Genomic DNA, 72,089 nt, shown 5'->3' with positions numbered 1-72,089 from the left:
AATCACAAAAATACACCATGACGTGGCATTGTTACCATTTAACTCTATTTATAAATGGTAGTTTAGGGCACACAAGAGTATAAGCGGAATTGCAATTTTTAGAGAGTTTACTGCCATCCTCCACAATCCAAACAGAAGAAATGGCACTCCCTACTTCCTTAGCCTGTTGAGATCAGAAAATAATTGCTGTTATGACTATGAATCACAACCAAGTTACTGTCAGAGAAATGTAGTTTATTTAAGATCCTTTTTAATATCCTTTCTCCCAGCTGCATGGATATATTAGTAACCACTTACATCATGGATACTGAAAATTACTCTTTTCCTGTTATGATTTAGATCACAATCTACAGTTTGCTAATTTTGATTTTTTTTATTTTTTTTTTTTTTTTTATTCTTGAAAAATGACTTAAAATTTTAAGTCTTGAAAATTGTGGTTCAAATCTTTTATTTAAAGGACCACTGATTAAAACATTTTAACTCTTCATAAGATACAAAATAAAATTATGACAACAATATTTATGATAAAATTAATGATTAATTTCCTGTAGAGCTCTTACAGAAATGCACCTACAAATATACACGTTGGTGCATGCATACAAGTGTTATTTATTTACAGTATAAAGCATATACTCTCTCTCTCTCTCTCTCTCTCTCTCTCTCCTTTTCTTTATTTTAGCACTATAATTTGAAAAGCCATTCTGAACTCCATAGATAGTTCCTAGATTCTGACATTCTTTTTAATTTTCTTGAATAGATCTCCTTAACGCATTTTCGCTAAAAACACAAACCCATCTATTTTAGTTTAAATAAAGGTTTGAGTATTATATTTTTAATGGTGAGGTTGCAACAGAAGTTTACTGGAGATAGTGAAAGATAACTAGTGTTTGGGATAAGTTACTTGTCACTGCATGTGATATCCGGGAGACATAACCTGGCTGTAGATGCAGCAATCAGTACAGAACATACCTGGAGCAGTGGAAAGCTTTAAAAACAACCCTGCCTCCAAAATACTGACTAAATAAAGAGATATGTACATCAGAAATATATATTATATATATATAAGAAGTTACTTAAGTAATATAAGCATGCATTTAATTAATCACTTAATTTCTTGAATGTTATTTTGTACTTTTGATGGAAAAAGGTAAAAGAATCTGATGACTCTGAAGCATCTTCTTAACTCTTTTTACCTTTGATCCTGCACTGTTGACTGACAGATTAATAACTTTTAAATAGATTGAATAATTTTTCTCAACATTTTATGAACCAACTAAAAAGCTTTCTGATATTTTTAGCTATACATACTCTGTTAAATGTTAAGGGGGTTTGGGTTTAGATTTAAATATACTAACCTGAAATGTTAAATTTTTTTGTTTCCTACATAAAACAGCTGATCTGAATTTCTCAAGCATTATTATAATAAGGTATTTTCTTAGTGTCCTAAGAAACATATAGATATCTCAACTAAAGCATTATCTAAAAATAATGCTGACACCTTATAAATGCCTCTCTCACAGAATTGGTTTGTTTAGAGATTTTTATGCTCTTAGAAACCTTATCAGGTATGAACAGCTAGCCTTTTAGATGATGCAACTCCTGTTACCAAGGATTTAGCAAGACTGTGGGATACAAATTCTATTTTGTAATGAAAACCCTTAGCTAATCTGCTTTAACCACTGAGCACTCCATCACCAAAAAAAACACCAAAAAAACAGAAAACCCAAACCAAAAAAAACAACCAAAGAAAAACCCTGCTATTTTAATGGTAGACTTCAGATGCATGTTAAGGTTAAATAGTGATAGAAGGGTGCGAAATAAAGTCTTATCAGGTTACCATGCATCACAACTGTGATAAAGCTTCCTCAGGATAGTATCAAATGGAACAAGGGCCTATTCAGAAATGTTTGACAGGAGACACACCGTTACAGTGGGACCTGTCTAATTGACAGCACGGCTTAAGTGTGGAATTTCTGATACATAGAACCTGGTGACTGCCTCGACTCCAGCAGTCTGTGCTGTGTTCAGGCAATTTCAGAGTCAGTTTTGTAAGTTAACCAAAACCAGAGATCTGTATAAGCAGGCAGGAAATTTTGCAACAACAAGGTTATCTTATCCTTTTTTTATTTTTTTCCTATTTGTCTCCATCAGAAACATATGTAAGGTTCATAAATGATGAAGTTTAATGCATCTCTGAACCCCAGTTGGTTTTTTTGTTTGTTTGTTTGTTGGTGTTTGTTTTTTTTTTAAATTTTTTTTATTTTTATTTTATTTATGCTGAACTGACTTATCATCACTTTCCCTAATTTTTAGGCAGGGCCTCAGCTCTCTCACAAGTTCTCAGCATGACCTCATCTTCAAAGTGATTAATGGGAGGAGAAAACACAGACAACTGGACATATCTATTTAAATTTAAATAGAGTTTAAATTATTTAAATCTATTTTAATAGATTTAAACTGGAGCCATCTATTTAAATGAGTTTTAATTTTGGTGCTTCCTGTTTGGATATCCCACTTCTGTATCTACATGCCCTTACAAAGCTCTGTTGCTATTGAACAGAATTTTAATTTATCAGAAGTTGACAGTGAGAAAACTAAAGAAAAATTTAAAAGAATTTTTTGCTCTTGATGCCATTCCATGGACAAGGGAACAATTTAATTTACAGAGAGGACACACTCCCACACATAACTCCACCACAATCTTTGTGTAAGAAAAGGCTTATTTGAGAATTTCAGAATGTAGGAATAATGGCTGAAAAGAAATTGTAGGACCCAAAAAATAAGGTTTTGAGGTGTTTACATAGACAGATGTACCACTGGTTATCACCTTCTGACCTTCCTTGAAAGATCAATATCAGATGTTTTAGGCATCTAAACATACAAAGGGTTAAAATAGAAGAAAAGCAGAATATTGAGAATATTGCTGTTTTTCCTTCTAGGCATGTGTTTATTGTTTGCAGTAAAAAAATTCTATAAAGAGTGATCAGTAGAGCCTATAACCTGCTAGTGGCTCTCTTGAAAACATTTATGAATAGCAGAATGTGTTGTATTTAATCGGGTAGTTAACATTAAATCAAGGCATTATTTGTCTCAGAGAGTGTAAATTTGCTGTTGAGGCAGATTAAGGGAAAGAAAGCACAAGTCACAAAAAAACAGAGAGGAATATCAGGGGCTCTGGCAAAAAAAATCCGCATAAACAATGCTGCTTGCTCAAAAGGAAAGCAAGATTTTAAAAAAAGATTTTTTTTTTTTTTTTAATATCTAAGTAGTGTTTCGTAAAAGACTAAGTGAACAGAGTAGTTTAAAGGGTACAAATAACAAGAAGAGGTCATTTTGCAGTGTGTTGGGTTCTGGAATGGTCTTTCTGCTCACATCCAGTCACCCAGTAAACTACAAATTGCTCAAAAGCTGAAAGAAGGAAACTGAACTGAGGATTTCTGGACTGAGATAGAAAGCCTCTCAAAAAATTCTCATTTTGAAAAATGAGAATTACGCATGTTCTATTGCACAAGTATGGCTGTATAAATAATTGGCCTAGTATTTGTGCTTAGAATCTTCGCTCCATTGCAACATTTGAGATATGATGAAAACCAGATACAGCTAAGAAACTAATCTGGTTAGGAATGTTTTTACCACAAAAGGGAAAAAAGGTTTTGACACCAACGGTTTTTTTGAATGCTTTTTGTGTTGTAAATTTTGTAAAGTCATATCAGCTTTTACAGCCTACTACTTCTTGCTTTACAAATACTCTCCTATGCAATATAAGACTTCAATAGATGGACCTCAACTAAGAATACCAGAGATCATCTCTGGTCTGTGTTACACTTTCTATATAGGTTGAAACAGTCTTCAATACTGTTAGTAGTACTTTAATTGCAGAAAGAAGTATACAGTTCAATAGCTACTATGTTCAATACCTTTTTTTACCTAGTTTGATAAAATAGGAAATACTAAAATGGGAGAGTGCTTTATTTTCCTTTGAAAAAGTTTTTCTGACATGACAAGTGGAATAAGTTGTTTGCATCAATTCTTAGGTGATAGGAATTGTTTGGCTCCGCTCAAAATTCTGAGTGAGTTTATTTGAGTTTTTAACTAGATTTGAGTTTCATTTTTTTGTCTTTGACTGCCTGTAGAGGTAAGAGAGTTTTGAATGTGGTCTGGAGCAAAACATGAACATAAATTCTGGGCTTTTGTTTAAGTTGCTACTGTTTTATAGCATGCACATATTTATTTTCTTATGGTCAAAGTGTAAAGTGGAAAGGTAAAGTTCTAAATTTTGGCACAAATTTTTATGTACTATAATGTACAAATGTTTCTTTAGTTTATTTGATGTTTAGTTTCTTCTTGAAATTGTAAAGTAGCTAATGTTTTCTGCTGCTAGAACAGGAAGAAATTAGAGCATAAATCTGGGGGAAGAAGAAAAAAGTTTGTATGAAGTAGCAAGATTAGAAGAAATTTTATTTTAATGTTGTTTACAGACATATTTCTAGGTTTTTTTCATTATTTATTTGAAGACTAAAGTATTTTTAAAAGCATGCATATTTTATTTACCATCGTCTTAAGTGAGCTCAACTGATACCAATATGTGTATGTACAAAGAAAGACTGATAGAAAGAAAATTTAGATTATCTTGTCAAATTTTCACTCTGGATTTGAGCACTGAGGAAATTTTCTCAAACACATACAGCTATGTATATTAATTATTTACAATACCCACTTATTTTACAAAAAAACCAAAAAATTAATTCTGTGGTATATTAGACATCAGCACCCTAGTGACAAAAAATGAAGATAAATTAAAATTGACCCTAGTCTCTAGAGTAAATTTGGTTAATATTGTATATTAAAAAAAAAAAAAAAAAAGTTTTGATGAAAACATAATTGCAGGACTCTAGCAGTCGTGTGATAAACTTCCCTTATGTTTTAAACCTCATACATTAGGATAACACTGTTGTTAATAACAGTAATTCTTTGCCATCCCTTTTCTAATGACATACTGGCCAAGAAGTCTGTGCTACTTCAAGATAGTTCAACAAAATTACTTGACTCATTCTGCCTTTAGAGGATTATCTGTTCCTCACTGACGTCAACATTTGACATGTGTGTGTTCTATATATACAATTTGGTACATATTTAATATATCAACAGCAATGGGAGTCATGGGTATCTGGGGATCATTTCATTGACAGCCAAAGTGCACCCATCTCTTGGGGAAAATTTATTCCAATATAAACAGTTTTGATATTGTCAACTTGCACAATATTTGATAATTTCTCTGTGACCCAGCTGTTCTCTAGTCTTCACATATGCAGATATAGCTTTTATTTGGAGAAGAAAAAGGTTTTTATTGCTTGGTGAAGGAGTTTGGGGCCGACTATAAAATGGAGCTTGGAGCATTAAAGGCTTTTAGCCACAAAATCCCCACAGCTACTTAATATACAGTGATCATTCTTTATTTTTATATTATCAGGCATGATCTGGAGGGTAGGAAAAATTGGTGCAGGGAACTTGGGAGAGCCTTACTCTGTCTTTTAAGTCCTTAATATTGTGAATGCTATTCTTTAGGAAGAATAAGCAAACATGGCACATATTCAAACTCTAGAGAAGTCAGTGCAATTTTAGTTGCATGAAGACATTCAGGTTTATTTTCCTACTGACTTCTGGAGAGCAAGGCCACCTTTTTTTTTCATAAGTAGGAACTTCCATTCCACAGTAAAAATTGCATGTTGAATATTTACTATATTTTAGTTAACTTTAATTAATTAGAATAAAAAATAGGAATCCTGAAAGTGTTGTTCATGCTGGAACACTTAACAGGTAAGACATCAGTCTGAGACTAGCATTATAAAGTTTACATTAATTGTGTTACTTTTTTGTCTTATAAGGTGATACATTAAATATAAAAAGTTACTTTAAAAAAATCAACATATTTTCTTAATATACTCAAAGGTGGAATCTTCAGAGTTAAATTTCCCTGCTAATAAATTGGGACAGCATGTGTTCAAAATGAGTTATCACAATATAAATGGTTTAATGAAAGTTTCCAATGGTCGCTTCTGAATTGAGCTTGGATTTAGCTGAGAAGGTTTTCTCACAACTCTGTATGCTTCCAAGGAGAGAGGTTAATCCTTAGGAATGCTAGAGAATCACTGAGTAAACTGATAATAGTACATTTTTATGATTCTGTCAAGTATAGCCACAATTAAAAAGTCCCTTTGTGGACTGAATACAAAGGCTTTGCAAGCCGCAAGTGGCCTGTGGGCTGTGATACAGAGAATCTTAAGCTGGTGGATATTGACGTAGCCCTATTAAAGTCAATGGCATTAACACCTCTTTTATACTAGCTAACAATCTGGCCTGTGATCTGCCCCCTACCCTCTCCATTATACACTGTGTTAACAGATTGTCAGACATCCCTCGAGAGAAAATGTATATCCTGCTAGACAAACTAATTTTACATCTACACATGATTTTCAAACCAAAAGTTTGATTGGAAGCCCAGTAAAATAAAACAAACTCCTGGACAAAGTGCTTACTTTCTAACATTTTCCCTTTTCGTTCTCCTTTTTTAAAGTTATAATCTAGGAACAGTACAACAAGTCAAAGACAGCCTCAATAGAGCTATTATTTCCCCTCCTGCACAGGTGGTAGGCTCAGTTTTTCCCCTCCCAGTGTTACAGCCTGTGCAGCTGTATCAGAGCATGTATAATTAATTAATTATACATGCCTTAGTATATAATTAAATATAGGGGTGGTGTAGGGGGATACATCAATGATTTTATAGGAGAAGAGAAATAAGAGGCATATTGTAACTCTGATTCACAGTTTGTAGGTTTCTCCACCCCCCAGGGCAATGCAACTGCCCTCTGTAATTGAACCCTCAGCTTGTACTTTTTTTTTTTTTTTTTTTTTTAACAGCAGAACAACAATGTCAATGAATAAAAAGACTGTACTCCAGAGTTCAACTTCAGCCAAGATGCAAGGACAAGAGACTAAGAGACTACCTCTGAGAGATAGCAAAACTGAAGGCAGTGACTACTGAGTAAGTGTGGAGTGCAAAGCAAGACAATGCCAGTGCAGCAGTGAAGCTCAGCACTAGAAGATCTAGCTGCAACACCGGATCATATGTACTTGCTAGGGTTTTTTCCATGGGGTTGAACTTAATCTTACTAGAATTTTAAAGCCTGTAAAAAAAAGAATAACCACTCTGGAAGAGAAACTCCAGGGTGTGTGGTTATGTTGAAGTCTCGGATGATTGCAAATATCTATTTAGATAATAAACTATAAATCACATTATTTAATTTTTATAGGGTGTATTTAAGCACACAGACTAAGTCTCTACCTTCTCTACCATATGTGCATTTTGAGCATCTCCTTGCTGTCATTATTCTGTGAGAGAAACAGAAAATGGGGTAATTTTTCTTCTGTCTGCTTTTGGAAGGCTAATGAATGTCTTTAACTTTTTGTATGTTTATTTCTATTATGCTGGGAAAAAATATGTTAGTAAAAGTTCAGGAAAAGATTTCCTTTACCATGACAAAGAAGAAATATAAAATTCATGGGAACTCAATGTTCTTAGAAAAACATGAATAATCAGAAATAAGCTAAGAGCTGAAGCTGAATGACTCTGTCAGTTTTGTGGGACAGCAGTGGGCTTGATTTTAATACCAGCTGTCAGACATCCAGTTTAATATTTATCTATGCCTTTCCATCATTGAAAGTGTAAAAACACCTCTTGGTTATTGCTCAGATGTGAAAATATATGTGTAACGTTTGTTGTAATTCATATGTGGCAGTCTTCTGTGTATCAGCAAGACTGTGCAGAAAAACCTTGTAGACTATAGCTTTTGCAATAAATTACTTAGCTACAAAGGGATTTTCTTAAGACCTCAGAGGGAGGTGGGGTGTCTAGGGGCTGTTTGTTTTGTAGTGGAAATGGTGTGAATGTGGATGAGCCCATCCTCTCAAGGATCTGTCTCAACAAGGTTATTTATGGCTTATGCGATTTCCTAAGTGAGTGTATTTCAGAAAGACATGGAATACCAGCATCCCAAATGCTACTTCCTATACTGGTTCAGTAGTGGTGTGATTTAAAGCTACCCCCCCAGACACAAACACACACACTGCTTTACCTCCAAATTCTTTAAATTATAGTATGATTTCTGATATTTTTCTGATTACAGGAAAAACACACTGCTATGCAGGGTCAAATGACTAGTTTCCATCCCAAAGCTGTTACAAAGTAAATTGCCAATAACTATATGTTGTGTTTGGTTTGGTTTCCCTAATTAAACCACATATCTAATGGAAGTTACTTGTATTTTTCTAGATTGTTTTCTCTCCTCCAGGTTATATTTTAATAGCAGTAGGAAGAGCTATCAGTTTAAGCTACCTTAACATGAAGGTAAAGCATTAGTGGCTCTATAGAGCCTGTTTTCTTTCTGTGTTAACTGCATAGATGCCTCTTCCACTCCTGCTGTTTGAACAGCAGCTGAGCTGTGTAGGAAAAGCACTGCTGCCCAGAAGCTCCAGGCAGAGTTTATAGCAACATAGTTCTTGAACATCCAATGACATTAACCTTGACGTTGCTCAAATGATAATGAAACCAGTCTCTGGCGCATCTTTACACACTCTGTGTTATTATCCCACAGTAAATAATGTGAGCCCAGTATGACAATGTAATGTTGAGGTGTTTTTCAATACTGGTAGTTTGATGGCTTATGGTTTTGCTCATTCTGCCTCAGGAGCCCAGGAGAACTGCTCCTAAACTGTACAGCTGTCATGGCTTAAACCCAGTTGGCAGCTCAGCACCGCTCAGCAATCCACTCATTCTCCCCTCCCACATGGGATGGGGAGGAGAATTAAAAAAAGGCAAAACCCGTGGGTTGAGATAGGAACAATTTTATAATTAAAACAAGGTAAAATATAATAATCATAAATTGTAATGAAAAAGAGAGAAGAGAAACACCCAAGAAAAGGTGATGGAGGATACAATTGCTCAATACCTGCTGGCCTGTGCCCAGGCCACTCCTGAGCAGGGATTGGCAGATCCAAGCCATGTCCCCTCAGTTTATATACAGCGCATGACATTCTATCGTATGGAATATCTTGGCCAGTTTGGGTCAGCTATTCTGGCCATGCTCCCTCCTGGCTTCTTGTGCACCTGCTTGCTGCCAAAGCATAGGAGTCTGAAAAGTCCTGATTTAGAGCAAGCACTAATGAGCAAAACCCATAATATCATTATGTTATCAACATTATTCTCACACTAAATCAAAAATACAGCTCTGTACCAGCTACATGGAAGAAAATTAACTCTATTCCATGCAAAAATAGGAAAACAGATGACCTAAAATTGCAGAACATTATCAGCTATTGTCAATTTTAAAATATTTTTCTATCAAAATTTGTAAGTTTTTTACAAAAACAAATATCAGTTGGACGCAGTTTTATCACTTTGCTTTCAGTGTGGAAGTGGCTAGACACATACTTTTTTTTATCTCCATCAACACCTGCTACGTGGATTTTTTCACAGTGAAGGCACTACTATTCACATCAGTAATTAGTTTTCTTGAGAACCTGTGAATCCACCTTTGAACAGACAGAGCATTTATCATAAAAAGATAATGATTACAAAAAGTGGATACTTTTTTAAGATAGTCTGTGTTTCTGTAGCTTCTGTGGTGTTTCATGCTTCAGAACCAAACTCATAATCCAACACCTGTGACTCAAAGCATTATGGATTTTGAAATACTCCTCTCAGCTTCAATTTACCTTTCTGTGCCTGTTAGTCTACAAATGATTTTGTGCAATGCTGGACCCTCCTTTGTTTTGTTCTTGTACAATCCAGCATTTATGCATCCAGTTAGTTCAGCAGCCTTGGAAAATATTATCATTATAGCAGTGACTTTTAGGAACTTCTGAAGAGAGCCAATTAATTTGAATTGCTGCAATTCTGGTAAACTACTCGGGGTTATGACTATTCATATCAGCAAATTATTGTGTATTTCCATTGTGCCTAAGGAATGAATACGTATTTGATAGCATTCCCCTACAATCTTGTGTTCAGCTTTATTGCATTTGCCTGGAAGCAATGTCAATTTCTTTTTTTTACCTGTACAACTAATAACAGCAGTAGTCCAACTCTTCTGTGTTTTCTGCTTGTTCAGCAGCTTTTTTGTTTCATAGTTTGATCTCAGCATCTGATGTTACCCGTCCATTAATTAATTCATTAAAAACCTCAGAATATAGTAATGAGTATTAATAAAAATACTTGTTCTCTCTACCATCCATCTTGATGTTAGTTTTCTGGAAGGCATTCCAAGCTTACAGAAGCAGCTAGAAATATCTACAAAGGCAGATATACTAGGAGTTATGGAATAGAAGTGGATTTTTTTCTGTGCTTGTGCAAAAAGTTAAAAAAAAAAAAAAAAAAAAAAAAAAAAGAGAGAATTTGAAAGCTACACCTAAGGAAAAAAAATATTAAGGACTGAGACTATAATTATGAAACACAAACTTCATGTCACCTTTTCTTAAATTTTAACTTCTGCAGGCATGATCTCACAGACAGGACAAACAATTCCTCTTTTCTAAACTGCATATGCATTCCAGATTTGTTCTAACAATTTACGCATTTCTTTTTTTTCTTATATGTAATATATTTTGTAAGACCAAGTCACAGACAACGAAAAAGATGAAAAAGAGTAAAAGCTTTTTTTTTTTTTTCTTTTCTGAAATCTGATTTACTTACATAGAATTTGTGCTCTTTAGCCAGACAGAAAGACTGGACAAGAGCAAAAAGATTGTGTGAGAATATGAGAATATGACAGTAGTTTGAGAAAGATCATATCTCACATAGAAAGGTAGATAATCAAGCAGAAAATGCAATTTAAGAAATGCAGATTGCTGTCTTACCTGTTCCCTTAAAAATCTGTCATCTTTAAAAATTCATCTTCCATTACTATCAATTCAAGAATTCTCTAACTATACATGATGAAGGGAGCTGTAAACAAGGTAAAAGGCTGCATGATTCCTAAAATTTAAAGGTCCTTACATGTTCAGTGGCAACAAGCCACTGAACCAAATATATTTTTTCCATTTAGATTTCCTTCTTATTGCTTGGTTCCCTCCATTCCTATGGCACTCCAAGTGTCCACATTGGCTTGCTTTGTTTTAAAAGGTTTGCTCTAGAATCTCAAGCAAATTGGCTTGTAGAGAAAATGTACTACACTATTCCCTCAAAATTCTGAAAAAGAAAATGCTGATACTGTACATCTTTAGGGTTCCTTCTTTTTTTTTTAATTAGAATAAAGATTGAAAAGTATATCATATGCATGATAAGACAGAGCTCATTCATACACATCAAACTACAACATCTCTGACTATTCAAAGCTCAAATCTTTTTTCTAATGCCCATGCAAATCATTAATTCCACTGAGGTTACAGTGACATAAGTGAGACCACAATTTGACCTGCTGTGGAAAGAGGTTACAACAGAAGGCAATTAACAACAATCTACATTGGTACATATTGTCCCACAATGTGTTTCTCATTGGCATTTTAATCAACAGGAGTTTATGACAGATTTCTGTATGGTATTTTTCAACAATCTAAGGAATAAACTATTGGTAATTGCTGTTGATTTATTCTTATTTACAGAAGCTGTGCTTAGAGATTCAAGGGAAGAGGACCTTTGCTTTTTAAAGACTTGTAGCTATTGACTGTGTTGATTAACTCCATGCTTGCTATTTTTTTTCCAAAAAACAGAGAAAACATCTAAACAGAACAATGATGAAAATAATATCTCCATTCTTTTGCTGCTAATGATGTCCTGATAAACTTTCAGGTTATGGCTAAAAAAATAAGTGGCATACTTCAGAGTTGTTTTTCTACACCTGTATGTGGATCTTATGGTTGTCTGTTGTTTTGTAAAGATCTAATTTAATTGTAATGAGTTACGGCTTGATATTATAAAATATTCTGGTTTAATTCTTGTTGGATATACCAGAAGCAGCACTACTAGAACAATGTAAGAATCACTAGATTCAAAAGATATTTTAACAAGGGAATACATGTAATTGGTATTTTCTCTCAGTTTCGGACATACCTAATTCATTATTTAATCACCATATGCTTAATGGATTTTGAGTTTTGTGCATTTCTTCCTGCATATGGAATTCAGATTTTCTGAGAATATGATTTATGCAAGTGCAACTAGGACAACTGTTGAATTAAAAAAAAATTTCATTGCTCTTCCTCTCTTTATTAGAAAAAAAACCTCAGCTTCTGTTTCTCTACATTTTAAAATAACATCCCAGCAAATCCAACTTAATATTTAAGCTAGAACTAAAATAGTGATGATAGTTTTATTGCATTTGTAGAATTTTGGTTATTTTATAGGCTTCTTCTCAAGGATTGAAATACACATATAATACTGAAATAATGACAAATTAATACTGTATCTTGAAAGATTTATATCAGAAATTATCTATCAGTTTCAGATCTAGTTGAGCATATGAAATCATATTTGTTATTTTAACATAATATTTCAACTGAAATTGACTATCATTTCAAAATCTGAATCAAAACATCAAGGAGTCTGGACAAACTTGTTTAGTTTTGGTGGAGTTTTTGGGAAGGGAGCATGTGCTTGGGTTTTTTTGTTGTTTTTTTTTTTTCTCCTAGATTACATCACTATGATCAAGTAAGCCTCTGCCAGTTTTATTTTAATTGCTTATTTGGAATGTGTGCTTGGGGCAGAGCCTATGTCTCCTTGGATGCCAGACATTCACTGATTTGAGGGCTGTTGCAATTTAAACATGAAAATGATTTAAATTTAAAAGTTTCTTATACCCTTCTTAGTAAAGAGCAGTTAATTGTGGAAAGATCGCCTCTGTTTTTTGAGTTGTGCTTGTGTCAGATGAGATATCCTAAAATGTGATAAAGCTGAGATCTTCAGGTTTAAGAATGTGATTTCTTCTTCAAACTGTGTAAGGAAATTCTCAAAAACAAACAAAAAGTTAACCCTAAGCACTTGTAAACTCTGTTTTGTAGAGAGTGTATTCATTTGTGTAGATTTGTGGTAACTTCGTATTTCAATTATGTATCTGTCCCTCTGTGTATAAATTCTGTTCTTTTGAAAATTCTGTCTTTGACACTTAGGCCTTACTTTGATTCTCTATTGGTGATGCTTAATGAACCACAGTGGGCCAAAAAATAAATAAACAAAATTTTAGTATATCTATTTGTCCTCATTGCAGTATATAGTAAGTTTGACTAATTAAATTTAAAGTACTGAGTATAAGTTCTCTCCATATACAACCTTAAAACCCTTATGACATCCACATTCTAGCTAGATGTAGCTTGAAATGTCATTGTTTCCTGCAATACTTCCTGTGGCATAGGTCAGCTATTTAGTCCAAACTACCAAAGGAAAGTGAGCTGAGAAAAGAGTGTGTGAAAAGCTCTAGTGTTTTTGTATATTAACATACAAATTGAACAACACCTCAAGTGAGCAGACACTCCTTTGGGCAAAGATGTTCTGACCTTTCTTTACAGAACACTTGAATTTTGCGACATATTGAAAACTACTGATTACTTTCACAGTTTTCTTCACAGAACAAAATAGTGAAATTAAGCATAATTACAGCTAAAAAGATTATAGGATGGGACATCCAGTGTTTTTACTGCTCAGTGACTGTTTTTATAACACTTGACCTGAGAAAACCTTGTAAACCTGTTTTACTTAAGAAGTTCACATTGTCCCTGATGCAGCAGACAAATGAATCCTTTATATCTCACAGGAAAGGAAGTTACCCATTTCACAGCATTTATAACTTCAATATCTTTTCCTGAGGAGAATGAAAATAAAGTACTGAACACTTTTCATTTTCAAATGAAAACGTGTCATGAATGGGTTTTACTATCTGTGTATTGGTAACTACAAATAGAAATATCAAAGAATCTGGAAGATAGTCACACAACATATAGTTATGCATGTGGAACATACAAATGTCATTTTGTTAGACACATTTTTTTTCTATTTAGGATGCAGTTTTTATACTAGTTGTCTATGCCTTTATGCTAACAAATTTTCAACTCATTTTATTTCCAGAACAGGGAGAGCAAAATCTCAGCACATCTGCAGATGATGACACATTCTGTGTATTATATCTAAAGACAAAAATTTGAGTATCTCCAAAGGGAATGTCCCCCAAAAGCTCAGAAACATCTCTGCAATAAATACTGACAACTTCAGATCATCATCCCAGCCTTCTGAATCAAACAAGGGACTTGATCTTAACAAACATGTTAGAGTTTAATATATTAAGAACAAACTAAAATATGAGTTTGCAGACAGTTTGTATCATTTGTATGCAATTTACTGCTACACGATGTTCAGACTTTAGACCAGACTTTAGTCTACTGCAAGTAATGGAAATATTTCCTTCAGAGCATTTAGCATAGTAGGGCCACTTGGAAATATTCAAACTAGTAAATTCTGAGCAAGCAGACTCAAATACTGGAGCCAATTTAAAAGTCTCTTAACATACCCTGGGAGGAGAACTGCAGCTGCACTTCTTGCACAAGATGTTGCCAAGAGAGTTGGTTTGGATATGATTATAAAATGAGGGCTGTGGAGATACAATTTTAAGCTCTGTGTAAGAATACTGTGTCAATACTAATTATTTAGACTAGTGGAAATCTGGTAAGTTCCAGAAAATATGTGAATGTAGTGCTAAGGCAGGAAACTGCTTCTCCCACACAGCACAATCAGAGCATATTTATTTTGTTAATGTTATGTTACCATAAAATAATAAAGGAAATTAAATCAGAATTTAATTGTTCATCATATTGCAGAACACATTGTATCTCAAGCTGTCATGGAAACTAGTTATCATTTCTTTGAGCTTTAAATCATACACACAAGAATAGTTGAGGAAAGATAGAGGGATCACAATATTTGTATGAGAAAGATTAATGAGCTGTCTAAGCTGATTGCTTTTGCAGTAACACATATTTCATTATATTGTATGATGCATAAAATAATATTTTTTTAAAGTTTACATGAAAAAAACCTTTTCTGTGTATCGATACAGATTTAATGTTATGCATACCAAATCATGAATTTTACTTTCTAATTATAGCAATTTTGTTAGTGGTAAAATATGCTATGTATTCTACCTATTTCAAAAGTCTATCTGTTGATGATTTTCTTCCAAGCACTTTTTCCTAGACACTTGTCATATGATTGCATTTTACAGTATAATATGAATGTATTCATGGAGAATTCATTTGGTTCTATTCATACTACACCCTAAAAAACATAAAGGATTGCACTCTCTTTCTCTCTCCCCCCAGCTACTGAAGAAAATATTTGTCATGTATACAATATTTCAATATCTCTATTCAGCATTCAAGTCAATTATTGGAGATCTGTCAAAGTTCATGTAATAATGTCAATGTATTTTTTTAGCCACACAATATAATCCCAGATATATATATTTCCAGCTGAAATGTAAATAAAACGTTTACGTGTTCACCATTCAGTAGTGAAGAAGAAAGAAAAATTATAATTTAAAAGCATGTATGGTTTTTTATTTTTTTTCTACTACAACGTAAACTAACAAAACCAATAATATGTTCTATGTTATAATTTTTAAAATTATAATTAAAAAGGAGTTTTTTTCTAATCCTTATCCATATATGGAAAATAAAAACATAATTGTAAAAGATCACTTCAAATTTGAATGTGAAACCCCAGTTTTCATAGGATCATAGAATGATTTGTTTTGAGGTAACTTGAAGATGATCTTGTTCCAATCCCCCTGCCATCAGCAGAGACCCCCTCTACTAGATGAGGTTGCTCAAAGACCCATCTAGCCTAGTGCTGAATAATTTTGTGGGTGAGGCAACCACAGCTTCTCTGGGCAATCTGTTCTAGTACCTCATCACTTTCATACTAAGAAATTCTTCCTAATATTTATTCCAAAATCACTCTCTTTCAATATGAAGCCATTATCTCTTGTCCTATCTCTTCATATCCTTATGAAAAGTCACTCTCCAACCATGTTGTGGGCCCCATTTAAATATGGGAAGGCTTCCTTAAGGTCTCCTTGGTGCCTTCTCCATGCTCAGGAAGCCCAGCTCAGCCTGTCCCCATAGGACAGGTGCTCTAGTTTTGTGATCAATTTAGTGGCTTTACTCTGGACTTGTTCCAATAGGTCCAAGTTTTTCTTCTGTTAAGAGCTCCAGAACTGGATGGACCACTCCAAGTGTGGTCTCACGAGAACAGAGTGGAGGGGAGAGAATCATCTCCCTTGCCCTGCGGGTCACACCTCCTTTGATGCAGTCCAGGGCTTTCTGGGCTTCAAGTGCTCATTGCTGAGTCATATTGAGCTTTTCATCTACAGACTTAGACAAGTCTTTTTCTGTAGGGCTCATCTCAATCCATTCTTCTCACAGCGTGTGTTGGTGTTGAGATTGTCCTGAACCAGGTTCAGGATCTCACACTTGGCCTTGTTGAACGTCACGCGTTTCTCACAGGCCCACTTCCCAAACCTGTCAAGGTCCCTCTGGATGACATCCCTTCCTTTCATAGTGTCAACTGCACCACACAACTGGATGCTGTCGGCAAACTTGCTAAAGGTGCACTCGATATCTTCATGTCATAAACAAAGATGTTAAAAAAAGCTGGTACCAAGACCAACCCCTGAGGGAGGCCACTTATCTGTTTTCCACTTGGAAATGAAGCCATTGACCTCAGCTCTTCACGTGTAACCATTTAGCCAATTCCTTATCCACTCATTGGCCTTTGCATCGGATTCATGTGATGGCTACTGGCTTAGCCACTCCTTTTGTTAGATCTCTCAGGACACATGGATGCATTTCATTAGGTGCCATGGACTTTTGCATCTTCAGGTTCCTTAGATATTTTCAAATTTGGTCTTCACCTATAGCTGGCAGTTCATTTTCCCATTATCTGCCTTTGCCATCTACAATGCAGGTGGTGTGGTAGAGCATTTTCCACTGAAGACTGAGACAAAAACATCATTGAATACCTCAGACTTCTCATTGTCCTGAGTAACCAACTATCGTCTTTCTTTTCAGGGAGGGCCCACGTTTTCTGTACTCTTCTATTTATGACCCGTGTGTGTTTTTCTTGTTGCCCTTGAGGTCTTTGGCAAGACTTAATTCTCTCTGGGCTTTAGGCTTCCTAGCTTGATCACTGGCTGCTCAAACAATCTCTCAGTTTTCCTCCCAGGCCACCAGTCGTTGCTTCCTTTCTCTCAAGCCTCCTTTTATGTTTTTTGTTTTGAGTTTGTCCAGGAGCTGCTTGTTCACACAAGAACAAGGCTTCCTGGTGTTTTTGCCTAAATCTTGGGGGTGTGTAGCCTTCTGGTCCTGGAGGAGGTGATCCCTGAATCCCAGATTTCAGGAAGCAGGTCTCTGAAGAGGTCAAGGTTCGCTTTCCTGAAGTCCAGAGTAGTGAGCTTTCTGTGCACCCTCCTTGCTGCCCTAAGGAGCTCCTCACTTTCCTTCATGCAAACAGTTAAATGGAATGCTTAAACTATCTCTTTATTAGATTCATAATTAATAAGTAAAAATTACAACTCATATTGTTAGTTATGAATCGGTCTATGACTTAATCAGAAAGGCAAAGTAAAGCATATTTTGAAATACGTAAGTATGATGATATAGACATTATATTCTTTTTTTAGTATCATTTTTTATTTTTTCCTCTGAGATGGCTTAAAGGAAATAATTACACTTTGTGGCCATTTAGGCTTTTAACACCTACATTTGAAAGATATTGGCTAGTAAGTGTTAAGTCTAACACAAATATGGTATTGATTGTGATGTTACACTTGTTGATTAAACTAAGCACTTCACCAAGGCCTAGTAAACTTTTGTTTCATCAGACATAGCAAAACATACACTGAAGATTTGAGAGCATAATAATGACAATATATTTTATTTTTTTCTACAACTTACATTAAAGTTTATTCTCCTTTTTCTAGGCTAGTAAGATAGCAGGGAAAACACAGGCGCTTGCACAGACACAGTACACTTACCTATTTTACTACTTTTCTTGTACTATCCCCTATTCCCAGCATAGTGCCCAGTGTATTTAATCTCTACATATTCTCTTTCACAGCAAGTATAGACATAGAGGTAGTTATTCATGACAGCTAATTTTTTATAGTTTTCGGCTTTTAAATACTTTCTCTTTGTATGTGAATTTCAGCTCTTTAGTGATACACCATCATAAGAACTTTAATATTTTTCCCCCAGAAAACTTTTACTTTCTCTTTTTTGGGGAGTTAAAAGTCTGTGTTGGCAGGAAACTGTTTGCTGAAACTTTAATATGAAATTTAAGTTAACGAATCATAAAATGGTTTGGATCAGAGGGGACCTTTAATTTCTATCTACTCCAACCCCATAGCAAAGAGTAGGGGCATCTCTAACTCAATCAGGTTGCTCAGAGCCACATTCAACCTAATGTTTCCAGGGATGGGGCATCTATCAGCTCTCAAAAAATTGCTATTCATACTGAGGTTGTGTACTGTTTTAGCTTAGCCTATATCCTGTCCATTATGCTCATATCTAGATTAAGGTTAAGAAAACCAAAATGCTGTGAATGTAATCTCTGCTGCTTCTGTAGTTCGGTTGGAGAAGAAAAGTCTTCAGAAGCCAGAAGTGATATTTCCGGTATCAGAAGTGTTTCTCCTGTCCCATCCCTATTTTCTAAGGAAACTTTGTCAACAGTTTTTGCATTAAAATGTGAAGAAAATTAAAGGAATTTTTGCCTATTTCTTCACTTCTTCAGCTGGATAATGTTATCTGCTCTTTAGAAGGAAGGTAAGCATTCAAAAGTGAAAGTAATAAAGGAGCAATTAAAGTTTCTTATGCAATGATTGCAGAAAATCATAAGTGTTGAAAAGATCCCATGTATTCCTAACACATACTGGTAATAACTTTGCTGTGTAAATAAATGAAATTGAATTGCTGGCTTGTCTATAAATTAAGAAAGTAAGTGTGTTGATATTTAAATAATAGCACTTTGATGCCTGGTAATATAATTTGCTATTTTGAATTAATAGTATGAAACAATGAAAAAATAACTTTTCACACAGAAATCTGTAATGGCACACACTTTGCTTGAGACATAACCAACCATATTTTTGCTACTCTTTCCAAAGCCACGTCTGCAGTTTCTCTGTTTTACCTTCATACATTATAATAGTTGCTGCAATATTATTGAGATTTTTGAGAAAAGTCAATTTAACTCAACTTTTAACTGTCTTCTAGCCATTCTCTTCCTTCTCACCAACTACTTCTGTCACTTCCAGAAATCAGAAGAGGGACAGTGACTCCGGGTTTCTGTTGGCTCATTTTACATGTTGGTCACTTGCATTAAATGAATTTATTGGCATTTTCTTCCCCCACTGTAATCAACTGGGATTTGCCCAATGTCTCATTCTACACTGATTGGCTACTCTACACTGTATACTCTACAACAGTAATATCTGAAAACAGATCAAGATATACATCTGTGTGTGTATGATTTTTTTTGTTTTGTTGGTTGCTTTTGTTGTCGTTGTTTGTTTTTTGTTGTTTTTTGTTTGTTTGTTTGTTTATTTCCTGCAGATTTCTTATTCAATTTCATTTGTTTTTTGTAGTGTTAATTGGGGTTTTTGTGTTTTTGGTTTTTTTAATTATTATTTTTAATTTTGTTAAAAACTTCATAAGTTTTCTGTAATTTTACCTCATTTATTGACAGATGGGTACTGAGGGAATGAAGCAAAAATAAAAAGCATGTACTTTTAGTTAAGAAAATGAAATAAAAAAATAGTAAATTATAAAATAAGGAGGTAAATATTAAGCATAGATTTAATCACAATCTGGTTTCTGAAGCACTGCATTGATCAAAACGCCCCCAAATTTTGGAATTCAAAAGTCAGTTAATGATGTGAGAATAGCTTCATTTTTCCATGGGTAATTCCACCCATACAGGTCAGTCTGTCTCTCTTGGACTCTGATCTAGTGGGGCAGAAGATGTTTTGATGTTATAGTGCCTATTTGTGTAGGAACTGTAAGGCTCAGATGTCTTGTTTCTGAGAGGTTAAAGTGATTTTGTATCAGTATTTTCTTGAAACCTGATGTGTTGGAGCACAGGTTGCTTAAATCTGTCTCTGGACTACTGTGAAGATATGTTCTACATTATTAAAAGCCTGCTTTCTATTCTGTGACGTGCAATGGTATTTTTTACCTTTTTAAGGAAAGCCTAAGTCTAACAATCCACAGAACATGTAAAAACATGAAGGTTTGAACAGAACATTTGACCCAGGTATGAAAAAATATATAAATGAAGAGTTGGAAATAAACTATGTGAATAACTAATCTCCTACTTCAACGAAAAGAGTCACTTAGGGTCAGAATTTTCATTTAGGGTCAGAATTTTTAGACAATGATTATAAATTCCAGTGCTCCTAACAAAGTCCAATGTTTTGCTTATGTCTACTTTGCATCTTTAAATAACACCTTTGTTACCCATTTTTGATGTCAGTGAATGTAACTCAACATGTAAATATACTGCTTTAGAAAGTGACGTTCCAACCACTATCAAGCTGGCATCCATGCTTTCCTAATCCATCTTTCACATGTCATATGCATCCCTAGTTAGTTTAGAAAGCCATGCACTTCTTTTTGTTGACCAGTATCTCAGCACTCTGAACTGGTGGCATTATATGACTGGGCCCTCACGTCCTCTGATGCTTTATTGTTGTTGATGTTTCTTTTCAAGGCTTAATTCCAGTGTGTTGAATTATTTAATCTACTCTTCAAGTTAAAGTAAAATTAATGGTCTTTTAGTGCTTTTATTTATTAACAGGCTTTTTTTTTATTATTTGGTTTTGGGGTTTTTTTGTTTGTTTTTTTTTTTTAATTTTGGTGTGCATAGGGGAGTTTCTACTGTCAGCAATACGGATCCTTTGGTCCCTGTGAAGACGTTTCTACTCCTCTTCTTATAGTCATACCTGAGAACCATTAGATGCAGTCACCAAAGATCATGAATTACAATGCATTATCTGCATGTCTTAAAAAACCCAACTATTTGGAACAGTTGTCAGAAAACATAGACATAGCAATGGTAATCTTTCTTTGTCTCCACTAGCTATTCCTCTTAATGGCTGGATTTTGGCTGATTTCACCCAAATTTGACAGTGTAAAGTTTCAAAAATACTATATTTTTTTTGTGAAAACAATGTCTAACTAAATGAAAATAAATCCTATCATTTCCCTTGATAAGCAGATAAAAGGAGGCTGTTACCAGACTCTCCATTTTGCTTTACGCTGTGCAGCCAACAAGTCAGTATGTACACAGCCCTGGATTATCTGCAGAGCAGATATCAGCCTCCTACCTGACTAGGAGTCACATTACTTGTATGGCTTCAGTACAAAGGGGAATTGGAAGTAGAATTGACTAAGTGTATGAAACAAAGCTCAGATAATTTAACAGGGACTAGAGAGGCTGGGAAAATAATTGTTATGGTAGAGCAGCTGGGGAATAATAGGTTCAGGATGGCACAGTGAGACAAGAAAAAGTGTATTACATTTTCTTCCTCCAGCCTATGTATTCTGTGTGCAGTTATACTATTACTTTTCCAGCTCAGAGTTGCGGGATGGCTAGACATTTCTTCACAATGATTCACTAAATGCTGAATTGGTAGTTGCTAGATAAAAATAGTATCAATAGGAGAGAAAGCTCTGTGGAGACCAAGGTACATTTATGTAGCTAAAAATGAGACCGTGTCTCTCCTTAAAACGCAGAAGATGTGAAATAAGCAGATTCAGTTCCTTGTACTGAATTTGTAGGTGCTTTGTTATTAGCAAAAAAACCCAAAACAAACAAAAAAACCAAACAAAACCCCAACCCAAAGCAAACCAAAAAACACCCCCCCAAAACAAACAAAAAAAACACAAACAAAAAACCAAACAAAAACAAACAAACCAATACAAACAAACAAACAAAACCCAACCGAAAACAAACAAAAAAACCCCCCAATCATTTTCTGGATTCTTCAGAATTGAGACTAAACATTTATCCTGGTTGAGAATACTAGGATAAATAGCAAACCACCCACCGGTACTACTTGCTAATGGATCACGCTGCAACAAACCCCATGTATTTTCCTTAGTCTCACATGGCAAAAGCAGAGGATGGGTTGTAAATGTGAAAGGAGGAGTGAATTCTGCTTCTTGAAACAATCCATCTTTATATCTACTAGGAAGTGTATGAGAAGATGTTGATGACATCAAGCCTAGAATGGACATTGACACAGTGATATAAGGATGTCTGATCACTCTGTCCCGGCCATCCTCCTTCTAACCAAGGAATGCATCCTTTTTACTCTTGTCCCTGCTCCTGGTTATATAAACTGGTTTAACACTTGTGTCATGGTCAGAATTATGTTGACATCCTTTCTTGTGTTAGTTACAATAATCAAGCTCAGGGCTGTAAATATGTCCACACAGCCCCAATTATGTTATGTTCTTACTATATTTTCTCCTGTCCTCTTTTCTTATGCTTCATTTCATCAGCCTCATACCTCCCTTTCTCTGTCTAAATTAACTCCTATATAAACGACCTGCCCCAAAATATATTTTCCCAGATTCACATCCTTCCAAAAAATATTTATTTAGGCAATCTTGGCTTTATATGTTGTTACTGATAGTGAATGCTAATACTGATAATAACTCACTGCTGCAAGTTATTATAATTCTGTCACCCCCTCAGCCCCAGCTATCTGTAAAGTAACTTCCTCTTACTCACCTATGACATCCAGCCTTTCATCATGATGCTGTTATTAACCTCTGTCAGCATGGTTGTGTGCCATGTCCACCCCAGTTTCTCATGGCATGTCTCCAGCCACTCCTAATACTCTGCTCTGCAGCCTGACCTTATGCCAGGGGTAAGTCAGAAACCTAGCCATTTCCCTGTAGACTTAACAATGCAATTTAAGGCTTTTAGGTTACTTTTGGGAGGCCTTTTGTTCCCTTCATAATTTGTCTCTGTACAGTGAAAGACAGCAATCTGCAAAAGCAGCTAAGATATTTTACTCTGTGATCCATGAAGTAATAAAGCCATGAAATTCTACAATACTACATTAAGAAAAGAGAGAATGTCTTATAGAAAAGGATATACAGATATTAACTCCAGAAAATCAAATAGTTCAGGATAATAATTTTAAATATGCTGATAAAATTTCCAATACTTGCTAAATTAACTGATTAGCTAGTGATGGATATATCTAATAGGAAGACTCATACACGAGCAATATGATGCTTAAATCCTGAGTCCAAAACATTTTTAAAAATATCTGAAAAGAGGTTTGGCTCTTTGCTGCATGGCAAACAGGTCTTCCCCCCTTCCCCATATTTTGTCCTGAAATATCAACACAGAAACAATTTTAATTCCAAGAAATATGGAAAGTTTCTGGTTTTATAACAAGATTAAAAAATTCACCAGAAAAAAAGAGTAATTTTTACAAATTCCTGTCTAACCTGCTCATCCATGACCATACATGAAAAAACAATAGATGTCTTTAGTGTCTACTTTGAGGAATATAGGTGAAAAATCAGCAAGAAAAATGAAATAAAAATATTATCTTTCAGTGGCCTTCGCAATTGTGTAATTTTTAATCAGGAATCAAAATATTTTGCTTTTACCATGAAATTTTGATTATGAATATACAAGACAATATTAATTGTAATTAAATTTGGGCAGAAATCATGGCTCTTTATTTCCACATTTTATTCACTTTAGTTCTTCTAATTTGCTATGCTGTTACAGACATGGACACAGTGTGGAATAAATGCCAACATGAATTTTTTTCAACACTTTTTTCAACCTTTAAAGTGCTTAGAGTCTAAATATTTTTGTGTTATGTGTACACAAAGAAGTTTTTAACATTCTAAAAGTTGTAGGTGTATTTTTTCTGTAACAATTTTTGCCAGTAAAACTGCAGCAAATTCATTAGCAAAATGCTACTGTCATTGTAATAATTTTATAACATGAGGATTGAAATAAACAAAGCAGAAATACCACATATTATATAAATGACAGAGATTTTTCTTTGCATAAAATCTTCTGAAACACTGTATATATTCAGCTGAAATCTGTTGTTGCTGTCCTAAATATACTCGTTTGTTAAAATTATACTTCTTACCCCTTTGGCTATTGACAACCTATTATTTTTCATATGTGCCATCTTTATGCAAGAAAGTGAAAGAACAACTAATTATATCCTTTGCAAATGAGTGTAGCAGAATAGCTTTTGTTCACCAAAATTCTTAAGGCTACTCATCATGAATGTGGAATTCACTACGATTTTTTTGTTGTTGTTTTTTATGTACAGCCACTTTAATGGTATGTGAAGTTTGGCATTTGAAGCTAATTGTATACTTCGATTTGGAGGCTGTAAATCCAGTCAGTCTGCCTAGCTACACTGCATTTGTATTTAGGCCTTAATTGATCATTTTGCAGAAGGTTTTTGTGTGTAGTTTTTGTGTGACTGACATTGGTGCTATTATTTTTAAAGGTAGCCCCCATAGTTTCAATAAAGACTATGGTGGTAAGCAATAAAAATGAAGGTCAGTAAAATAAGTCTATTAACAAAAGTGTAATGTTTGAGGGGAACGTGCTGTATCTGAAAACTTTACAAAATTAACTGCACATAGCAGCTTCCCTAACTCATTTGTCTGTGTTACTGAGAAATCAAACGTAAATTACTTAAGCAGAAAAGCGGACATTTGAGCTGAAAGTGGAATATATGCATGAATAGTATGAAAGAATTAATGGAAAAACAGAGCTGAAATAGAAAGCATATACAGTCATATATCTTCAACAGATATAAGAATTTCAGGTATTGTACTGGTCAGTCTGTTTATCAGTGTCTGTATTTTAAGTTGGTGGGTGTCAGTAAAGACCAGAAAAAAATTAAGTTTTAGCATCTTTATTAATGATAAAGCATAATGTACTGTGAGGAATTGTGCTAATGTTACAAATGGGAAGAATGGCAGGTACAAAAGAGAACAGTACTGAGGAAAGTACTGAGAGGCCTCACCAGTCTGGAGCAAAGGACTGACAGGAACCTTGTGTAGTTCAACAAACAGAATTGCAAAGTCATCCACATGTACCTGTGTACCACATAGCACATACATAACTTCATTTGCCAGCACAGGTAGGGGGACACTGGCTGGTTCCTGACAGATAGGAAGTTTTGGAGTTTCCATCCCTTGAGATATATTAAAAAAAAAAAAAAAAAAAAAAAAAAAAAAGAAAAGAAAAGAAAAGAAAAGAAAAGAAAAGAAAAGAAAAAAAAAAAAAAAAAAAAAAAAGACCCTGAGCAGTGGACTCTAGGTGGAGAACAGGCTCCCTGTTCAGAGGTCCCTTCAGCCATTCTGTGACTCCATGAGTCCCAGATAATACCATTATGGAGCCTCTCTGCTGTTCCTTATGCACTCTCCTAAGACCTTCAGATTCCTGCATTCTTCCTAAAACATTCAGAAGAAATGCGTATAGTTTTCTGTTCATCTTTACATAATCAATGTGAGTCTAAACCTAGTTTTTCCTTAAATAAGAGACTCCAGGTGGCTTTTGTCCTCTCTTTTTTCTCTTTTAACGGTGGCAAGAAATGGCCACTGTTAAAAGTATATCTATATACTTTCTTGGGACACTGACAAAAGGATTACCCCTACAGGGCACAATTTATGAACAAATACACAGTCAAAATAAAAGACCTCTTACAATTTGTATTATTATTCTGCAACTACAAAATTTAATGTATAATTATTATTTCCTTTGTAATTTCAAAAGTGATTTTCATTGGCTTTCCTGTCATTAATCTTCACTAAGGCTTGTACTGAGAAAATTGCAAATCTATGACTTTATTATAGGTCTTAGAAGATACCGTATGATGACATTTTGACAGGTTGCTTGCATACAGATGGTTGAAATACTACTAGCAAGCTTTGTAGTTTGTATGCTCCCTGGTTTTTTTCTTTTTTTTTTTGTGATACTACTGATGTTCAATACATACTGAACTGTTTGATTTTATTTCATGAAACAGGAACACATGAAGGTGTTTTTCCTGTTTGCTTCTTAAATAAAGGAGTTTATCATCCCTAAAAGCATCAGGTCAAAACATGTCAAAATCTGTGCTGAAACGGAGGCTAATAGAGCACTGAAAATGAGCTTCTAAGTAAAAGATAGAGAAAACTCTCTTTTTTTTCTACAAAAACAGAAACACAGAAAAAAGAAAAAAGAGAAAAGCTATCTTTAAATATTCTCAATGAAAATAAGTGAGGATACATATCCATTGTAATATGTATCCTCATTGCAAATCTACTGCAGGGATTTGTATGCCCCTCTCTAAAAAGTATGAAATACTAACCGTGATCATAAGGGCCAAAATACCAGAATATACAACCTCAGGTTGTTGACAAAATCCTGTATTTTTAAAGTGTGTTAACTGTACTGTGCCACTTCAGTTGGTGTGAAAGAGAACATATGTGCCAGACTTATCAACTGGAAGATGTATTTATCTGCTCAGCTCTTTGGTTTAATGAAAGTGAATAAACTTACAGGTAAAACCAAAAGGACTTCCAAAACAGTCCTTTCAATTGATTGTCTTTATTTTATACATATAGTTAAAATATTATATCTCCTTCACATATCACTTGTAAGTCAAGTAATCTGACCCATTTTAGATGAACCCCATCTTAATATGATTTCTCCTTCATAGAGTAAAACAGAAGGATAAGTTAACCAACTCACACACAGAGATTTAGACTTTATTACTTTGTTACTTTATTCCTTCATTAGATGTATTCCACACTGGTGTCCCAATACCTGTACAGACTCACATACTCTAATTCACAAGAAAAGTCAGTCTAGAAAGTAAATAAATACTTGTCAAGGTTCAGTTACCATAAGTAGAAGAGACTATATACAGGGAGTGCATAGAGGCATTGTAATTTTCTTAAAGATTGCAGGGTGTAACTTTCTAATAAAAGTGTTTTAATATTTTAAAGATCGTACAGAGTGTGTTTAAATTGAAAAAAATTAAAAAAACCACCAAAAACCCCACAACAGTATCTATAAAGAAAAAGGACAGGGCATCCAATTTTATTCATATTATTTCTCCAAAATGAATCAAAGAGGATGTGTTTCGGTTGCTATATTTTTGAATAAAAATACGTTGAAAAAATAACACTATTGTATCTTTGGCACTAGGTATTGCTATTGATTATACACACTAATGAACTCTGAAGGACAAAGTAGTTATTAAACCAGATCTTTTATCAACTGAAGAGATGGCAATAGTTTAGAAGGAAACTGAAAATGGTGAGAAGATAGCACTGACTGATGTTGTAAGTAGAAAAATTATATTTAAACACTTGCAATTGTAGGCAACAAAGTATAATTTATTCTAATCACATTTACTGGAAAGAATTGCTCAACTTAGGTTTGCCTAGAACAAAATTTCATGAGCTGTTTCAAAAATAGGTGGTAGTGTGAAATCCATCACATTGCAGTGTTAGGAAGTAACTCAGCTTTAGGGGCTGTGCATGAGAAGCAAGTAGAATTTAAGATACAGAGAAGTTATGCTAAGTTTACACATTAATTATGTCCTGCCATCCCATTACATTTTCACTGAAGTCAGATATGGAAAATATTTCTGACATGCTATATTGGGTAAAGAGGATGGAATTTATTAAACAAAAGAGGAAGAATATAAGGAAGAAAGATAAGATGCATTTAAGGAAGCAAAAACAAATTTGCCAAATCTCTTTCAGATGTATATTGTGACATATGAGTTTCTGGTAGGACTTTTATGATCATATGACTAATCTGGAAGGCATTAGCAGCTAGACACCAGCCTTCTGCCAAATGTTCCACTTAGCACTTCTATGTTCTCTTTCCCCCAACTTGAATATGACATAAAATCTAAATGTTATTGAAGAATTTGGAAAAAAATATTTAACAGACATAGAAGTAAAGGTGAAGATTAGGGAATAGGTAAAATTATTTTATTCTTCATGCAGTTAGCATTCATGGATAATAAAAAGCCAAACAGAATATTTAAATAATTTATTCGACCTTAAACATACACTTTTATTTGGTATCTCTTTTTTTTTCCTATCAAAGGAAATCTGTTTTACAGTGTATCTGTTCAGATAGTTAATAAATATTGGTAGAAATTTGAAGCATAAAGTAGTTTCTGTTTCCACATAACAGTAATAGTAGTAGTAATAGCAATAATATATTTTATTACAAATGAGCAATTTATATTACACAATTTAAATAATCTCTATGTCAAATGTTTTTAACTGTACAATGGATAGATGGTTTCTCTTTTTAACAAGAGAAGCTCTTCAAAGGGAATCACAATTGTCAACCAAGGCAGGATCACGATGACTACTTTTCAGCCTCAGTTTTGTGCACATTTGTATTCTTCAGATCCTCTGAATAGTAAAGGAAATGTATCAAAGAGAAAGACTACAATACATTGATGTCAACACTAGACAGGACTAACATTCCTCTCAATTCCTCCAAAACTGGAATAAAAATTTGGGAAAAAACCCCAGAATATCCAATATTATGAATTGTTAACACAAATGTTGCATTAAATTAGAGCTTCAGAAATGAACAAAAAAAAAAAAAAAAAAAAAAAAAAAAAAAAAAAAAAAATCACTGTAAAGGGGGAGATCTGGAACATAAATCTTACCAGGATCATTAGCAAAATATTTTTTCCTCTATTTTTTTTTTTTTATTCCTCTATATAGATTAGAGATATAAATAAGCACAATTCACCACTGCTAAGCATGCAGAGCTATGACTGCCTTGTAACTGAAAGTTCACTAATAATCAGCTACATTACCTATATAAATATATAGAAAGTGGAAACATAAAGAATGCTTAATTTCATGTTAGCACACCCTTAGAAAACAAAATGGACCTTTGTACAGCAAATGACCAAGAGAGAAATATGAATGGTGACCTCTTGACAAGCCTGCTATCCATGGAGACACGTCTGGAAACATATTGCTGCTGGACACTCTTAATGTTCTTCTGCAAAAGGGAAGCCCCTGTGGCCTGTTCTAGCAAAGACATGTTTCATTCAGCTGTACTTTCACATTTACCTTACTGTAAGAAAAATAAAAATCGAAATAGGCAGTCCTCCAGGCTCTTTTAAAACTGTATGGATTCCTTTTCAAGAAATGTACAGTTCTACTAAAACTAAAGAAAAAGCCACCTCTTTTTTATACACTTATCATGTTTGGAGTAGGTCCTTCAACAACTATCATGAAAGGACACCTTAGGGATTGAATTATTTATTATTAATTTTAAAAAAAGAATTTTTGATTGTTTTTTTCTCAAATTATGTTTTTGCTTTTGAAATATGTTGACTGAATTCTAGTTAAATAAAGGATTTACTTTTTTCAATACTTATAATTCCAATTGAATTCTTTTCAACACTGGAGGACTGCTGTCAAGAGAAGACTTTATTGATACTTTTTTAACACTGTTTTGTCTAAGGACTAACAAGAGAACAAGAGGAGGACTTAATTTTGCTCAGAAGTTGGAGAAAATAAGATCTGAAATTTCTTTCTCTCCATAGTTTTTTTTTGTGTATGTGTGTGTGTTTTTGTTTGTTTGTTTGTTTGTTTTTTCTAGCTGAATCTTTTTGCATTCATATTGATTTCATTGAAATGCTGAATAAGAGGTGGTCACACAGCAGGCCAAATTCAGAAGGTATTGTATTTTGTTATGGAAACATTTTGAATTGATGTCTATAAAAGTCTGTTTAGAGGTTATATGCTCACACACCACACCCCACTGAAGTGAGTTTTGTGCCAGCTATAGGTCACCTTCAATTTCCTCAGCCCCTTTAGAACAGGAGTGCAGAATGACAGCAATTCCACCTCAGAATGGGCTCTGTGCCCATGCAAAGGGTGCAGTTGTATTTTCCCTCAAGCGCACATAATATTCTTGAACCTGATCCTGAGTTTTTGAATAGCAGATCAACTCCTGCAGAAATCATGTTCATATATATATGTTAGTGTTTCCTATGGGACTTTATTCACTTTGTCACTATTAATCTGAGACAGCTGTTCTATACAGGTGATACTTTTCTTTCTAAGCCCACTTGCAAGCAGATAGATGTAAGAACATGTAAAAATTCAAGAAAGGGCCTGGAAGAATATTTAAGAACCAGTCATCTAGTATGTCCCAAGATTTCTATTGACACAGAAATAAATGTTCTACAGAAATAGGATACTGATTATCAAAAGTAACTTTCTGTAATGAAAGTGCATTATTATAGTATAATGAATTCACCAGAAATATGATATGCTTAAAAGATTGTCTACATATGTACAAACATATATAAAAGAGGAAGATATATTAAATAATAATACTCTTTCTCTCTTTTAATGCTGCTTTTAACTTGTTGTGTATCGTGTTATTTTAAATATTCCCATTCTTAATATTCCACAGGTCTTTACAATTTTCCCCTTGAAAAAATAAAGAATTTTACATTTGTCTCAGTCCTACAGTTTAAAACTTATACTGAATTGAGTTTTAAACTTTACTGTATATTAAAAACAGAAAAGAAATACATTTTTAATGGAAGACTATAAGACATGGAAGACATTTTTCAAACAATTCTACTTGATGACAAAATAATGGATATAATGAACAGCAGGGAATGAAAGAGAAGCTTGTGCTTTAGAGCAATATAATTATGTAAATTATCAACTGAGTTATACATACTTGCTACTCTTTCATTTGAGGTTGGTTCATTTTTTTTATTATGTGCATAAAGAATAACAAATTATTTTAAAATATTAATTGCAAGAAGCTCAATTAGAAATCAGTTGGGAGAAACTTCTGTATGAATTTAAAGACATATGGATGTGTCTTTTCTCACAGATACTCAAAAAGATGTTGAGGTGTCATGCAACCTGAAGAATCACAGAATCACGGAAAATCCTGTTTTAAGAGATGCATAAGCATCATCAAAGCTCCGTTCTTGTCCCTGCACAGAACACCCCAAGAGTCATGCCATGTGTGTGAGAGCATTGTCCAACCCCTTTTTGAGCTCTGTCAGGCTGGTGCTGGTGCACTTCCCTGGGGGGCCTGTTTCAGTGTTCAATTAGAGTTTTAACAATAGTTTGGAGTACCAGATGAAGAAAAAAAGAAAGTGGGACCTTAAGATGCTGAAATAAATGGCACTGAAGGCTGATATGACTGGCAAAAGAGAAGGAAAGGGGAACAAGACAGTGCAATTTAATAAACGCACCTAGGATGGCTGTACTTTACTTGCCACTGCTTTTTCTGGTTTTTCCATCCTTACATAGAGAGGGTTTTTCTATTCAGCAGTGCAAATTACAGTGACTCCAGACTGAGGTATGCTGGGGAGAGCCAAAACAGTATGCAAAAATCACATGGGAGTAGAAGAGCACTCTGTAGAGAGTACCATATGAAATGAGTGCCATCTGAGATCTGGCAGGAAGGATAAAGAAATGTTGCTAACATGAGGAGAAAGGCCAAATGCTGAACTGCATTTCTGGAGCTCTGACCAAATCAATAGTTTGGGGACTGACTTTTTCCTTCCTAGGTTACACCTAAGATTCTGAACTATAACATTTACGCAGAAGTTCTGGTTATGCATTTTAGCAAATTTCTATAACATTTCAACTATTTTAGTTTCAGCCTTTCTTGTTATGACTCCAGTCTCTACATTTGAGACATGGAAAAAAAAAAAAAATGGATTTCAGATAATGGAATTACAATGTGCACTGCTGGACTGTGTTCTACAGTGCTTTATGTTTGTAGCTCAGATAGAATTAATTTTCCCTGGATTTAATTTTCTAAGAGTTTGTCATCTTACTTTCCTTATGGTATTTCACAGATTTTCCAGGAAAATAAAGTGTTTATAATTCTCAGGTTAAGGCTCAATTATAGTAGAAACAAATGCCATTTATAAGAAATCATACTACTTAAATATAAAACCCCTGTTATTTAGATTTCAGTAATAGAACGTACTTCCAGAGCACAATTCAAATAATCTTAAAATAATTGGTATAATATACTTTCAGACAGGGAAAAAACTCACAGAACTTTATATTGTTAGACATAATGAATCTTAAAATTTAGATTTTCAGAAATATTCAATACTTGTAATATTTATATGAGGAATATGACATAACTAATGTGTGCATAGACTATTCTTTAGCTTCAAAGTAAGGATGTTAAAGCTTGGGCTTCTAAGTAAGGTAAGAGATTGTCATGTTAGTTTTTCTTACTATCATTTTACCCTGCAAAACTAACCTATTTTGCCTAATCTTAATTCAAATAGCAATTCAGAATAAAATGTCTCGTAGGAATAAACAGTGTTTATGTTGAAATGATAATATGCAGTGAGGTACAGACATGCATTTCACAATTTTGTACTTGCAATGACTTTTCTGCCTAAAGCTTTGACCCCATGATGCCTGCTAAAAAACTGTTTTGCAGTTAAGAAAGGGAGAAAAGCAAAATAATATTTTGTGTTAAAACTCTAACGATTAAAATTCAAAAATAATCCAGTCTACAAACAAATTAAGATAGTTTTCAGTAAATTCCTAGGCCATTTCACATGAAGTATAGATCTTGAATGTCCTTTGAAAAGAAACAAGAAAATACATTTGAATTTATTATTTATTTAAAATATTGTGTTTTAACAAAGAGGACATTCAAGTGAAAACTAAAAGCCTTCCAGTACAGGTTGAAGAAAAGATTCTCAGTAGCTACTTAGAAATATTAAAACCCACAAATTCCAGTGCTCAAATTTCCTCATTTTACACCATTTTGAACATCACCTGGAATTCTGCAGTATTAATTACTGACCTCAGTTCAATAGGATCTTGATGCCTGTAACATTTGCTTTCCATTTAGATAATGTCTTTGCCATTGCCTTCGTGAAGCAAGTATTTTGACTACACTAAAAAGAAAGGTAGTATGTGGGAGAACAGAGATAGTACTGAAGGCACTCTTACTCCTAATATATTGCAGCTGTGTTGATTACCAAAGAGTGAGAACAGCCTTGCCCTCACAGCTATGAGTGATAAAAGTGTGAGTTGGTTGGTAGAGTGGTTGGTCAGATGGAATCAGTTGGAGATTGCTGGCCATGCTGTGGGGAGGAAGGGACAGGAAACAGTGAGCTAGAAATGCAGAAAGAAGAGAGAAAAAGGAGCCAGAGCTGTGTGGGGTTGTTCACAGGACTGCAACTTAGCAAAGGTATGGAAGAGTTTTTAAATAACATGGGACTGCAATGTAGAGAAGGTATTTTAGGTTACAAGGTACCAATACTTGAGGCCCCCTGAAGTTTTTAAAGAAGAACTCTTCAGTGCTGTGGTTGTCTTGATGATGATAACAGTAGTATGATGTGACCGGTCCAAGCCACACAACACTAGATACCTGGGTAGGGATTGTCAGTAGCCTGCTGACCAAAGTTTGTAATCACCTGCCTGAGTATCTGTAGTGGTGTATAGTTTTGTTTAATACCCTATGGTTTGTTCCCTGTCACCCTCCCTGGGGTAATGGTTTAGCCTGGGTTGTGTCCACCCATTGAGCTGTCAGTCTTGCCTGATACCTACCCCTTATTCCTGAATGTTCTTTGTCAATTCTCCCTGGTACCAGTCCCTGCCTGGACTGCCCCTTTGGGAATCCCCTATTATTTGAGGCTCCATTGGTCTGTTTATATAAATCTTCTCACATTATCCTCCCCATTGTTTTGTGTTCTGTAAACCCCACCTTGTGTCCTTCCCTGGTCTTTTCCCTGTTGGCTCCTTGACCTTAAACTCCACCCTGATTCTTCTCCTTAAAACCCACTCTCTTACCTTGCTTTGGGCCCTCACCTCTGCTCTGCATTTGAGTTATGTTACAGTTTGTGCTGCTTTAGTAAATGATTTTCTCGGACTGCGTGTGACTCTGTCTTTGCGCCTTTCTACACTGATCCTGCAGCCACGGCTTGGGACTCTCGGGACCCCAGGGGTTCTATTGCTCCCCCACCATGTGCCATACCACCAGGCATAAAATGACAAGTATCAATAGCAAATAAACATTAATACTGGGGGAAAAAAAATATTACTGTTGTATACAACTAAGAAGAATTTCCAGCACAGATTTACTGGAAGACAAAAGTGGTATGCCCTTAGTGGGCCCTGCTGTGGTACACTGTATCATGTGATGAGTTAAAAAATTGTACCAAAACAGAGACCCTTTTTGTCCGTCAGCATTGTGGATTGTTCTATCCCTGCTTCCTGGATCACTTCAATAACACAGCTTGGTAAGCATTTTGATTTTATTGCAGGACGTAAGAACTAAACAATTTGATGTCTCTTGTCCTTTCCAGCAGTTCTATCAGATGGTCTGAATCTTTCAAATGTTAACCCTACTTCATTAAAAATATCCAGCCTGATGGTAAAGTTCAAATGCTGTAGACTTTTCCATATGGCATAGTATATAAAATTGCTCTTAGTAGAGAAAATTGTAGAACTGTGATTTCTATTTTGAGACTTTTTTTCCCCCCAAAATATTTTACAATAAATATTGTGGACCTCCTGGAAATAGATAGATTAAAAATATTTTCAATTTCTTTTGCTCCCAAGAGTCAAACAAATTTTTGTGGAATATTTGGTCCAAAACATTCCACAACTGATACATCCTATATAAAACAATAACTTGAATAAGTTTTTCAGTAAACTTTGAGAAATAAAATTTCCCATGATTGTATTTAATGCAACTGTTGCAGTTAAGTGCAGTGTTATTAGTTTACTGGGGCAGGGACACAGTGAGAAACACCAACTATGTTAATGTCAGTAGAAATGTGTAAGACATCCAATGGCATTTGTTTTCTTCTGATATCTGTACCCCACTGCAGATGTTAGTGTCAACCTCACTGAAATTATTGTAATACTTCTTCAACAGCAGACAGACAGAGAGATAGGAAAAAGACCTTTTAAATGCAGAATATTGTTTTAGTCTCACAATGATTTCAGTACAAGCAATACTTCATAAGCTAGAAGTGATAAATATTCATGTGCATTAAATATAATCATTTAGTAGAATTATTCAGAGTGAGCGAAATTATGTAGTCAGTTTCTTTTGGAATCAGTGTAGTTTTAAATGAACAAAGATTGTATGACTTGGCCTGTATATTTAGCAAGATAAATAGCCTGTGTTCAGCACCATGTCACTTTTTGGTGCTTCAGTGATACCACTTCTCTTTCCCACACACACAGACATAAAGAATGTGTTTCTTCCACAGAGGTCGACTTACTTCTATGCTTTTCTTACCAAGAAAGAAACATGAGTTTAAGGGTCTACACCTGTCTCACAAATGCTCCAGCAGGAGTAAGTCTGGGCCAAAAACCACTGACCTCTTCCGAGAGTCTAAGTGAGTTATGGAGTTAGAATCTGTATATTGCTTGCAATGGTTTTGACTGAAACTGCCAGAACAGCCAGGATCAGTTTCAGCAGAAGTTGACTATGGCAGCTGGATGTAACTAGGTGTACATGAAGAAAATGTGTGGAAGTATAAAATAGGAAACATCTTACAGATGCATGCAGTCTCAGATCACTTTTTTCTGAAACCATATTCACAAAGACAGACTAATGGCTGTAGGCTTCCAGAGAGTAAATTAGAAAGGGTTTAAACCTTGATTTCTTTCCTTTTTTGTGATCAGAATTGCTATTATGTTACAAAATTAAATTGTAGATTTTTTTCCTTGCATAATAAGCAGGATGCAAGTAATGCAGAGTCATCAAACACAGCATTTTTCAGGCTTTTAACATTAGAGATTGAAAGAACTGTGGCATACATAGAATTCTGAGCCAAGAAAATTAGTTTTCAAAATCCCAAGCATGTAGCATTGTGAGAGACAGGTAGCAGAAGTGCACTTCACATGGTCTGTATATTTGCCCACTGTTGCATATTAGGGCTGTGGAATATGCATTACTTTAGAGGTACAGCTATCTAAAGTCTGTAGGAAATTTAAATTTGCTGCTATGCAGTCACGGGAAAGTTGGCAGATTGTAACTATAAAAAACGTAATTAATGTTCCCAATAGAGTTTTAAATTAGGTGCTTTCAGCTCTTTAGTAACCTGGGCAGTCCATTAAAAATAATATGTGATAAATTTAATGCCGTCTGCTTGCACAATCAAAAATTCATGATTCTATTTTTAAAGACCGCTGCAACACCTAATATTTGATATTCCTTTGCATATTTGCAATTATGAAAGTTTCATTTGACCAAAAAAAACCAGCATGGAATTAGGGATTATGTATTTTTGTAGATTCCTTGTTATCTCTTTAATATATCTTCTAAAGAACAATAATATGACATTTCTCAAAAACACACACTGAGATTTTTTTTTTTTTTAATGACCCTTGACATTTTTCCTTTGAATGCTTGTGAGATTTCCTAGTGTTAACAGCAAGGAACAAGCCAGGGAGAACTCCACAATAGCAAGCATCAACAGCAGAATGAAAGAGTGCTAGAGGGCCTGTCTTGGGGTCCAATCTGTTCGGAGAAGAGACAGCAAACTGCTGTTGCCAATTTACATACCTTTGCTTTGCTCTGAGGCACAGGGCACAGAACTGTGTCTGCTGAGAGCTGCATCATATGCATATTTATCTCAATGTAGTAAGTATACGAAGTTAAACAAAACACTGGGAAAAAAGTCTACCCTAGCAACAACATCAAGATCAGAAGTACAAAAGACCTTACCACAGAACAATTGATGAAAGCCTTGCTGTGTAACCTGACCTTTTGATAGAAAAGCCAAGACTAAAGTCAGTCTGGATTCCAAGGCACAGATAGAAAGCTCCCATGCTTTGTGCATGCTTTTGTTATTGTGGTTGTTGTTTTGTTAAAGCAGCTGTGGAAGCACCTTGTAGAAATTATGATAAAGATAAGAAACTATATGCCTACCTTATCAAAGGGCAAAATATTGCATGTGTATTTTTAAAGTATGAAGTAATTGAACAATAATGTTTTAAAGTGCTCTGTGAATCAAGCTTACTCTCTGTACAAAGGGAGGAGACTTTCTTCTTCTTCTTACAATTCTGTTGTGGCTGTTTTAAATCAGGAAAATGAAGGAATCAAGGACACCATATTCAGAATATGTTTTTATCTCTGCCTGCTGATCACTGACAACACAGCTCCACCCAGAAGAAGAAATTTGCCTGCTGATCACTGATGACAGTACTCCTCCCAGAAGAAATTATGGATTGTTTTGATGATGTTGTAAGAGGAAATCTGAGAATTCAGAAATCTTCCAACACAGAGATGCAACACTTCTAAAATACTCTATTGACTGAATTCTAAGGCAGCCTTTCACTGATTAAATAAAGAAGCCAAAATGTTCAATCAAACATTTTTTTAAATTATTATTTTCTCTTCTTATTTAATATTGGGGTCATATGATTGCTCTTAATGCAATTTTTCAGCTCAAATGAGTGGTTGAATATAAATCCTAAACTGCTATATTTTAAGTATTCTAATTAAAAAATAGTCATTTAACAGTATCTGCTATACAGAGTGTATTTTTTAAAGAAATGGAACACTTGGCAAGATTTTGTCTTATAGTAAAGCATCAAACTGAAAAACATGATTTAACTCACTACGGTGTGTTTGGTATCTGGATCTAGTACATTCCTCGGGAACTTGTGAGAGTACACAGGAGGAATATTTTCTGTCTTGAAGAATTTGATCATGCTTACAACATGACACCTTTGCTACAACTTGTTTATTAATTTTTTTTCTTTGAATGAAATACTTCTTGGAATGTTTCCCTTGAAATATATGCATTGGAGAGAACAAAAAACATAATTAAAAATATCCTCATGCCTTACTGGCCTCTGGAGAAATCATAGTGTAACCCAAGGGCTTTTTTGTTGTTGTTTTTCTGAAAAGTTACAGGTCCACTGTGACCATTCAACAGTATAGTTATTTAAAATATAGTTCAAAACTCTTAGGTTTAGATATGGGGTTTTTTCTTCCTTTTTTTTTTTTTTTTTTTTTTTTTTTTACTTAATTCGGTATAAGCAGTCTATGTCTATTGTAAACATAAAATTTATTTTAAAGCTTTTGAGAAATGGAATTTATGCACATTCCATGTACATGGAATCAATAAGATAAGAACACAATAAGATGTTGTTTTCCTTTATGCTTTTTAGTTCTGTTCCATGATGCATAGTGGACACTGTGTGGAAAGTAAACTGTTTATATCATATTGTTAGGATACCAAGTATTATATATACTCATGAAGTACAGTTGATGCCTATTTCCTTTTGGGAGTGATGTCTGCAGTAAACTCAAGCTGAGAAATTAAGAGAGATTGGAATGAATTACAACTTTGAATAAACAAATGCTTTGAGTTTTCCACCTGTCACTACAATCTTTCCTCCTCTCAGAAATGGGCGAACTTCTCAGGGAAAGAGGGAATCTGGGGCTTGTGTTCAGCTGATAGATCATAGAGATGACATCCAGGTTTGAATATTTATGTGTGAGGCCACCAGGTCAAATTAAGCTTGTTAACTTAGCTGAACTTAATATAAAATACATTAATTTCTATGACTTTGTTCCTTTATCCTGTGCACCTTAATAAATACCTACAGCACTCAGGACAAGGTTCTTTTATAAAAGCCCCTTAATTTTAAATTGTAATGACACCAAGCCTTAGAACACAGTGTTTAGGCCTTTCTCAAAAGTGCTTCTCATCCAGTGTTTGTCTATTGCATTTGACTTGTTTTTTTCTTTATTGAGTTTGATCTTCAGGTGCTTGCTTAGGTTGTTTTACTGTCTTTAGATGTTTGTGTTCTTTACCTAGACAAAAAAAGGTGCAGGTTCTGACAGATATTCCAGAGAAGCTGTGTTAACTTTAGGCAACAGAAATAGGGAAAAAGAAGTCTGTCATGTATAATGAAAAATTGTCTTTCCATGCAGAGAAAAAAGCACTAGAGAAATATACGGTGCCATATTCAATAAATGCATAATTAGATAATGTGTAAGTTAAATATAGAAATAATTTCTTTTCTTCCCCTTTGGGTTCCTATTTTTTATTTCTAAGAAGTAATAATATTTTTACTAATATAAAAATCACATATATAGACAATATCAGGAATTTGCTCAGTAATGTCAATTAGTGAAATGATTACTACCATTAAATTATAATATTAGTCTTATGACAAAAGAAAAAACTCAGTCAGATTTTATATAGATGACAGAAGTTCACCTTTCCCCCCCCTTCACTTCAGAGCCAGGAAATATTAATTTGCAAGTTTCTTAAACTGAAATTACAGAATCTTCTTTTCAAGCATTTGACCAACTAGGAGCAACTCAGCACGGCTTTAATTTTTCATGAAATAGAGCATGTCAGATATCTAACAATCAAATTTGCTTTTACATACTTATTGTATAAATTACTCAATAGGAGTGGAGCATTACTCTCTATCATTTTTAGAACACATTCCAACAGCTTGTCTTTGGAGTTAAATAGAGCTGTCTTGATCATTTTTACATATAGACTTCTTTGAACACAAAAAAGAATTATAATCACCTGATTATAAATTCACTGTTAATATAGCCTTAGAGCTGAGAACATTTCACTCCAGTAGTTAATTTAGTCTGTGGTAAATTCTCACTGTTATTTAATGTCATTTATCACCTGCTGTTTTGTCTTACTGTGAACATCCTGCCTGCCCTGTACAGTCTACAGTACATGGACCTTCTGTGACTTTAATGTACTCAGAACAAAGGCTCCAAAGTGCTTCTATCGGGAGGATTTGGCAACTTGCCTTAGATATATTCAAGCCATTTTGCTGCCTGTCACTCAGTGCTTTACAAATTGAACTCTGAGGAGAGGTAAAAAGGGTCTATGAGGCATTTTTTTTCTGGGAAGAATATGCTAATAAAGTGCCATCAGCAGGAAGCAGGTTGTGTCTGAAAGAGTTTTGTCAACTCTGAATTAATTTTGTGTGTTAAGAAACACGGGGGTGCTTCTAGAGCTGGTCTGTGGTAATTAATCCTTCCTGTTTCTGGAAGAGGAGAACTGTAATAAATGCAGCCCAGATTTAACAGATGTGTGCACACAATGTCTGCTTTATGAGGAGTAAAACAAAATTATGTGTATAGAACAAAAAATGTTGACTTAAAAAAATTAAAACAGTATGGAAAGTACTAAGATTGGAATTCCCAGTGCTTATGCAAATACTGTATTCCTTTAAATGTTACCAGACAGTATGGTTTTAGAAACATCTGCCGGAGTAGTTGGATGCTGTGAAGAGAATGAAAAGGACAGATGTTACTTGTGCTTGTAAAAACACCCTACTAAAAAATAGATGCATGAGATCTGAGCCACAATCTGCTTAATCGAGGTGATTGTGGAAGCTGGTCTAACAAGATAGAGAGTGGTAATGAACTATTATGAGAATCTTTTTAATCTTTTCATAATATACTTTAAAAAATGTAAAAGATTGTTGTTGCAATACAACATCATGATTTCAGTACCTTTACCCTGTGTGGGATCAAGACCAGGGCAGGACAAGGGGAAAATATATTTGCTGCTATGTAAAGACTTTTAGAACACATACGTAATATCTTACTAAATTATCTTAGTCATACTTGCCTGTAAAATGTGACTTCAGTGAAGTGTGTGATCATTCATAACAAGTTTCAGATTTTACTGAAGTCCATTACATGCCTCTCATTTATCACAGTGCCATCATCAGATCCCATTGACAGTGTCACCTCTGAAGAACATTACAATCACACAACTAACTCTTGACTTTCCTGTCCAAAACATACGCAAGAACTTTTCCTTCAGACCTAATTCCAGGTTTGATTTTGTTTGAGGGACTGTGTTCTGTGCTTTTAACAAAACAGAAACTCAAACAAGCAAAGCCTCCAAACAAACAACACTCCATCCAAAGGAAAAAAAAGGTTCTCCATGATCCATTGGTGATGTTTTGTCATACTCATAGTGCATGTCCCTCATTTATATGTGTTCCCATGATGAATAGCTTTAGTTGTTATGTAGCCAAATGTCTTAATTTTAGCAGGTAATATAACTTTGAGCTCACTTGTGTGAGGTTCAGCCCTCACACAAGAAGCGGAATACCTAAGCAAATTTCATTTAAAGTTTGACACAATTCCCACTTACTAGGAGAGTGTGATGGTTAATTTTCTACCTCATCTTTTACTGGAGCTCGCAGGCATATATACTTCTCTGGCACTTTTCGATTCTTTGTCTTTAAACATCAAAACTCCTCTTGAATTTGAATAAATACAGTACTAAAAATGTGTCATTAATACCTTAATACTAGCTGCTTTTATTAAAATACCTACAAAGACAAGTAAATCTAAGCAGACTGAATTATATTTCTATGTGTAAGATAAAATACTAGAATCTACAGCTTGTGATTCATATGAATTCAAACTTTTTCTGTTATTGCTTTCAGCTAATAAACTTCTAGCCAACAGATCTATTTTAATTACAATTCAGTTGAAATATGACACCTGAAAGATTTTTACACTGTTTAATTTAGAAGGATTACAGAAATGTGGTTAAGAAACTAAACTTCAAAAAACACGTATGATTGTCAGATTCTGAGCAAAACTTCAGTACCAGCTGCATAAAAATTGCAGATTTCTGCATTGAAACTCTACCAGATTCAACTCAGTATTTATTTCCTGTTTCTCATTTCACAACAATTCATGTCATTGGTAACTTTATGAAATTTTCTTTGCTAATGAAATAATTTATTGAATAATTGTTTTTCATGACAAGTGTTGGTAACTTATAAACATTTAAATATAAACGGAACACAGGAGATAATTTTATTTAAAATTTTCAGCAGAGTTACTGTTTTGGGTACATATGTGTGCTTTACACATCTCTTAAAATGCAACATTTTTGAATAACAGTAACAGGATTTCAGTTATGTGAATTTGCATATTTAAAAGATGTATTAGGGAAAACAGACAAATTATGTATTTGGAAGAGTGGGAAAAGAGAAATCACTCACAGTGCCAAATTATGGGCTTCCTGACTTCAATATTCTTTATCACTCTGTAGAGATACCTCCTTTTTTTTTTTTTTTTTTTTTAATATCTATTGACTATCAGCTCCTACTTACAGATCCTGTAACTTGTGCCAATGCTAGATGCTTAAAATAGCCCCAAATGGAAAGTGAGAATTCTCATTCAGTAGCCAAATTCACACATGGTGTATATCCATTAAATCCAGAAGACCACCGTAGATTTACTCTGTCTAAATCAGTCTTGGATTATACTCACATTTCACAAAATTTATAGCACATGTCCTTTTCAGTTTAGGAGGAGAGATGTGAAACATTGCTATTATTATTCTTTATTATTCTTAACCAAATGCTCAAGGAAGAGTTCAAATCACTGGCTCCTTTTCCATCATTCTTGCAAATCACTTGTCCAACTACTTTGCTTGGTCTGTTGGGCTTTCTGTAGTGTAAAGCTCTTAGCAGCTGCCCTGCTGGCATCCCCAAGATTTCACATCTGTTCTGGTGTCACTGAATATTTAGTGAAGCTTTTCAAGCAGTTATGAAAGCAGGTTTTTTTCCTTTTTACTTTTGCAAATTTAGAGATTAGGAATAAAAAATAAATCTGTGCCTCCTGACTAAGGAGGAGAAATACTTATTTTGCAATTAGCACTGAATACCAATTATTTTGGGAAATTTCTGTTCCATATTTTAAGGTTTTACTCCTTATTCTGCTTGATTTTTGGAATTGCCAAGAAAATACTGACTCCTTTTTTTGACAAAGGCTTTAATTTTTAATTGAAAAATTAATTGGTTTCTTTAGAGGAAAAACATTTATTTTCTGTTTGGAAAGTTATCTTTTAATGTGGTCAAGTGGCTCAAACTTTTGTCATCCATTTCTGGTTAAGTTTGTGCAAGAGGCTTCAACAAAACAATCTGTCTGTCTTTCTCAACTGGTATTTTTTTCTCCATCTTGCCACGTGTCTACACTTGGTAGATGATCTTCTCTTTGAAATAAATCATGATGAGAGTTGTTTTGTCATTATTCCCATATTTGTTCCAGATAATTACAAAATGAGAGTAGGAGTGCTTTTATTCACCCAGAATTACTTCCCAAATTGACCTCGGCAAGCACAGTTTGTCATAGAATCCAAACATTTTTATTGGTACCTGATCTTTTTTCTGTATGAGATAAGATAGTGTTATTATGTTTCCAATGACTGGCCTTTTACAAGTTTGGAGGCAATGCTGGAAAGGTAGTGGTAGTGCTCTTGATGAAGGAAAAACAGTCTTATCATTACCATGCAAAGCATTTGTTCTGGGTTGTAGTGAAGGAGGCTCCATCTGGCTGGCAGCTGGTCACCAGGGGTGTTCCACAGGGCTCGGTTCTAAGGACAGTTCTATGCTGTATGTTACCAATGATCTGGCTGCAGGAGTTGAAAGCACCATTAGCAGCTTTGCTGATGATACCAAACTGGGAGGTGCTGCTTATTCTCTTGAGGGACAGGAGGCCTTTCAGAGGGATCTAGATAGGCCGAAGCTGTCATCACAGAAGCGCTAGGGTGTGATTAATATGACAAAATTTAACAAGTCCATATATCAGATTCTGCACCTAGGATAGAGTAATGCCGTGTATAAACTAGGAGAGTGGCTGGAGAGCAGCCCTGTGAAGGGGATCTGCTGGTCATCAGCAGTATCAGTGGGAGTCAGCAGTGTGACCTGGTAACCGAGAGGGCAAATACCACCCCAGAGTGCACAAAACAAGGCCAGCTGGTCAAAAGAGGCGATCATCCCTCTTCAGTATTGCCACAGTCTTACCATGAGTGCTGTGTGCAGTTCTGGGCCCCACAAGTTAAGAAGGAGGTGAGGGTCTATCGTAGGTTAGCACAATTTTGCTTTCTAGATATAGAGAAATATAAAATGTTTTTTTCCCCTGCCCTAACCGTGATGTCATTGGGGGGAGGAGGACAAGGACCTATCAGAAAGCAGGCTGGGATAGTGGCAGCTAAATTGACCAATGAGAACTGTCAGTGCGACTCTGGAAGGAACATTTAAAACTAATCTGCTGAGACTGCCCGCTCTCTTGTTTCGGTGATCAGCCATGAGGTAACAGGGTAGTCAGGGCCGGGCCCGGCCGGGCTTTCAGAAGCTGCTGCCTGCATGGAGAGCGGGGGGAGCCCAGGTTGAGCCCCCCATTGCCGGCTGGGCGGCGGGCCTGGCCAGGCTTCTGAGGACTGCTGTCTGCGTGCGGCAGGGGGGAGGCCCAGGTCGGGCCTCTCTGCCTCTGGGCGGCTGGGCCGGGCCCGGCCGAGCCCTCTGAGAACTGCTGCACCCGTGAAAGCAGCTCGGGTAAAGCCTTTTTACAGCTCAGTGATAGCTCCGAGCTGGACCGCCCTGGATGAGACCGAGGGGTGGAAAAAAAGGACATTTGCCGGTTTCTTCTACTAGCCCGGCGAGTGCACGTGGCTTTTTTGCAAGACCGAGTAAACTTAACCCTTAGCAACACAGAACTTTTAAAGCACAATTATTCCTCTAAAGAAGGAAGAAAAACAGAAGGTACATGGGACAGGCACTGCATGAAGTCAGTTAGATGAGAAATGAAAGAACTACTAATATTGGAATAGGACTGAAGAAGTGGACATTTTTAACCGGACTCTTCTAAGGTAAATTATGGAGAAATGAACTGTTCTTTGCAGCATCTAGTATTATTTGTGTAGAATGCTATTCTAATCAAAATTAAGGACTGGTGTAATAGAGATTTATTTGGGAACTTTGAAAACCCCTGCTTCTGGCTCAGAAAAGGAGGTCTCAGCCTTTTGAGACAAAGATAATTTTAGATAAGAAGAAGTATTTGTAAATAATACCCCAAATACACTGAGAAGCTCTGCAGATAGAACATCACAGTCTGTGAAAACTCCGGGCGGCAGCAGATGTGTAACAGCACTAGACTATTGTGTCTTGTAGCAAACATCTTCATGAAAGATCTTAGAAGGACTCTTCTCCTAAGATACTGTGTAGTTATGTCTAAGTAGTGAAACTGACTGAAAATCCTAAGTTGTGTCTTTCTATGTTGTTTAATAAGAAAGTTAATAGTTTGTAAGAGGAAGGAAGTGTGTTTTAAAAGTTTCATTCTGTTTTAGGTTTTTTTTTTTCCTATTCTTTTAGTGTGTGTGTTAATAAAACCATTTTTTTGTTCATTTTTAAGCTTAAACCTGCTTTGTTTATTTTTCTCCTAATCTCTCCCTCCCACAAAAATATTAACACTAAGCCCCCTACATTAATTAGTGTTTCTACCCAGTTTTATTAAATTAAAACCATTACAAGGTCCTTGAAAGTGTCCAAAGGAATGCAACAAACTGATGAATGTAAAGAAATTTTCTACCAAGAGTGGCTGAGGATGCAAGGTTTGTCTATTTTGGACAAAAGAAAGCTGATGAGTGATCTTACTGCACCCTTCAAGTTCCTAGGGACAGGAAATGGAGAGGAAGCTGCTGATTGCTTCACTCTGGTAACCAGTGACAGGACATGTGGGATTCATTCAAAGCTGCTCCAGAAGAGGTTTAGACGGGACTTCATGAGAGGATGGTTAAACACTGAAACAGGTTTCCTGGAGGAGTGGTTAATGTCCCAAGCCTGTCAGTGTTTAAGAGGCATTTGGACTGTGCCCTTAATAACATGCCCTTAATAACTCTTTCAACTGAAAATAATTTTTATTTTATTCTAATCTATTCTATTCCAATAACTTGCAGTAGTTGCCTATTATGTTTGGTTAGATTAAACTTGTTTGAATGATTTCTTGGAGATTTTTTGGAGGTGATTGAATTTTCCTGGGTTTCAAGGCGATGTAATCATGAACATGGTACTAGAGGTTGTGGTTTCAAAGCTCTTAGAAAATATTTGAGTGTAACAAAAATTGATAGAGAAAGTGGATACAACATATTTGGATTGTAGGTGAAATGTGTTGAGCTTATTTGGGTAGTCTTTGTCTTGCTTATTTGGATAGTCTTTGTCTTACTTGAGTATGAGTATCTGAGGCAAGTGTGCTCCTGTTTTTAATTCATACAGATTTTTGCACTGCAGTTATATTGACAATCATATCTGAAACATAAAATAAGAGTTCCTATACTTATGTGTCTTTAAGTCTAGGTAAATAAATGTGACAATGAAATTGAGTTTGCCCGCCGCATCTACTAAAAGCTGATACTCTGCAGTTTCAAAAATTGCTTGCTGCAAGTTCTTTCAAACTTCCTCCATCTACAAGTAATTCGAATAAACAAAACCATATGAGCTACCTCTGAATGTCCAAAGGAGGAGACAAGGTGACCACTTCAAATTGTTATCAACAAAAGCAATAACAATATTGCTATTAAGGGCACACAGCAGAGTAGATAATAAATCTCAAATGTTTAGTAGAACTGTCAAATACACATTATTCTGGACTTCTACTTAGAAATGTTTTCAGATCCTAAGTTGGCACTTAGCAGTGCGTAATGTCCCTGGGGCTATTTCATAGGGCAACATTAGTGATGAAGTATGCAGAACAGTGCTTTCCTTCTTTTCCTTCTTTCACTAATCACAGTGTAGCTGAGATGAAATTTAACAAAAGAAGAATGCTTCTGCAAGAGAAAAGAAAAACCAATAGGTTTATGCCATCTTTGTTTAAGGAAATTTAAAAAAAAAAAAAAAAAAAAAAAAACCCAAAAAAACCCCTAACCAAAATGCTAATATCACTCCATTGGGCGACCATTCACTTTGTTTCCCTTTCCATGACTCAACTTCAATATGAGGCAATTTGGCAGAGCAATTGAGCACCTATGAAGTGTTACATTAGCAATAATGAAGGATTATAACTGCAGCTGGCGGGGGTGGGGTGGGAGGGGGTGATGTGTTTTGGTTTGGTTTGGTTTTTAGTCTTGGCTTTTAACCTTATGTGAGTTGTGAAGTCTACCCTTAAAACATCTGGGCTTCTTACCGAAACAATGGCATAGTTTCTGCAGTAATCTTGTATAATTTCTGATGAATGATAGGGTACATTTAAGCAGTTCTAATGGGGTGAGCAATATTATTTTAAGGGGCTTTGATCATTACTTATCTTCCTGCTGATTATAGGAATCTTGTTGGAAGCTTTAAAAGGATTTTTAATTTTGAATCTCTTTATGTCTTCAGCTTAGTGATGACATTAATTTCCCCTATTGCTTGTGAAAGGAAGCATAGTTTTGTTTCAGATGGTTTTTGTTCCCTATGTCATGTCTTTTGTGCATGCAGATGGGACTGATTAATTCTGTATCCTTACTTTTACAAAATAAAATAAAATATCACAGAGTGTTAAGAATAACAACTTCTGTTAAAATCTACCAGTAATGAAGGGAGTGTGGCTTTTACTTTAGGAACAATACAGTTAATATGTCTCTGTATGAGGTCTGTGTGGATTTTTTTTTTTTTTTTATTCAGGATTTTTTGCAACATGTAAGCTTTGCCAAAGGGAAATTTGTTTCTGTGTAGAGATATGTCACAGGCCACTTCATCTCTTGAATCCTACTTAAACCTTCAAAATAAGGTTTAAGTGGCATATAAGTAAGGCATTAGCCTCCACCACAGAGTAAATTTCAAGCCTTTCTTATTTAGCAATTTTCTTTCCATTTAACAATGACTGAAGAACACCTAAGATTAAAAAATTGAGAGTAAAGCAAGAGTCATGCATAAATTACAGCATTAAGGATTATTTTTAACATTATTCTATATTTAAATAGAGAAAGGATAACATCTAATTTATATAACTTTCATTTATTAGGACTTCTGAACTAAGCATAATGCTGAATATATGCACTTCAATCTTGGAGTAATTTCTTGCACGCAGTAACATAAAGTTCATCTTGCATATTTAGATCTAAATATTTTTGGATTTGCTATTTTGGTTTTGTTTTGGTCTTTTTTCATTAATATTAGGGTTTACTGAAACCAGTCAATAGATATCATTAAGACAATGCCTTTTTCATTCTGTTCTTGCTGAGATACACGTTGAATATTAATTTCATTCTCTATAATGCACTCCAAAGCATCCTAGGACTGATTAAAAAAAAAAAAAAATACAAACACTTTCTATACAGAATAAGATTAGAAAGGAAATCTTAAAATTTTCTGAATGCTGTATTAAACTTATTTTCTTAGTGGAAAAAGTAAGCAAACAGAAAACTTCCCCTCTAATTTAGAACTGAAACAATGTAAGCATGATGTACCTTAAAATTTCTCAAATCACTTTAGCTAGAAAGTGTAGCTGCAACAACAAAGAGAAAAAAAACCCCAAAACAAATCAAAATAACCCACCCTACACAAAAATATTTATTTTGGTATATGTACAATATACCTTGTATTTTACAAGTATGTGTATATATATATATGTATATATATGTGTGTGTGTGTGTATGTGTATATATATATATAAACCTTAAATTGCAAACTAGGAAAGGAAGAAAAACATATTTCATTATTTAATGCATTCATAACAATTTACCTGACTTCAGTTTTCAGTAAATTTTTTTATCCAAGAAGTTGAAGCACTTCAAATTAAGCCTTGTAAAGCAAATCATGAGAAGTTTCATGCCTTCATGTTTTTGTTTTTGTTTTTTTTTTCCTCTGTAAAAATTAGATTGAAAGCTTCCTAGTGTTTTTCTCTGGCCACAGAGTAAAAAGTACTAGAAAAAATACTGAACAAGTGCTTTCTATTTTCAAACACAAGAAGAAGTTTCCTGTCTGATTGAGGTAGTTAAATCTCACAATTTTTATTAATAATAAAGGGAGAGAGGGACATTTCATGCTTTCAAATTAACTTCCCGATTAAAAAAAAAGTTCAAAGCTGCCCAGGTGAATTAGAAAAAAAAATACTGGGCTGAAAATCACAATAGGTAGTATTTTAATAGCTGAAAAAAATCCTGTAGATGAAATGTAATGAAAAATGCACTTTTATTCTTATTTTGCTTTGAGAAAAACGAAATAATCTTTTGTGTTCATTGGGAGGCTTTGAATCTATCAACTAAAATGGTAATTGCAAAATGATATGCTTATAGAAGTAATGTGAGTTTTTTGAATTAATGAATGAATGGATGTAGACTCTAACTTTGCATACAATTTTCAATAACAAATTTTTCAGCTATGTAAACTGACTGCTTGAATAAATGAAGCACAAACTCTTTATTTAATTGTAAAATGCCTCTAATTCATGTTATTAAATGTATGTTTCTGCCTCAGCCTGTTTCCTAAGGCTGAAAGAAAAGATTTAGAATGGATTGCAACTCATCATCTCTCCCTATACATAGTTTAAATAATCTGTTTCTAAAGTTCAGCCATATTCAAACAATACAGTAGATTAAGGAAGAAAATATATTTTAATTTCCTGGTGCTGAGTGTGAAGAAGAAATGGAAACAGGCCACAGTGTAAATACTGGACATGGCATGGAGGAATTACAAAAGCAATTCTGTTAGAGTTTGTGCAATTGTCTTCAGATCACCACTGTCAATCACCATTTATTCACTGTAAGCTGCAACATTTGCTGTGTTTTTCCATGTTTGGTGTCCTTCGTAAAGTAAAACATGTCATGTATATGATGTCCTGTTTTACAGGCTCCTGTAGCTGCAGATTGGGAAGTATTGTAGATTCTTCCTGTAGTAAAACCCACAGGGCTTCATCTTTCTTCCAAACACATTTTATGTAACCCATTTTGTTACTTACATAGAGCTAACACTTTTTCTCATTAGACCAAAGCATAAAGCTCTTCATGGACACAAACTGTTGATTTATATATCTGATATGCATTGGTTCTCTGCTTTTATCAGCTTTTAAATCGCTTCTTTACTTCATCAATTTTGAGAATTTTTCGGTACCTTTGTGCTTCATAGGCTATCTGACAATGACTATGAATAAAAATATGCCCTTGGACAAACTCCTAGCCTTCCTTAAAACTAAGCAATAGTGAAAGAAGGAAAGGAATATGATAGTATCAGCAAGTATAACTCCAAAATACTTTTTGCATAATCTAAACTCAATTGAATGTCAACCTTTTAAAAATGTATGAGTTCACCGAAGTTGACCCACTGTCAATATCATTCAGAAAAGACAAATAGACTTCTGGACTATATATATTTCCCTTGAAAGTCCTCAGAATGTTCATGTTACCTGCTTATTTTTGTTGTCCTTTTTGTGCTTTAGTTACCAAACCTTGAAAGTAATACTAGATCATTCCTTTCCACATCATCAAATCTCTTAAGTTCTGGTTTTGAGAACAAATCACTGTAAACACTTTAGGTGCCTACATAAATCAGAATTTAAGTGTTAAAAATACAGTCATGTAAATACTTTAGATGTATGTCACAGTCTGTTGTGTTATTGCAAGCCACAAAATAAACAGGGAATGCTGGATAGTATGTCCATTTGTGATCCCATTCCAAAGGGATCATAAGCAAACCAAGCAAGACAAGATAGCAGAATATTATTAAACTCTTGATACTCTTATTGAATCATCAGTGCAAACTATAAAGCTTTTTTTTGCCTTAAACCACCATAAGGTTGAGTTGTGAGTGTTTTGCAGGATTTATAATACAATTATGTATGTATTAATTTGGTAATGTTTAAAATGAAATTAACATGCAGCATCTATGTTCTATTGAAAGCCATAAAACTTAGTCAATGTTTTTCACTATCCCTAAGTCTTTCCCATAATTAAAAAAAGGACAATGACTACTCTGTGACCCCAAAGGCCAATTAAGACAGTTGAAAGTATGCCTAAGCAGGAAAATTCTCCTACCCCCAGACACATGTAGTAGTATCAGAACTACTCATTTGGAATTTCTCAATCCTGAGCCATGACTGTATGCGTCTTCTAAACATTCTACTTTTCTAAGTCAGGCTAGGTCAGGAACCATGCCAATTGTTTAACCGCATAGAGCATTGCATGCTATTTCTTGCAAAGGTAATCAATCTCTGAACATGAAAGAAATGAAAGGAAATAACAGTACTTCAGAATTTCAGTAAAACCATCTAAAATCAGGAAGGTTGAACTCTAAGTAATTACTTGTATGTGATATATTTTGACATTGATCTTTTTCTTTTGTATTTGTGCATGTGCATGCACATAAATGCCTGTGCCAAATATTGTATAATATAGTAATTCAATTGATTCACAAAATGAAGAAATTGTTTTGTCTGAATGTGGTCTTTGACTTACTAGACTACAGTGCATTCAAAATATAACACTATGGAGTGTGAAATAATTCATGACCTTTTTTCTTTATTAAATGTGAAAATGTGAGATCTTATTTCTGCTCACCAGCAGCTACTAGAAACTATTTAGCTACACATTTGTGAGAATTGCTTACTCTGCACCTTCTTAAAGTAATTTACTTTTTACAGTAAATATCTCTTTGTGAAACTGTCCAAAGAATAATGTCAGGGTCCTAAAAGCTTTAGTATTTGCTTGATTTATCATTCTGTTCCTGATTATAATGCATGTCATTCTTTTATCTTATTGAGCTTTGTGATTGATTTTCCCTTCTTTTGTCTGTTTTTAATGCTACTAGTCTCCTATTATGTGAAGTTTTACAGCAAATGTTGATCTACTATGCCTACTTGGAAATAAGTAGCAAATAAAGCATTGTAAGTTCAGTAAAATTTTAGGTATGTGCTCACACGAGATACTCTAATAGAATTATATTGTTTTCTATAGCTTTATATCAAAGCCATTATTGATGCCCCCACAAATTCCATAACTGCATTATTGTGTGTTCTGTGGGGGAAAAAATTAGGAAAAAAATTAGGAAATAATTATTCCCAAGATATTTTACATATTTCATTTATCCAGTCAATCAAAAAAACTTCTCTTCCTGTTGTAATAACTTATGCATCTGTAAAGATCTTAAAGTAATTTCAGTTTATATATATATATATTACACTGTGATTGGAAGAAAATATAGTTATTCTGCCTAATTCTGAGTATCATTATTTTCTCTGAACTGATTAATGAACAAATTAGCTATGTCCAGTGCTCAGCTCAGAGCACATATATACATATAAGAAAGAAGAAGAGTTGACTAAACCATATGACTTCAAGGAATTTTATCATATTGTTGCTTACCCTGCCAGGTTGTCATATGAACTGGGTTTAAATTAAGAGCAACTGGATTTAAATTAACAGCTATAGCTGTATCTGACAGGTATTTGTGATTGCGTAACAGTAAAAAACTCATTCTAATTCAGCAGCCATAGATATTTTTAATATTTTTTCCACTTTTTAAGTTTTAATTAGCAATGACATTGAGGATTTTTTTACAGTTATTCCACCTCTGTTTTGAAAGCACTCATTTTGAACTATCTCAGAGAAGTAAGATGCACTGTTTAACTAATGTTAAGAATGCAAGCACAGACAAATTAATGGGAAATTAATCCAGTGAAAACTTCTTATAAATACTCTTCTTATCTAGGGAAAAAAATGCTCATTTATTTATTTATGTATATTTAAAACAGCTGCTGAAACTATATTTTAGATCTAATTCTGTCTGAAATTTCTCATTTCCAAGTCAGATTGCAGTTTTGCTGTAGGTAAACCTCTGTTTCACTATGAAACTACTTTCCTGTTTGAATAGATATTTTATTTGAATGGTTTTTGACTGTCATATGCTAAATTTTTGCCTCCCTTATAGACAATGCAACATGGGCCATAATTTCAACAGGAAAAGAAAGAGTAATTGCTATATTAAAGTTTCTCTTAAAATCATGCTTCTTCTTTATGTGTACATGTTGACTTGAAATGTATGGACAGTACAAAAAATAAATAAATATGTACATTATAAACTACTTCCAACAACTTGTAAAATGCTGTCTGGTGATATAGGAATATCAAAAACTTTTCAAGTGTTTTTGCTGTGAGACATTGAAAGTAAAAAGTTCTGTAGAGATCAAGAGAAGATTTGCAACATTTCAACATTCTTCTGAGACACATTTCACAATTTATTTGTTATTTTCTTGTGGTTAGAAATAAATCTAATCCTAAGAGCAAGCTTCCGTCGATAAGTTACATGAAATTCACCTACTGATATTCTCAAATAATGTCAGCAAATTGTTCTGGCTATATTAACACTTGTTGAATTTTGCAACTATCCAAAACAACGTTATTGAGCTTATTCTGAACAACTGAGATAAATAAACATGGTAAGAAAGAAAGAAAGAAAGAAAGAAAGAAAGAAAGAAAGAAAGAAAGAAAGAAAGAAAGAAAGAAAGAAAGAAAGAGAAGGAAAGAAAGAAGGAAAGAAAGAAAGAAAAAGAAAGAAAGAAAGAAAATGATTATATATTTCTTTAATATTGATCACTATTTGTATGATGACATGAGGATCTGTGGTGTGGACTAGCTCTGGGTCAAAAGGAGAAGAATAATATGTAAAAGGGCTAGAAGCAAGATCTCCTCAGTGTTAGGGAGACTTGGATTCTTCCAGCATAGAAACCAACAGCACTACTTCCCAAAGTAATGTCTATGTTACCAACATTCTTTCAGGTTATTACCTGAAACACTGTGGGAGTAGGAGCATATTAAATGGCATTCTGTCTTCTCCTCAGCATCCTTGTGAAAGAAAACAACAAAACGGTGGTGTACGTTGTAAACGCTGGGGGATTAATCTCACCTAAATTTCTCTGAAATTCAAATTAGTTGTCTTGTCTTTACCCAAATCATCCCACTGGGATGTATTGTGGCATGTTCCAAAGTCTCAGCATCTCTACTGGCCGCACTGGTACCCTGGGGGAACACACCATGGGTGAGAAGCAGCAAGGAAGGACATGCATGACTTTGGATCTTAGCCTAAATAAGAGTACAATGAAGCAGACACAACCCTGTGAGTCTGGGAATGTTTGGAGGTGCAATATCTCAGACATTGCTTCTCACAGTTGTTTTAGGTTTATTTTAGGATGAGCATTGGGTAATGACATTGTCTGTGAAGCAGAAATTTCAGCCTTCTCCAAAGCAATGCAGTGTAACCTTGAACTGAAGCAGGCTTCTTGGTTTGTTTGTTTGTTTGTTTTCCTGCAGAGTTCAGTGCAATGTAGCAACAGAATTTTTTTTTATTTTAGAATTATTAAAGGACCTGTCCACAAAACTTTCTTCTAAAATTCAGTCAGTATCATGAAAGTCACATGACTTAGAGTCCTTTCCATCATTTCTCTATTTTTACTGTTAACTTCAGAGACTCCCAAATTGCAATATACATTTCAAAGAAAAATAAAACACCACTTGGTGGGTTTTTTTTGTTTGGTTGGTGTTTTTTGTTTTTTTTTTTTTTTTTTTTTTTTTTTTGTTGTTGTTGTTGTTGTTGTTGTTGTTGTTGTTTTTGGTGGTTTTTGTGTCTCTGTGTGTGTGTGTGTGTGTGTGTAGTTTTGGCTGGATTTCCAGCACAGACTACATCAAGAGTGGGAAAAATAGCAAGACCATCTTGGAATCCTTAAATTGTATTTGCCAGTTACAATTTCAGAAAATATTTTCATTCAAATAATCACAGGACTGCTTTCATTGATCTTTTTAATTAACTGGAAAGTACACTTCAATTATGTTTTCTTCAAAAAGTTTCACTAAAAGATTAAAAAAAATTACAATCCTCATTGTAAGTGTTAAGAATAAATGCAAGCTGGTTTTATGTCACTCCTCTTTTATAAGTTCTCTCCTCGAGGATGATTTTGTCAATTAAACTTGTTACCTTATTAACAGTTAAGACAGATTTTCCTGAAAGCATGATGAAAGTATTCTTGTTAAACCTCACAGATGTTCTGTTAAAAGTAGTGCACTTTTCTTCACTGTTAATGAAGTTTTATATAGTTAGCACCTTGGTGTCACTTAAATGAGATGCTAGAGTAGCACCAATTTTAAATGGTTTTTAAAGTTTATCAACTACTTTTGACACAACCAGAGATTTACTTTGGTGACCAGAGAATACATTTAGTTTCTTCAGTGGCAAATATATATTTTTCAACTTCTGTATCAGTTCACTGGTGTAATTCACAACATATTCCAGATGAATTTTTATAAATATGTGTTGTTTTATTATATTATATTTACAATTTGTTTTTCCTTTCTATAAGCTTTCAATTGCATCATTATTCAGTTATCAGATAGCTCAGGGGGACAGACAGTTGCCTCATCATGAGACAGAAGGGCAATGTTTTTCAAAAATCATAATGTTGAGTTCATTCACTAGAAAAGAAGCTGTATTCATGTCCTTGATAAATAATTAAATGGTAATTAATTTTTCATTTTTCCATCTGATACTCAGCAATTGTTGAAAAGTATATTTATTATTCAAGTGGAGGTGTCGGATTGCCCATAACTTGTGCTTCAGCCTTAGTCACAGAAAAAACTATACAGGTTCAGTTCCATTTTCTTTTTCACTACTTTGTGTAATGTAAAAGGAAAGCACAACTGATGCAATTAAAAAAAAAAAAAAAAAAAAAGCCTGGAACCTGAAGGAGATACGCGCCTACTCTCATCTTCCCACCCTGTACGTGTGCAGCTTGGTCTCAGAACCTGGAAGAACACACTCTCTCCAAGTCACTGGGTGCCGTGAGAGCTGAGGCCTTTATAGAGCCATGAGCTCATTATGCACTATATAAAGTTAAACACATCAATCTGGTCAGCATTCTGGAATGTCAGGGATCATCAACACGGGTTGATAATATTGCCTATGTGAGACAGGCAATTTTGGGAACTTTACAAATGCATGTGTCTATGTCTGTCACCATTGGCTGGATGGTAATACAGTACCTGAATGTAGTTCCGTACCTGAATGAAGTTATAGTGAATTCCAGACCTAACTAAGGCTAGTTGTGCATTTTCAGCTGGCTAATAATAATAATCAAATATTTAAAGACCATATCCTGCAACTTTATTGTCTGGAAGGAAAATTTCTTGACATTCAGTTGTTCTTACATATTAACCACAAGCCAGATGAACATGATAAAAAAGACCAGTAGTGAACAGAAGAAATTAAAAATCACAACTATATTAATGTGATTATAATACTAATGATACTTATTTCATATACTTATACATACTAATTATAATTATTTTTTTGCCCATGCCTATATTAATATGATGCATATACTACATATTTTTATTAGGAAAAAAAATAAGTTCCCCAACTATCTAATCACACAAGAAAAAAAAAATAAAAATCAGAGAAGCACATGCTTTTAAACAGTTGTGCAACTTAATATATTCACCTTCTCAATTAACACTGGACATCAATATCTTCTGTGTTGGGGGTAACAAAAAATCTTGAAGCTAATCTGCATACTTGAATATTAGAACTGATAGGAAAAAAAGAACCAATGGGAAAAGAGTATCAATCTACACTACTTTTGTTAATCTTGCTGCAAAGAAAAAAAATTCTGTCTCAGTTTTTCAAGCTACCAGAAAGTATAACTGGAGAAACACACAGAGCTTACAAAATCTACAGGGTTGCTCTAAACTGTCAGGCATCAGAAGGCAATGGACAGTAGTTAGAGCTAGTTATTGGGAGCATCTGAGTACACACCTCTCTAAGCTGAAAGATGACCCTGATCTAGTATCCATTACATTTTTTAACAATCCCAGCAAGCTAAAGTATGGATTTCATACTAGTCTAAGTTAAATACAAAATATGTGAAGAAGATGCAATAAGCACATCTAAATTATATGTCATAGGTTTTGTTAGACATTAATTGTACCTAAAAGGCAAGTGGCATTCTTTTTCACTTCTTACTTCACATATTTATGAGAAATAGTATTAATTTCTTTGTGTGAAAAAAATCTTGGTTGGTATGACATATCCTGTCCTTGTGGACATTTTGGGATGTACCAGTTTGGACATCTGGGTACTTGATTCAATATTTATGGAAATACAGATAGTAAAACACAAAATTTGCTCCAGTGATACCTTGTAAATTTTATCAAACTACTTTGTTCAAAATCCCTCAGCAATGTGAATAAGTATTTGAGCAACAGAATATATTAAGATATATCAATTGAAAATCTGCTCCATTTCTTCTGACAAAGATAACTGTGTTGCTCTTCCTGCCCCCATCTCCTTGGAGTTGGACTGCAGCCATGCAGAGTGAATAATGGCACATAAGCACATTGTTTATTTAAATAGATTTGTGTAGTTAAGTACATGACCTGTGATCTAGAGCTGAGAATAAAAGAATTAAACACTGATTTCTAAGTGGTCTGTGAGATAAATCAGCCATCACTCCAGGACTCAGCCAACACAGATACTTTTATTTGTACTTATCACTTCAGTTTGTTTGAGTATTGTGTTAATAGCTTAGATTAGTTTTTGATGTCTGTGCACTGTTAGCATTTTCACAAAATGAGAAATGATGAAGTTATGCACTCTCTGTTATGTAGCTGCAGTTTTTACTTAAAGCAATGAAGTGCTACTTACCATAACAGATACACACTAAGGATCTGATTCTCCTGTCACTTGCAACCAAGTTTCACACCAAGGTAAATTCCCTTCCTTCATAAGTTTTCTGAATAGTTTATGTTACTGTGACGATTCAGTCCTCCCAGTGCTTCTGAACACAAGTATGTTTACACAAAACATTCTCACAGATCTCATCAGGGCTCCCTACCTTCATGTGTAAAGTTATTAGAAAGCAAAAATCCTTTGCCAAATCAGCCTTTGAGAAGCAAATGACGTTCTTTTTCTGTTACATTAAATGTGTGATCAGAAGCTGGCAAGGTTTTATATAGTTAAATGTAACATGTGGATTTTGCTTTTCCTGTAGACAGGACAATCAAAGCTGCTTAGTCCCTGATGATTTTCAATGTTTTATTGTTAACTTTAGAGTTATTTGACCCTTTGTCTTTTTGAGTATTTTAATATGGAAATGCAGATGTAAAAGGAAGCTTTATTATTTATGTTCCATATAGCTCACATTTTCTTCCATCATTTCAATAAATGAATTGTTGTGATAAAATAATCAAAGAAGACAAATGTCAACATGCTGACACACTGACTGTAAACTTAATAAATTTTAATAAATTTTAAATAAATTTAATTAGAAAAATATTTTAGAAATAACAGGGAAGGTTTATATTTGTTGAAAAGCTTGCAGGCTAAAATATGGACGTAGACTCCATCTTTTAAAATAGAGTAGGTTTTAGCACTTTGCAAATATTTTTTTTAAATTCAAAAACATGGTAAACTTTATTAATAAGTTACAATTTCTGTGGATTGATTTTGTTTTATTTGTTTTGGGGGTTTATTTTGGTTTTTTTTTTTTACTGTTCCTTTTTCTGTCTCTGATTAGAAAAAAATTGATTAGGAAATTAATTTTACAACCATTCTGGGAATTTCCATCGTAAGTATAAAAGTGCTTTTTCATGATGATTTGTACAATGGTGCGCTAATCCTCATTTTTAATATCTCACACCAAGAAATAAGGTAAAACTAATCATGTAACCTTGCTGATGTTAACAAACTCTTGATTTAATTTTAAAATCTGTATTTTCCACATCAGTACCTATGTTGTTAAGTGTATCTAAGAGTAATGCATGTATATTGAATGACTAACAGTTTGGCTGTTAATAAACACTGACTGAAGGCTTGGAACTGTTAACCATCAAGACTTTGGGCTATGTCTTTGATCCTTTGTAACCTAGGTAATGCTGAACCTGCAGTGGACTCTCCAGCTCCTTCACCTAAAAACAAGTTGAACAGGGCATATGGTTTCATTCCATCCTGTCTTCCTTAAAATATGTCTGATGTATACAGCTTGACAGGTCTCTGATTCCTACTATAGGTTATACTATGCCTGAGCTTTATGTGGAAAACAGTTACTTTCCAGTGGCCAAAATTTTGCCTAACCTTGTGCCAATTTATACTCAATATGAACAGTTGAATGCCCAGGCCACTGCTAGAGGCTTGCCACTGCTGATTTTTTTTGGTACAGGTGTAACCTCTGCTCCCAACAACATATGACTGCAGAAAGAAAAATGTGATAAATGGGGGAGAAGACTGCATGTACAGCAAAGTGTAACAGACATCTGAAACATAAAATGCATATGTGAAAACCAGACAAACTTAGGAATGCAATGCCACTGTAAAGCTGATGAAGAGATTAGTGGACCTAAAAGAATCTAAAGAGATTTACAGGTGAGGACAAGTGGAATCCATCAGTGGATGCACAGTAGATTTGAAACTATTAAGATCCTGGATCAGAGAAATCAGTGGCAGAGTTACCTAGTCTATCTGACTGAGACTGTTCACTCCTCTCTGGAAATTAAAAAAAAAACACCACAAACCACCAACCTCGCCCCCCCCCCCCCCACCCCCCCCCCAAAAAAAAAAAAAAAAAAAAAAAAAAGGCAAAACACACACACACACAATTAACTTATATTTAACTGGAATTACAAGTCAAGTTTAGTAGCACTAAAAATAGCCATCTAACTCTAAATAAGAACCAGTAGCATTTAAAGAAAAATGAACAAGTATAAACACTTGCATATTGAAATGTTTTCTTTAAATATATATTTTGCCATCTAATTTTTACATCTAAAAATAAAGCATGTCTCTCATGCATGTGTGTTCAAGACCAGAATACAGAATATTAAAACTTAAAAATAGAATACCAAAGCCAATCTTAAAATGTAAAAAGTATCTTTTTCTTCCTTTATTAAATGCAAAACATAATACCCTAGGTAGCTTGTTTACAGCAATCTGGGAAGGGTTTCTATCATCAAATATTTTTAGAGTTTTAGTTTAGCATATCAAATTAATTTAATTTCTTGTTTCCTACCTGCCTGTCCACTGCAAAATAGAGATAAATGTTCCTGAAAGAGACTGTGGCAGAAAGAAATGGAGGGGACCTGATTATCTGGAGTTTTCTTTACCCAATTAATTCTCATTGGGTTCCTGTGAGTGCTTGAATTAAATCTGAGAGATTGGGAAGGTGTTTTCCTTAATTTATAATATTTTATATTTAGCTTGTTGTATTGGTGCACAGGTCGTTCACAGAAAAAAACCAGGAAAACCTTAAAGACTGTTTTCTTTTGCAGTTACATACACAGATTTGTTTCATTTCCATTCCTTGTCAGTAAAGGTGAAAGACTTCAGCAGTACCGCAATGACTGGAGAGAAAAACAGGTCTGACCTTTAAAGAGCTATGCATGACTTCTTTGTAATTACTATTAAACACAGGCAAACTTGTGTTAATATTAACAGTCCAGCTGGGAAGTGACACCAGCTGTGGTCTGCAGAACCCTCAGTGTCATCCTGAGCAGGGCAGTCGCATGGTCTTGGACAGCTTCTGTACCACACCACTAAAACATATCAGTGTAATCAATGGATCAATTAAGGACTTGCCAAATGTCTGGCCTCCTTGCGGGCAGCTGCTCTGCCTGCTATGGAGGGGTCATGGGCTTATAACAAAAATGGAGCAGGGTGTACCATTGATAAAAGCAGGGAATAAATAATTATTTGTGCCAATGACTCCATAAAGATTCAGCACATATTAAGATGAAGCTTTTTTCATCTCATCCATAGTAGAATGTCTGTCCAGAAAATAGCAGAATATTGACAGAACTGATAAAAGAAAGGTATTGATTTCTAAACTGGCTGTCTGATTTTGTGGGTGATTATAAAATCACCAATGACTCCATAAAGATTCAGCACATATTAAGATGAAGCTTTTTTCACCTCATCCATAGTAGAATGTCTGTCCAGAAAATAGCAGAATATTGACAGAACTGATAAAAGAAAGGTATTGATTTCTAAACTGGCTGTCTGATTTTGTGGGTGATTATAAAATCACTTTGACAAATATATGTGCATAAAATACGTACATATAACAAGTGGGTTACATTTTCTTTGATGAATTTTTAGGTTACATTATTTTTTTATTGCATTATATTTGAATATAAATGAAAATTATATTTAAATCCTTGTCTCTTCTTAAGTGAGGCACTGGAGCATCTACAGATTGGGATTTTACAAAAGATAACTATATTTAAAAAAAAAATAAATCTAAACTTGCCACAATGTAGTTGTAAACTTGTCTCAAATCTCTTACACCTGGCTACAATATAGTTGTAATTCATGTTAGAATCAGTATCACAGTATTTTCATAGATCACACTGAAAATTTTAGTCTGGTTGATTTTTCTATCAACTGACTGGACAGAACAAATCGCATAAAAGCAGATAACCTTGGCTACTATATTTGTTGTCTAGTGGTATTAGCATATTTCCATTTAATTTTCTCTTATTGTATCTCAAAAAATAAAAACTAAGAAAAGTACTTCTAAGTTCTGTGTTTTTTTTATTTACAACACTCTATTTCCTTACTAGTATGAATCCTATTGAAATAGTCTGACATTTAACACAATCAGGTCATAAGAAGGTAAATTTGAGATGTCAAAAACTTTCTAAACTGTACTTTTTCTGAAAATCAACTGTATAGTAATTTCAATCTTTTTAAAAAGAAAAACAAAGCAACTTGGAAGCAATGACAAAGGCTATTTTGCTTTGCAATTTTTTTGTTCTAGTAGAGGGTGAAAGGATATTTCAATGATAGAATTTTCTATGGAGAGGAAATCCCAGGAGGATTTTTACAGAGCTGAAATACAAATGAACTAGTTTTGGAGTAACTTTACTCTCTAAATGTATAAAGCCTCCACATGTCAGTAACATACTTTTTTAAATTTAGGTTTTGATATTTTACTAATTTGTTTCTGCTGTTGCTACCATTTCAGATATGAGAAGCATCTCCCTACATTCTGTCACTATTCTGTCACTATTCAAGTTCTGCAGGCTACTTTCTAGCAGTGAAGTAATTAATAATGTTGAGTCTTTTTAAACTTATGTAGATGCAGAAGTGAGATGAAGGCAAATGTTATTGCTTGTGAACATTTTTCCAGGTCAGAAGTTGGCACCTTCAATGAAAATTCTGTTCTAATAACATTTACTTGTTTAAATAAACAAAGGATTATCTGCACTCAAAAGTAAGAGGTTGTTTACATGGTAAGATAGGTAGAAAATTTAGAAGTCTAAGCTGAGCAGCACCACCTGATGTTGCACCTCTTGAAGAATGCAGTAATAATGTCATGACATGGATCTTTTCTTTATGATATTCAAAAGCTAGTGTAGCAAGGTGATTAACAACCACAGCAGATGTGTGTGAGCTGGTGCACGCACAAAGATCTCTGTGTGAAAATGGATACAGAAGACTTGATCCCAATGAACACTGAAGAGGCTTGTCTGAATTTCCAGATGTGTCTTATTTATTGTCCTCACTGTGAAATAGCCTAGGATTCCACACCATGGTCAGGATGTTATTCTCTAAAATACACTTGCAAAGTTTCTGGCCAATGTGATTTAAAATGGCTTTTACGCCATATATGGTGTAGAAAATTGGATTAATAATGGAACCATACATATATTAACTGTTTTTTGGAAATTCCAGACATGGTTTTATACGTAATGAAGTGCAGGTGATGTTAAAATAATGGATTATTTAAGGTGAAAGGCAGCAGAATTTTCTCAAAGCATAGACAAATGCTGACAGGACTTTAGGCTTCTCCTTAGTTACTTCATATTACTGGATTCATTCTTAATAAAAGATATCATTCATATAACCTGAGGTCTATGATTTCACAGTGGAGGCCAAAAGGATATCACTTTCATAGTCTTCAACCATACCTCATGGTGAGTTAGTGGCAGTAATTCTATTATTTCATTAGCATATGTTTCCACTGGAATTCTTGAGATATTTTTCTGCATTCGTGAAAATATTGTCACTTTTCTACCAATAAACATAACAAGTTATACGATTTCTTCTTCCATTCATGCAGTCCTTTTGCATAGAACTCCTTTCCAAACATAATTAAAATATCACTTATTTAAAGGCTTCTTGTTCATTGCCCCTCACCATCTTCCAAAGATAAAGGTTAGCTTGCATGAATTGGGAAATAGGGCTTTCCTTATTTTTCTGTTCCTGTTTTGCCTGAGAATCTTTTTTAATTAATTCCACATGGATAATATTAATGTTCATCTCTCCTTTAACTTCAGATTTCACAAAGAATTTAATTGATGAGGATTTTTTTTTTCTTTAAGAAATCCTCCCAAAGAAATTTAAAAAGAGACAGTTTTAAACTCCTAGATGAAATTGATGCAAATTTATTTGGGCAATTTTATATCTTCATGTCTTTTTTTACATGCAGTTTATCTACATCTGAATTTCTGATTTTAAGAGGCAGACATCATTTCTTGGACTTAGAACATGAGATTTAATTGACTTCTTTAGACATGCCATGTGCTGGTCTTCCAAAATGTTACATGGCTATTTTACTTGAATTCAAAAGTTTTTTGTTGTTGTGGGGTTTGTTGTTGGTTTGGTTTGGTTTGGTTTGGTTTGGTTTGGTTTGGTTTGGTTTGGTTGGTTTGGTTTGGTTGGTTGGTTGGTTTTTGTGGTTTTTTTGTTTTGTTTTGGGTTTTTTTTGTTTTTTTGTTTTGTTTTGTTTTGGTTTGTTTGGTTTGGTTTGGTTTGGTTTGGTTTGGTTTGGTTTGGTTTTTTGGTGTGGTTTTTTTGTGTGTGTGTGTGGGGGTGTGTTTGTTTGGGGTTTTGTTTGTTTGTTTGTTTGTTTGTTTTTATTCAAAGGTAAATTAATTCAAGAAATAATGTTTATAGGAAATCATCTGCATGAAATCTACCAGAAAGACAATGTTACTTTTACTTTCTCAAAGGGTTATTTCATAGAACATTGATATGTGGTTTTGGGTTCAAAGATCACATGGAAAAATCCCCACGTATTAAGACTTAAGAGATGGAATAATTTGTTACAGTGCCTGTGTCTGTTATGTCTACTGGAAACATTTAAAGAACTTAAGCAGAAGGTAAGTAGACATGGAAAATTCCTAAGCAGACTTTTGTCATTTCCAGAAATGCACAATAAAGTTTTCCTGAGAGCAAGTATTGCATTCATAATGAAGCACTTATCTATCCATTTATGCTTTTTTGTTGTCATCCAGAGTCTATGAGTTCTGCACTCATGAAAAAGGATGCTTTTATGCCTGTAGTAAACAGTGTTTGAATATTTCATTTGGTTTCCTTTTTGGTCCTCTGTTGTCAGAAGTTGTGAGCAAATATTCCTTATTCAACCTTTTGAATATTTAATGATTTTACGTTCATCTTTTATACACCATCTTTGATCATCCTTGTCACAATTCTCTCTATCTTTTTTCTAAGATCTGCTGTTAGAGAGGAGGTGAGCAGAACTACAACTGGGTCTCAAGACAGAAGCAAAGGGACATAGTTAACCGCAATTTGCTGATACCAATTTTTATTATGGAGGGTTTTTCCCCCAAGCCATTTCTATAATCTCTTTTGCCTTTTATCCATTTTAAGCATTGAGTTGGCGCATTTAGAGACTTCACAGTAGCTCTGCTATCTTTTTTCCTGGGCATTTCTGAGTAATTTAGAGATCCTCAAGAATTTTTCTGATTTAGTTCTGATTACAAATTCTAAATTTAGGATTTCCTTTCATTCCTACATTTTCCCCAGAATTAAATTAATATAATGGCACTTAAATTTATGCAGGATGACAGAGGATTGTATCTCTTTGATTGCTCAATCTATTTGGAAAATGTCTTCTGTTACTTTTAATAACCTTCTAATTGAATTTGTTTAACTATTTATATATCTCAAATCAGAGTATGGGGTGGTTTTTTGGGGATAATAGACTGTAATGTTATACATATTTCTATGTTTTTCCTCCATGTTTGCTAAAAATAGTCTCCACACTGAACTAAATCTTAAAGGTGGAGCACCCTGTGGGATATATTAAACGGTTATTCATGGAAGTGTAAAACACTGTATTAGAATTTTAAAGCAAACACAAAGTATATATTTGTATGCACACCAATATGTATGTCTATATATATCCAGATATATGTATACCATAAATAGATAAATGAATTGTGGTTATATTTGCATAGTTTGCAGTTAAATCTATATTAATTTCTGAGTATAAAGCTATCTATAAGCAAGGGTAAGATCCATAGAAAAAATGCCAGAACAAATAGGTAGGATTTTCTTCAGTTTGAATCCTTTGTTCAAATTCTGAAATTTTATTCATAGAAGTATATAATGAAATTTATTGCTTTTTACCACAAATAGGGCCTGGAGGTCAGAATAGAAGCTTTCAGGGGGAAAGAAACAAACCTATTTTGCTGTGTCTGATACCCACAATAGTGTTCACAGATGCCTTGAAATGATTGCTCTCACAGCTCTGATTTAACACTTCTTCGTGCACTGATACACCACATGGATCATACATTTGATACTGACCAGTTCTATTTATTTTCTCGGTATAATTTATAATACACTAAATTCTGAATGAATGTGAACTGTAGAAAGCAATACATAAGAACAGAATATGAGGGGTGCACAGAGGATATGAGGCACACACAGTTTTATTTGTGTTTCAGGTCAATAGAATATTGCATTAACATTTTTAAATCAAAACAATAGGTAGAGACAGGATGCTTTATATATGCATATGTGACTAGATCAATTTACCTTTAAAATTAGAGATACTCCACACAGTTTTTGTCAGTTCCATGATTAAGTATTTGTCCTGGATACTAAGTCAGAGTCACAAATCAGAAGACTGTGTTATCTAAGGCGGTATTTTTAAATGATGGGGAAAGCCAGATATTGTTATACATGTCCTTTGAGAGATTTATAATGCTAAATGGTTGGATAGACTTTCATAAAGAAGAATTGGTGTTAAGATATTGGGATGTTTAGCAAAATCCAATTGAAGTTATGGTGGGAAAAAGACATAAAAGAAGGAAAATTTTTACTAAATCTGAGACAAAACCCCAATAATTTATTTTAATTTTTAGTTTCTTTATAATTTTTTTACCAAGGTACACCATTTAAGGAAAAAAACAAATGCCATATTTTAAGATTTTACTATATAAAGGTCAGTAGATCTCTAATAAAATTCCTGTGAGAATTCTCTCTATTGAATATCCTCAAACTCTTTCTGGAGGAGCTATAATTTTAAGAAACGAAATTCTTCACTAACTGTAAAACTCATAAATCATAGCCTGCATTTAAATAAATGGTCCTCTATGGAAAATATATGAGATATATGGAGAATAATAAAATGGATCATGACAATGTTTTACCTATCCCAGACGGTAAATGGCCTAGCGTAATCTGAATTCATACGCTCAAGATGGCTTCAGTAAATCCTGCCCTGAGCCACGACTAGATATTTTCTAAGATTATGTAGTCTTTTAGACTGTGTTGTAGTCTAAAATTCTGTGAGGAATCATGTTTACATTATAAATGGGATGGATGTTCCCTTATCAATTATTTCAATTCACTGGTGTACTTTTTTTCAACTTTTTTCCCCCCAAAGATTTCAGTGGTGGGCAGCAGTAGAGGGAGGGGATTTGTACCCTCTTAACAAAGATATGCACATCCTCACCTTCCCTTTTGTGGGGAGCATGAGGTCTGGCCAGTTTACAAAAAGTAAGAGTTTTGCAAATATTAGATCACAAGATAAAAGAAATTACAAGGCCGCACAAGAAGAGAGACAGCTAGAACTGCACCTTGAACTTTTCTTCCGCAAAATATATCCCAAAGTACAGAAATAAATATGGCTATGAGAGTAATAAACATCTAGGTATCTTCTTTAAAGTGATTACCTCATTCTTATTTTGATGCAGTAAAGAAGGAGATAGCATTTACTCATACTCAGCTTAAGGTGTTTAGCCTAAGCACATGCCAAATTTTTATTAACAATGAGTTATCCATTATTCTGGTTGCTGTCATGTTTCTGGGCAAGGGAAATAACTTTTGAAATATTTTTCAGCACCTTTCAATTTTAAAATATTTGATAAAAGGAAAGTAGAGTAACTTGAGTTGGTATATTGATATTATTCTGGGTTTGAATTGCAGGGAAAAAAATAATGAATTAGTTGAAAATTCCCTCTACCTGTCACCCTTGATAGTAGGTATGACAGGCTTGGTTTAAACGGAGATCACCTTGCAAGTCTTACATAGGATGCATTGTGTAGCTTCACAGCCAGACGACGCCAAAGCCACACACCCTGACATGCTGATAACAGTCTTTCAAATAGACACATAGGCACACAAAGGGAGCTTAAATGCATCTCCCCCACAAGGCTCTGACACATTTTAGGAACATTTTTCTAGAAACAGACCTTGACTAGCAGCAACTTTGGTCAAAATCTGTGAGATATACGAATATATTTAAAAAAAAAAAAAATGTTGACAGGGTTATGACTTCCTCCTATGCAACAGTACATAATTATATAGATATTGCGCCTTCAACCAAGGTGCCTATTTCAGTTGGTCTTCCTCCTACGAGAGCACACATTTTAATCAGCTTAGATTTTTTTCCTCTTTCCATTCACAATTCCTCATACTAAAGTGGAATCTAGGTCGTGTTAAAATTACTTGGATTGCTTAAGCATACCCATTATTTTAATGTTGTGAGTCCAGATTTTTTGATTGCTTTCACAAACTGAAAACAATTGATTACTGCCTGAAGGGCTTGATGTATTTTGGTTGCAACACAATGACAGGTATAATGTTGCCAGAAGCTCTGTGACACATCATTCAAGAAGAATTCAGGCCAAAAGGAAAAAGATTAAGATAAAAGACAGGGAGGAATTTTGATGATCTGCTCCACTGAAAACGTTCCATTTTTTTCCATGTTACCTGTGGTGACAAAATACAGAACCAAAGAGGAAATCAGAAAACCAGCTTCTGCAAGCGATTCTGGGGTGTCAATCTAATTGTATAAACAGCCACAGAATTATTCAAAGGCCTTTCCTCAGTAAACCAGGGGTTGCCATTCAGCGTGATCCAGGACAGTGCGAGCCCTTACCCTGAGCCCAAGTGGGAGGCAATGTACGAATGGAAGGGTTTTTGTCAATCTGCTTCTACATCTTCTATTTGCTTTATTCCAGGTGAGATCTACCGAGCCCTTTATCTACCCAAGAATCATTTATTGATGGTCCAAGATTGGACCAAATCCCAAATGTGGGACTGAATTGCTTGCCTGTGGCAATTTGCAGCTGTTGGTACCTGCCCCCTCCACAGGAGTCTTTAAAAGCCAAAAGTCTTTTTAGGTTGCCTTGACAGCTGTTTTAGAAATCTGTTGAGACAAATTAGGCATAGTTATCTTACACATTGGATTCAGATAGCACATTGCCTGTCAGACTTGCTGAAATCTGGCTTGCTTAGGGTAAAGGACAAATTAAATGATTTACTGCTCCCAGTTTGAATATTTTCCACGTGCCATTGAAATCAACATAGAGTACTAGGAAAAAATGCACTACTTGGTTTGGGGCGAGAGGAATAAAACTTCATTTTTCAAGCTTAGTATTAACATACCGATGTGCTCTTGGAACTTAAGGGACCATGTTCAGGAAACGTCTAGACTACACAGTCCAGTTAAAATGTTAATAGTAGTCCAAACATTTATCAGGGATACTATCACTGGAAAAATATTTAGCTGTTGCTTAGACATAAAATACGCAGAGATAAAAAATATCTAATGCAAGCATAGGTGATTTTTTTGTTATTATTATTACAAAAAGTTGTCTGTCATGCTTCTGTATAATTTCCTCTCATTTCTTATTCTAAAGTGAGGCCAAGTTCCAAAAGGTATGTGAATATATGTAAGAAAAGGGAATTTTTCATTCTGTTACAGAGGAAAAAATAGTTGTTAACTAGAAGCAATATTTAAGATTTTGAGGACTCTTTTGTCTCAACCATCTGGAATGTTGTTCACCTTCATGGTAGCTGCAGGATTTACTATATTACCTGAAAATTTATATTTTTGGTCTAAGTTATTACATTGAGTTGTATGACAGAACAAGAATCTAAAATGATAAGCATTACTTTGGTACATTCTTTTTAACATTTTATTTCTCTGGTTTGTGTCCTCATAATTTCTTTCCCCTCCCTACTCAGTTGCAATCTGCTTGCATGACTTTCCTTTCAGCTAAAAATGCTCCTTTAATTAGTGACATTATTTGGTTTCAGAGTTGGCATTATCTAAGCAGTGGAGTATGGGAAGTGAGAATTTGATTCCTGTTGTGCATGCCTTCATTGAACTGTGCAGTTCTGCGGAGATACCTGAACTACTCTGACAGAACCAAAGCAACATAGCAATGTCAGTGTGTTGCTGTGCCAAGGCTAATTAGTTTCACTGCTTGTAAGGATTAGGTACAACAGCTGTGTGGTGTATGCAATTCGTTTTAATACATGGAAATTGATACCACCCTCTTTCAAGGCTAGAACCTCATTCAAAGTATCATATTTCATGGTGATTTTTAAAGAATGAACATTTATAGAGTGACAGAATAGTCTGGGTTGTAAAGGACTTGCAAGGTTATCTAGTTCCAAGCCCCCTGTTATGGACAGGGACATGTCCTTCCACTAGGCCAACTGTCTCATAGCCCCACCTAACTGGTCTTGAAGACATCCAGTCAAGCAGCATCCACAGCTTCTTTGGACAATCTGTTTCAGTGCCTCACCAACCTGACAGTAGAGTGTCCTCTCTGTATCTTATCTAAAGATACCCGTTTTCATTTTAAAGCTATTTCTCCTTGTCCTATCACTACGTGCCCATGTGAAAAGTCTCTCCCCTAATCTCTTATAAGACCCATTTGGGTGCTGGAAGGCTGCAATTAGGCCTCCCTGGAGCCTTTTTATCTCCAAACTGAACAGCCTCAATTCTTTCAGCCCATCTTCATCGGAGAGATGCTTCAAGCCACTCCTCTGGACTTCCTCCAACAGGTACATATTTCTTATCTTGAGTGCCTCAGAACTGGATGGAATGCTCCAGGTGAGATCTCAATAGAGTTGAGTACAGGGGCAGAATCAAATCCCTCAACATTCTGGTCATTCTGCTTTTGGTACAGCTCAGGGTATTGTAGCTGTGAGCTGTGAATACACATTACTGGGTCCCGTGACTCCACAACAACTCATATCTCCAGGTCCTTCTCCTCAGGGCTGCTCTCAATCCATTCTCCTTCCAGCCTGTATCTGTGGCTGGAATCAACCTGAACAAGACACAAGACGTTGCATTTGGCCTTGATAAACTTCATGAAGTTCATATGGTCCCACTTGTAGAGCCTGTCAAGGTCTCTGGATGGCATCCCTTCCCTTTTTTATGTTGATCACACCACACAGATTGGAGTCCTGGGCAAACTTGCTGAGAGTGCACCGAATCTCACTGTCAATGCTGCTGACAAAGATGTCAAACAATGCCAGTCCCAACACTGACCCCTGAGGGACACCACTCATCACTGGGCTCTACTTGGACATCGAGCTCTTGACTTCAATGCTTATTGTAGTTTTCCCCACGAGACTAGATGGCCGCCAATGGCAAAAGTAACAGAGTCTGCTCTCTGGCTTCTGGTGGGATTTTACAGCTTTTATTCTCAAGTCCTGCTCTGTTTAGCTGGACTGTCCCGATGGCTCGCTGATGCCAGAGAGCCCTGGCCCCTCCCTCGCCGTGGCTTTTTCCCCAGGGGGCAGGGCCCAGAGGCAGGGCCCAGAGGCACCACCCAATAAGGGAGAAGTGGGAGGGGAACAGAGGTTACATTTCAGTGTGGGCGATGGGCAGGTCATAGGACAGATACATAGAAAAACCATTACAAATCCAATGAAATATAAACCCAATTAATGCATTACAACAGCTTTGTGTGTCAATTCTTTATCCACTGAGTGGTCCATCCAATCCAGGTCATAGAGACAAGGATGCTATCCAGGAAAGTGCCAAATGCTTTATGCAAGTCCAATTAGATAACATCTGTTACTCTTCCCTCATCCAACAAGGCTGTAAGCTTGCCATAGAAAGCCACCAAATTTGTTAGACACAAACTGCCATTAGAGAAGCCATGTCAGCTGTCATGAATCACCTTCTTATTTTCCAGGCACCTTAGTAGAAATTCCAGGAGGATCTGCTCCATGATCCTACCTGCACCAAGGTGAGACTGACTGATCTGTTGTTCCTTAGTGCTTCATTTTTTCTTTTATTAAAAAATGAGGTTATGTTTCCATTTTTCCCTCAAGTGGGAACATCACCTGACCTCCACAACATCTAAGTATAATGGACAGTGGCTTAGCAACTTCAACCATCAGTGTCCTCCAGACCCAAGGATGTGTCTCATCAGGTCTTAAGGACTTGTGTACCTTTGGTGTCCTGAGATGTTCTAGAATTTTATCTTCTCCTACAGTTGGCAGTTCTTATTTCTCCCAGTTACTACCTTTTCTTTCTGCAACTTGAATGGCGTGGCTGCTGCACTTTCTAGTAAAGACTAAGGGAAAAAAAAAAAAAAATCACTGAGTATCTCAGCTTTTTCCATGTCTCAGGTAACTAGGTTTTTTGTTTGTTTGTTTGTGGGGTTTTTGTTTGTTTGTTTTTGTTGTTGTTGTTGTTGTTCTGGGGAGGGCTCTGTCTCACTTAATATAGTGTTATCTATATATGTGATAGATCTATATACTAATATCATCACATGACCCTGAATGATTCACTACACCTATAACTAACAACTTACATGTGCATCACTAACACAGAATGAGTCTTCACAGTATAAACAACCCTTGAAAGACTGTTATAACTGAAAAGAAAATGAATGTGTCTCCTCAGAGTGGGGTGGTAAGTTCATGTAGAAGCTGAGAGAGAGCCTAACACCTGTACTATCTCTCCAATTCTAGGTCTTAGATGAAATGTGTTACCCATTTTCAAAACATGTAGAATCAAAGTAAACAGCTGTGGAAAATTACTGATTATACTCTTTTTAACCAGATGGCTAAAGCATCCCCCTCTCTCATCTGCTGTAAGTGATACTTAGATTAACAAGATATTTATTATGAAACAAATTTTCCTTCCTAAA

At 34.8% G+C, this 72,089-nt stretch overlaps 1 long non-coding RNA gene across 1 annotated transcript; it reads left to right on the top strand.

The window, feature by feature from the left end:
- Positions 1-33,209: 33,209 nt before the first annotated feature.
- Positions 33,210-37,488, top strand: LOC120749185 (uncharacterized). Its single transcript, XR_005699577.2, has 2 exons — positions 33,210-33,346; positions 37,203-37,488. It is a non-coding gene; the product is annotated as an uncharacterized LOC120749185 (long non-coding RNA).
- Positions 37,489-72,089: the final 34,601 nt, after the last annotated feature.

The sequence above is a fragment of the Hirundo rustica genome, chromosome 2, assembly GCF_015227805.2.
Source record: "Hirundo rustica isolate bHirRus1 chromosome 2, bHirRus1.pri.v3, whole genome shotgun sequence".
Classification (NCBI taxonomy): domain Eukaryota; kingdom Metazoa; phylum Chordata; class Aves; order Passeriformes; family Hirundinidae; genus Hirundo; species Hirundo rustica.
Note: the sequence above shows the minus strand (reverse complement) of the source record. Positions and strands in the feature narration are given on the sequence as shown.